This window comes from Ammospiza nelsoni, chromosome 5, assembly GCF_027579445.1.
Source record: "Ammospiza nelsoni isolate bAmmNel1 chromosome 5, bAmmNel1.pri, whole genome shotgun sequence".
NCBI lineage: Eukaryota > Metazoa > Chordata > Aves > Passeriformes > Passerellidae > Ammospiza > Ammospiza nelsoni.
The window spans coordinates 47,546,503-47,617,859 of NC_080637.1; the positions used below are offsets into that span (position 1 = coordinate 47,546,503).

Here is a 71,357-nt window from a genome sequence, read left to right on the forward strand (position 1 = left end):
TATTCACTAACAAAGTTCCTGGCTGAAAAAGTCTGCGGGGTCATCTGTAACAGGAACCAGATCCCCAGCCGATTCAAATGTCTTCTGCTCTTTTGCAGAGTTGCACTGGAAAGTACTATCAGGGTAGAGCACAGATGGACAAGCAGGGACAACTCTCTCACATCCTTGGATGGAAACTCTTTCCTAAATGCAGAGAATAACAATATCAACATATTAGCTTTGTCATTGTTACTATTAATTACAATAATATGAAGTGCTGTCAGAAAATTACATCACAATCTGCCCTTGGAGCAGAGTAGGCTCAGTGATTCACTGGACAGTCCCTTCATCTGCAGGCAGTGAAGACCAACATATTTGTCTCATTATTACACAATATTTTTTTCATCATTTAACCTTTTGATTCCTCACTTCAGCATGATTAAAGAGCTCAGCTAGCTTAATACCCTGAGCACAGCCCTGCTGGGATCAGCAGTTGTGCCATCCGAGCCAGAATCCCTGCCCCAAAGCAAAGGAGTACTGCCAGTATTTGAACTCCCATTACTCCCTCTCCCATTAACCCCTTTGGTTTCTTGTTGCTCCATTTCCAGTGCTCATCCCTCCTCACAATGCAGTGGGTAATCCCAACAGAGCCCTGAGATTTCCTTGGTATCTGCCTCAGACTTAGACAGTGGGGTCGAGCATGATGACTAAAGTGCACCACTGCTTGTGGGTTGTGCTGCCTGCCAGGATATGCGGGATTTGCGCAGGTCATCTGCTTCTAGTACCAAACACAGCTTCATTTCAGAGAGCCCTGTCTCCCCTGAAGCCTGAGGAGAGCACACACATCCTATTGCAGACATGTGAGTCCTTGCTGTATGATGAAGAGCTTTCCTGCCCCTTGTACACCAAGAGGGCTCGAAACCTTCCCCTGTACCTCTGACTGCTCCGAACACATACCCTCTCTGAGTGCATCAGCATCCCAGTGTGTTAGCTCAAGCCCATGCTTGTTTTGGGAAGAGGATGTTGTTGATTACAGGTATCAATCCCTGCAGTGATACCTAAAATTAAGGATTTTTTTTTTCTGCATTTGAACATTGAAATGCAAGTGAATTACATTAATGCTTTTCATTTGAGGTCTGTTGTCCTCTCATAACTTTTTCAAGTTCCTTTTGAACTACTGTCAGACTGAAGCTGGAGAGTGATTCTGGATTTTGGGTTGTTTGCAGAGAAATAAAATACAGTTCTAAGTGTATCAGGGAGTTTGATCTCAGGTGAGTCATACATACGTAAAATGTAGCTCTCACTCCAATGATAATGGGTATTTAAACATCAAAGTATGTTTAAGAGTCTCTATTTTGTAAAGTATCTCAATAGATAATAAAGCTAGTTTTGCATACTGTTGGAATTCCTCTCTGTCTTTTTTTTCCTTCTATCTCCTTTATTTCCATTGCAATATTTTAAGGTTATATTACTTACACACACCCAACTGAAAGGTTCTGTTTTATGTATTAGGTTCAAGAAGGTTTCAGTTACATAAACCAAACAGTTTCTTATTTTAAAAAAAGCATATTGTAGCTGCATACAATTTCTAATGCCAGTTCTGTGAGACTCCCAGCCTGGGATCTTGAAAGGTCTCTAAGCTTTTAGAGGAGAAAGCTGCCAAGCCTGTGAGTCCAGAACAACCAAAGTATTTGCAAGAGCCCTACTTGCAAAGCGGATGGTATTTGTTAGCTCTCCAAGCAAGAACAACAACAACAAAAAAGCAACATTAGCATTTGCTTGTAGAATTATGTAATGGTGGAAAGATCATGAAAAAGGCCAAAAATAATTTAAAAAATTGGATCCTACAATATTAAGCCAGCCACAGTGGTACAGCTAGAGTATCACCTGTTTCAGAAGTCTTTGTTATAAATCCATTGGAATGGAATAGAATATTCTTCAATTTACATGTGTGGATGCAATTCTATATGCTGGTGCACACACACACACGGTTTGAGGTTGGAATAACATTACGCAGGAATTACAATATCCTCCTGGGGTTTTCAAGTTTGGCTACAAATTTGAGTTAAATAGTGCTTTTTCATATAACTGAGTTACAGTGCTCATTTTCTACCTGGATGTTGTGTGAAAGTGAAGGGCATCTGAATCCCTGAAACAGCCCAACCACCCTGTCAAACAAGGAGATCTGACTGAGAGCCCTGATGACAGACAGCTAAGGTGATGCTGTTGCCAGCAGGCAGCCAAAGTGGGGATAAAGAAGAAAAAAAAAAAAAAGCCATCCAGGTGCAAAGCAAACATCTGCTGCAATACATCTGTAAGGTACAGTTGGTTTTGAGAAGGTAATATTCACCTTCTGCCTCTTCTCCAGGAGTGCCTGCTTTTTCAGGATGTTTTATCTTCAACTCTCTCTCATTTAGTACTCGGTCCTTCCTCTTAGGAAGTTTGCTCTCTCTCCTTAGATAGACACTCACGGACCTTGCACTCTGCATGTCTGTCTGTCTGACAGTCTGCCTGACTAAGGATTTGCTTTCTCTCTTTCCCTATTTCTGTTGCTCTGCACACCCCTGTTCTCTGTAGGAACTGTAGGTAGCAATCCTCCAACCTCCACGTCCATGCCAGTCTGCACATACTCCTTCCTCTCCTGGCTCTTCCCACAGGTGCCTTTAGAGTCCCTCCATGCAACAACCTCTTTCTGAGGTGTATGGATCTGTTTCCTCCAGAGGAAGAAACAAAACATTCCTGGGAAAGAAGGCAGAGAATCGTATACAAGCATTACCTTTGCTCTTGAGGCCAGTTCTTCTGTGATGAAGCTTCCAAATCTCTGCCTCCCTGCTCCTTTCTTCCCCTTACCACCCCCTCTGCATTTCAGCTTGCAACGAGTGACGTGTCCCTCTTCATTTCCCTGCTTTCCACATTTCCACAGTCTTTCCGTGGAGCCTCCTCCAGCTGTACCTCTGTTACCCCTCCCTCCCACTCCTGCAGATTGGCCATCTCTCCCTCCCCACACATGGGAGCCTTATGGCAAGGGAAGCCTGGATGATGGAGCCCTCTCAAAAACAGCTCTGTCTCCAAGGACACTCGCGTTATCTTTGCCCCCGGTTCTTTTGGGCAGCTCTCAGCCGCTGGCTCTCTGGCACAGCTGCATGACTTCTCCTGCTAGTCACAGTTTCCACTATGCACTGCTTCTCTCTGGCTGCTTGAACCCTCCAGCCATCCAGTCATGAATTTGTTCACCGCCTTCTTCCTGCCTTTTAACTAACACGCCAATTAATTCCCTGCTGATTAGTTCATTCCTGATGCATTCTGCCAAATCTATTTCTAGTGGAATAAACAAGGAGGGATGAATCGGCTGCAGTGTTGTTGTTTTTTTTCCTTTGATCCCCTCCCCCAGGTCTGCACTTGCCAAATCAAACAGGCTTTTGGTCTGCTCAGTACTTAATAAAGAGATTTCTAAACAAATGCAAGGTATTAAAGAGATGGGTTTTGTGAAGCAGGGGGGGAACCCCTGACTCTGGTCCCATGTCTGTGTCCAACTGGTATTGTGCTGTGATTTGAGAGGATGTGCAGCCACCACAGCCCAAAGCTGAAGAATTGCTGCACACATCTCTCATGACTAGACCCATGGCACTGCTTGCGAGTGCCTTGGCCAAATCTGCATTCTTTTTAGTATTACTTCTCCAGTATCAACTGGCAAGAACACCCTCTCTGCTTCCTGACCAGCCTATTCTTACTTAATTCAGCTTTGCACAGCCAAGACGCTGCACTATACAGTGAGAAAAAAGACACTTTTCTCACAGAGCAAAGGACTGCCCAGCCACTCAGAATAAAAGCAAACACCCAGCAGTAAGGAACTAGGGGATATGGGCAAGTGCTACAGACAGAGCAGTTAAAAATGCAGTATTGTGATCACAACAGATGCTGGTGTACACCACCTGAGGAGCTGACTGTGAGCGAAGCTGAGTGGCTTTTAAGCACAGTCCATAAACATCAGTCAGCATTATCCTTTAGTCAGCCACTTAAATCCAGTCAAGAAGAAAGAGGTTCTATTGGAACCAGACTCAGGGATATCTGCTTCCCTGACACCAGAAGCATGTTGTTTTGGCTGCTCGTGCTCTCCCAGTCCCACTGGCTCTGTGGCAGGGAAATTTCTGAGAAGACTGCCTTATTCATGGAGCCTTGCCACTGAAACAGCAGGACACTCATTTGCAAAGTTATAAAACACTAGTTTTTAAAATCAACCCACAATATACAGGCTTAACACAGACCAGCCTCCTGAGGAACTGGAAACATATTTTTTCAGGGCTCAAACAAGCAAACAAAATGTCCAGGCAACAGGCAAATAACCCAAACAATCATCTGCCTCCAGCTGTTTCCCATTCAGCATGTGGCAAACACAGTCCAGTTATGCCTTTGCATCTCCCTGCTAAGAGGCAGCAAAGTGCTGCTGGTCAGTGTGAGATGGGGACACCAGCTTGAATGCTCTGAGCAGGAACCCCTCCATGGGGCACAGCACAGAGCCACTGGGTGAGCAAAGCTGAAGGCACTTCACAGCATGTATCAACCCCGTGCTGGCACACCCAGCTGCTCAAAGGGAATTCCCGGTGGCACGTTAGGATGTATGCTTGCTGCTGGGCAGTTTGTGGGATTTTGCAGCAGGTGCTGCCTTCCCTTTTGTGTAACATATCACCTTATCATCTATCCTCTCCTCGTTATTATGTCTCCAGTTCATAAAGGGCTGGGCACTTCCCTCTGGGCTCTCAGCCACAGGGTGCCCAGCGTTGGCAGAACAAGGCTGAGACCAGAGACAGAGCCATCAGGAGTTTGGCTGGGGAACCCTCTGCAGTAACTCCCTCAACAAACACACTCTGTGAAGGCAGCATGTGGGCACATCCCACAGCCTCAGGTGCTGCACAGATTAAACTTTTGCACAGGCCATTTTTTGGCCTTTTCTCATGATAGGGTGAACTGGTGTTGGTTTTACTACATGGGTTCATTAGAAACTCCATGGTCATCTGCACTACTTGAAACCTCCTGAAGTGTGCTGTTTTGCACCTGCTAGAAATGTTATTATCACTTTTCCTGGGTTTACTTGCCTTTATTTTTTCTTACTGTTATCCTTCACAGCTTGATGGTATTTATTTTGTTGTTTGGACAAGCATTTCCTATTTATTGCAATATCTACTCCAGTGTGATGACTCTGTCATGGAAGGACTCAGCCAGGCACAGGAGGAAAGAGGATGGTGTTCCTGGCCTTGCTATGTAGCCATGCAGAATAGAAGGATGGGATGAACAGAATGGGTAAAAACATTGGCTTAGCACTAGTAGGAATGCAAAGACACAGGTTATTTCTTCCCTCTGGACACCTGGAAAAAGGTAGAGCTGGGAACAGCTGCTGCCCCAGCAGCTCATCGGGAGGCCACTGCCCTCTGATCTTTCAGCAGGGCTGTGTGTGCAACCACTCCATTGTGCAGCTCTGCACGAGTGACCCTCTCCAGCCTGAGAACCTTAAATAGCAGTGTTGTTTCATGTGGCTGCTTTCAGGGTCAAGGAGCAAGCAGAGGTTTTAGCTCCAGCAGGCTGGAAAAGGCTATAGTCTCTGGCAGACAGGTGATGGCACAGGCTTCACACTGATGAGGGGCTGGTGGCTGCGTATTTTCATGCTTTTTGCTTGTAACATTTTTCTAAATGACCATGTTGTCTGCACAAAGCTCTCAAGCCTAACCCCAAGTATCTAACTTTTCAGCATCTGGCTTTTTCAAACTGCTCTGGGAAAAAAAAAAATAAAATGAACAGTGACATTCACATCAATTAATGAACTATTTGCAGCTTTTTGATTGATATTCAAACACTTGACAGGTCCAATTTATATGCAAATCAGCTTACATTCACAGCGTAAAGAAAGAAAACTTAATTTCTCATGCTTTGCAAATCATTAAATCCTCTGAACATATTGCTTAGTCATATGTTCCTCAAAAGCATCAGTTTAACCACAAATCACTTGTCCTTGCAATCCATTAGCCTCACAGAGAACTCTGGCCTCGGGGAGCAAGCCATTTTTGTGGGGACACATGAAATTAAGAGTGGGCTATGCTGCACCACAAATGTAAAAGCATAGCAAACTATGGGCTATTGCAGTGTATGTGTGTGTGCCAGATGTTAGAAAATCACAAATGAGGACACCAGACATTGCAGCTCCTGTGTCTGGCTGTTTTCTGCCGTTCCTTTGCTCCCAGCCCTAATTGGTACCAGAAGCATTTTCTTAGAAGGAGTCACTCTGCTGGACAGCTCTTGCCCTGTCTATCACAGGCTTTGCTAACTGAGACTTGAAAAGGATCCAGGATCTATCCTGTAAATATTTACATAGATACAGGACTGCCACTGCTCTTAAATCAAAGCCTGGAGGGCAGGAAATGGCATATGGAACAGAAAGACTGTATTCAGAAAAACCTGGAAGGGAAAGAGTAACAACAGCTGTGATGGCTTCTCCAGAGTTTGCCACTTGGGACTGCCCCCACAAGTGGTGTGTCCTCAGGAAGGTCTCTCTCTGCAGCCTGGTGACATCAGTGGAAAAAACCCCTCTGGTACCAAAAGACTTTGGATCAGAACTATTCTCTCTCCTGTTTATATCTGGAAAAAAAGAAACAAAAACAAAAAAAACTCTCTTCACCAACTAGACCACTTGGTGTCTCTCTTCTGCTCCTTATTGTTACTAATCAAGGAATTCCAGGACAGAGCTGGACACGAAAGAGTGAGTACATCATTTGCAGAAACAGCACCTGAAACAGGGGAAAGCAAGAGCAGCAGCTGATGCTGAGGAAACGTGATGTGTTCATTAGCCAGGCAGAGTCTCTTTTGATGAATCTGGCCAATATTCCTTCCTCTCATTCAGTGACAGAGGACATTGCCTTGTGAGCTCTCACACAAATCATGACTTGAAGAAGTGGCAGGGTTTGGGAATCAGGAAGCCTTGTGGCTTTGGGGAAGCCACAAAACCCTCCTTGCTCAACTTCCCCCTTGTGGGAAAGGGAGAGTTCACTTATTCACTCACCTCGGAAGGCTGCGGTGACGACTGAGGACAGCTTTGGAAAACAACCTGGCCATCTTTTGTAATTAACCAACAAAAATAAAATAAAATAAAATAAAATAAAATAAAATAAAATAAAATAAAATAAAATAAAATAAAATAAAATAAAATAAAATAAAATAAAATAAAATAAACATAAACTTGCAAAATAAAAAGAAAACAACTAGATTTCTTCCAACCAAAAACTTCTCAAGAATGAAGGCATATATTTATAGCAACAACAATTTAAGGGGACTGGCACTTTCTGTGCAAACCACTCAGGATGACAAGCCTATTTCCCATCGGTCTGTGCCCACAAAGTCGCGCAGGCAGGCTGCGGAGATCTGGGCTGTCCCGGGTCACAGATAACCCGTCGCTCCCCGCGGGCCTCTGCCCCTCAGCCCGCCGGGCACACGGAGGGCCCGGGCTCCCCTCCCGCCGGGAACCACAATTCCCAGCAGGCCGCGGGGCGGCGCGGGGAGCGGGGCGGCGCGCGAGCGCACTGCCGTGTCCAGCATGGCTACGGTGCTGTCCCGGGCGCTGAAGCTGCCGGGTAAGGGCTGCGCGCTCGGGCACGGACCGACCGCCGGCCGCGCCGGGTCGGACTGCGCCGGGCTGGGCTGGGCTGGGCCGGGCGGGCCGGGCAGGGGCAGCCGCGGCCGGGGCGGCCCGGGTGGCGGGAGCGCGGGTGCCGCTGCCCCAGGGCTGCGGGCGCGTTGCCATAGCGATGTGGCGATGTGGGGTGGGGCCCGGCGGTGCGGGCGGTGAGGGGCGGCCGGCGGGCTCCGCGCCGGGCCCGCGGCCGTGGGGGGGACGCAGGGGCCGGGGCAGCGTTTCAGGGCTCGGAGGGCGTCGTGTGTGGCAGAGGGGGCCCTGGGCCGCGGCCCTGTGAGGGGTCTGCACGGGAGGAAAGGAAGCGCTGACCTCTCCGATCCGCTTCTGCCGGGTTTTGCCCATAGAAGCCAGGCCAGGAGCTCGGTAAGTGCCAGTGCAATTACCCAGGTAAATGTTTAAAGCCTGCCTGCCGCCTCTGCACCTTCCAGCCAGAGATCTTCAGCGAGATGAAAGGATATTCAAGCATAAGGGGCTATTGTGTGCGGTGAGCAGCAGTCAAACAGCCATTCTCTTCAGTAAGGAGATTAAAAGGGAATTAAAATACCTTGCCAAACCAGATCTTGGGAGCGTGCTGGTTGCTGTTGGATGTACTGTAGGCGATGCCAATGCACCTGGCTGCATTACCTTCAATGGGAAGAGCTCATTGCGCTTCCTAACCGTGTCTTGCCTTGGGGACAGCCCTGGGACAGAGACAGGGCCCAGCTGAGTGCGGCTGGGGAGGGCTTCTCCTTGGCGCTGCACACCACATGGTCTGCATGGCCCCAGCCCGAGAGGCTGCACTCACCGTCCTTTCTTCCTCCAGCAGTCCCTCAAGGTCCTTCCTGCCATTGTAACCCTTATCAGGAGTCATTACTTTTAGTTTATGTGGTGTCTGTTGAGTCTTATTCAAAGAAATTTTGTTTGCAAGTTGGTTTCTTCCTTGTTTTATACATACATATATGTATATATACCTTTGTCTAAATGGGAGGGAATACATTCCCATGAAGAAATCTGTGTAGGACAAGTGCAGACTGGTAGGTGTAGGTGTGTGCATTAGGGTGTCACCAATGGGGAGCTGCAATAAGAAGTGCAGATCTCTTCTGGGACCTTTGGAACCAGCATGATCTATTTGATATCTGCTGTTGGGAAACACTGATTTGGAAGAGGATTGTAACAGGCCTTGCAGCTGCATTTAAGAGAACAGTTCTTGCATCAATCCTCAGGTTAAACTGCAGAGATCATGCCTTTCTTGTGTGTTTAATTATTGAGAAATGCAGCTTCCAACAACAATGAGAAAGCAGAAAGCCTATTGCTATATCTGGTTTTTTTTCTGCATCTCATTAAATTAATTAAAAATCAATATGGGCTTAGAAATATGTCTGCAGTATCCAGTGACTGGTGCCTGCCAACTGCCATAAAAATAAGCAGGACATGAAATTAGTACAACAGGTACTGGAACCACTGTGCCATCACTGGAATAATGCACTGAACATTGCACTCGTCTAAAGTCCAAGATCTTCTCTTTTCACTCCAAAGAAAAGCCTTCCCCATCTGTCAAAACCAGGAAAAATAAAATTACAATTAATACCTTTGAAGCCATCAGCACAAGAAATGAATAATTTATTGTCACTGGGACCTCATTTGAACACAGATAACCTAATGGGTGCCTTCTTTCCAGACCATGGTCGCACAGTGATCCTCTGTTCTTCCCTCAGAGGTCACATTCTTCTGCTGCAATAGTTGCCTGTGTGAAAATAGCATTTGGCAAATACATGGGAGATTTTCAAAGTCATAAAGTGTGATTTAGAGACCTGCTGCCCTTGAAAGCCAATAAGTTGGGGTGTTTCCCCTCAGTTCTGTCTTTGAAAGCCTCCATCGAAATCATTGGTATTTGCTTTTTCTGGAAAAAGAAAAAGGAAATCCAGTGTGATGTGACCAGTAACTTGCTCTGATTGTAAACACAGGCCACTGAATGGGAACCTCTGTTTTATCACTGATGCCATGGAAAAAATGGAATATGGTTTAGAGCAGGTCAGAACAGAGGATGCTTTGTTGACTCTACCTGTAGGGAGGGAGGGAGCACAGAGCTATGGGGAAACTGACTTTGCTGATACTAACTCCATACCTGTGAGGTGGATGCAAGGTTTGTATACACTTGGGGTCTCTTTGGAGGACAGATAACAAAGTGTGAGTTACACAGACCTGGTCCCTGTGTAAGGCCACAGAACTGCAGCTTGCTTTAGCTCAGAGAATGATTTCTCATGAAGGCTGCACAGTGGTTATCCTTTCAGGACACATGGTGAGAGTTTCACCAAGAGGCCAGCTCAGATCTTACCATTTCTCCTTCCATGATGGAAAACTGAAAACTCTGTGTATTCCCTGACAGCTGGTTGCTTGCAACAGAGGCAGTTTTAGCTTTCTGTTGATGGACAAACTGTTTTCCTCCAGCCTGAGCCTTGTTGTTAACCAGAAAGGAAAGAATTTGACTTCTGAAGCACTTAAAAATAAATCATCATTCTCTAAAAGGTGTGAGACTGCCTGTGTTTTCACACATTCTTTACTGGTTTTGTGTTTGTTTGTGCTTTTCTGCTGAAAAATCATCTGAGGGTGAATAGTTAAAGTCAGGTGTGTTATCCCTCTTTCCCACAGCTAGTGACCTAAAACTCAGATGAGGAGTCATGTTCCTTCTGCTCTCCCTCCAGCCAGGTGAATCATGATTTACATGTTCTCTGCACCACAGAACAGCCTTGGGAGGCTGAGCAGAGCACATGCTTGCCAGCATTCCAAATGCATTCCCAAAACACCTACAGACTGGTTAAGATTCTCTCTGAACAGTAGGAGATAAGTCTTTGAATCCTCTGAGATGAGCGATACAATTGGGTTTTGCAGGTGCTAGATGAGTGCTCCAACAGCCTTTCTTAAAGGGCAATATCTTCCCTTCTTTTGGCTTAAAAACCCCAAAACTCAGGGCACTTTATGCCTGAGTTTAGTGAATGGCTGTGCCTTGTGGGTGTGCTGGGTAACCTTTTGGGGAAAGATAAGGTGAAGGTGTGCCAGTTTCTGATTCCTACTCTGGCTTAGACATGAATTGAGACTGAGCAGCTCTCTGCCTTATAGCTCCCCTACACTTCTCCAGAGTCTTAGCTATGTAGATGATCAGAAGCTGTCATTACTGTGTAGTAGCTGTTTTGTAGCCACTGCCCAGTGGTTTTCAGTAGGGCAGGTGTTCCTGTTTCAGCTTGTGGTTGATACCACTGTCAATCTCAGCATCTCAGTCTCTCAGTTCAAGGAGTGGGTGAGCCATGTTTTCAAGGTCCTTTCTGTCTCCAGAAAGAGATCCAGAAGAAAACTGTTGCAGATAAATTTAATTCATACCAGTGCTTTCAGTTGCATCAAGGATGATCAGCAGGTTCCAGTCTTTTGGTTGACTGTTTGGAATTAAAATAATTAAACAAAACATAGTATATGTAAAGCATAATTATTCTTTGAATTGTTTTACTCAAAAGTCACCAGTTTCCAAAACTGGGAGCAGTCTAGTTAACACAGCTGTCTGACTTTGACTTCCCAGGTTTAATACCATTTACTCTTGGGCCTGCCACGTTTGTTTTTCATGCCATTCTGACCTGGCTTGAACTGGCACATCTGGATCTGTTGTGAGAAGCTGCAAGTACCCTGGCAGTGAGGAATTTTTTGTTTCAACTGAGTAGTCTTTCAGTCACTTTTTAGCACAACCTGCAGTATTACACACCTGTGAAATGACACTGCAACCTCTGAGCAGAGTTGTGTGCCACCAGGGTCAGTGGCCTTCTGTGCACTTATGGAGTGGAGCCAAGGTTATCAGGACTTCCTGAAAACCCACACTTTGAGCACATGTTTCACTGCTTGTGAAACAAAGCAGTGTGTCACAGGGATACACCAGACTGACCCATGGAAATGCAGTATCTCTTGGTTCCTGCCTCCACAAGGAACTGTTTTTTGAAATGTATATGTGCACCAGGTTATTGAGTCTTTTGTAGAAACCCCTAATTCAAAAAGGAAGAGTCTGTCTTAGATATGTGAACATTTTGGATATTTTTATTTCCTTCTGTTCAGTGTAGGTGAGTTGTCCTGGCTGTTCCACCTAATGTGGGGCATTTAATTTTTGGTGGGATTGTAAGTTTTTCTTAAATCCTAAAAATGAAGCTGAATACCACTTGTAAGTGGTAGATGAAGGGAGAGTGAAGGTCCTTTTGTGGGGTGAGAAATGAGGAAGAACTAAGATACATGTGCTGCAAAATACACTCTAGATTATGCAAAATAGCTGTGTTGCACTAACTAGGTACTACTGTACATCTGTAACTTGAGTGTCTTTAGCAGGAAAACCAGAAGTAAGGTGTACTGTCTTAGTCAGGAAGAATAATCATGAAAGCCCTAAAATTTCCTCTTTGTAAAGCCTTCCCATCATCTTAGTGTCTGAGAGGGGTTACAGCTTGCATATTTTTGCTTATTAGCTATGCCTTGCATGTATCACTTCAGGAATCATCAGGCAGCAGCCAGTTCCTGTTTCAGATCAGCATTAAACAAAAGGAAATGAGACAGATACCTGGGATAGCAAGGTCCCACCTTGTAATCAGAGAGAGAGAGAACCAGGCTGAGACTCTGGAATCCTCAGAGCATTGGCCATGGCTCCGTGCCCAGCCTTGTGGCACAGGGCAGCTCCCTGAGACGTGACCCTGGACTCGTAGCCTGGGGCAGTGACTCTGTGTGATCTTTCTGTCCCCATAGCCAGATGGTGCTGGCCTTAGGCCAGGGTGTGTGACCAGCTCTACACCTGCCCTCACCATACTCCCTGTGTCTGTCCAGGGCTTGGGGGAGGTTGTGTGTGCTGGGCACCTGTGCAGGAGCCACCTAAAGCTGAGCCACCTTCCTGCACCACCACCTGAAGGGATCAATACCGAGTTATCTGTCTTGGCCAGGCTAAGCACAGACTGTGGGCTCTGCTGGGAGCAGGAACAGGGCAGATGCACTGTGCTTGCCTCAGGCAGGGGTTGGAGCATTCCCTTTTGCAGAACTGAGCCATGCAGAGAAGGTGGTGTCTTGAAGGAACAGCCTGATTCCTCCAGATGTCGGCATGTTACTGGCCCAAAGCGGCAAAATTACTTTCCCCTCATCTTCAGGGAGACTTCTTTCTTGGGATTTCTGCTGGTCAGAGTGACTTTGAGATACGTACAAGTCTCTTTTCTTAGCTTGGCAGTGGAAGAAGGAGTCAGGATTCTTCAGTTTTTAAGGTTGTGTATTTCTTATCTATAACATTCTTTCTTTGGTTTGCTGAGGTCTGTTTAGCAGGTTAGACAGAGGCACACTGACTGCCCTCAGAGGTAGTGGTGTCTTTCATACTAAAAACTACGTGAACATTATTTACAATAACTTCTTAATACTTACCATGTATGTTAGACAGTGAGTTTCTACTTTAAACTAATTTAAAAGTGCTAACATCACTGGGAAGATGGAGGCTAGGAAGAAGAAAGAAGAACAGGGAACACCTAAATTCTTTTATCTTGGGACTCTGAGCTTCTATTCTAAAACTCTAAAAATTTACTTTTCGCTCTGTGACAGACTAACTATTATTCTGCTTAAACTTTCTTGACTTGTAATTCTTCATATAAAGGTGGTAATTTGCCCTATGGGTCAAAATCAAAGTCACAGGTGTCTTGGGCTCTGTGCCAAGGTCTCTGAGCTTTTTGGAAGCAGCTTGTGCTATCCAGGACAGCTAGAGAGATGTCCTGGGTTCTGGCACTTCATGTTTCATTGCTAATCAAGAAAGTATTAGAATTGAATCAGCCATGAATTCCATATAGATGCATGCATACACATACATATATGTGTACACACGCACATCTGAGGGAAATAAACTGTCAGCATCTTTTCTCCCACACATGCTAGTGTGAACCATGGAGAGAGAGACCCTGTCATTTCTCTCATGCTTCTCACTTGGAGCCATGCAAAATGCAGACTACTCTGTCATCCCTTCTGTATCACTCTCCACTGCAGCCTTTTCTCCACTGAGATCCTGCAAAAACTTATGTTTATTGTCTCTCTCCATCTTTCTTCTCAGGAAAGAAGAGTCCAGACCTTGGGGAATATGATCCCCTCACTCAGGCTGACAGTGATGAAAGTGAAGATGACCTTGTACTCAACATCCAGAAGAATGGGGGGGTCAAGAATGGGAAGAGCCCCCCTGAAGAGATGCAGGACCCCGATTCTGATGTGGAGGTCGGGATGACAAAGCAGCACACGTCAGAGAGCGCTGCTGAGGGTTATCCTGCCGAGACAGCTGGGAGCTTGGAGCAGAAGGCTGCTCCCTCTCTCATGCCGTACCTGCGCACTGCCATCTTTTTGCTCACTGTGGTGATCTCAATGATTCTTGTGCTGGTGTGCGCATTTCTAATTCCCTGTCCCCCTAGAGACTTGCATAACACCTGGAACCGCAACCTAGGTCAGGGAGCAGGTGAGAAAGCCCCAGGAACAGCATCTGGCATGGGGGAGGTGGCAGCTCCCAGGCTGGGCATCGGTGGGAGAGACCTATCTGGGAGAGCCAGGTCAGAGCAGAGGCCCTTCCTCACCACTACAGATGCTCCAAAATAATGGACAGGTGGCTGTGTCCTGCTCACTCTTGAAGCTGAGGCATGGGAAATCTGGCATCTGCACATAACAGTGCCACAAAATTTTGTTTCTGCCAACATCAAAAATTATTTTGACTCTTCTTCCACCCTGCCTTTTTGTCTGGATGTTGTGCTCTGTTCCAGATGGAGATGGCCCAGCCCAGTTTAAAATACAGTGCCTCCCTTTCTACAGCCTGGACTTTACCAATACCTCCATGCTGAAGTATGTGGTTGTGTTAGACAGGAGAAGGATAGAAATCTTTGTGTCTTCTAACTAGCTTAACTAACCCTATTCCATTGTCTTTTAGTTCTTCTTGAATCCATAAATCAACATTTAAGATCTTTTGTCATCCTGTATGGGTCACTGGTATCTCCCATTCTGATTGCTACAATAAAGTAACACTGTTTTGTGAAATAATTTCTGCCAGGATTTCTATATGTCTCTGCCTCCTTGCTTTTTGCCCTTGGCTTCCAAATCCAAGCTTTTCATAAGATACATGACTCCACATTGCCTCAGAAATGGAAGTGGGAAACATGAATCTTTCTCTATTAGCTACTCCATTTCTCCTTTCCCTTTCTCTGACCCAGATGCTACATTTCTGTCTTTTCATGAAATTAAAGATCTTACATGTTGCGAGCTGCCTACCCTTGGTGGTTCCTTGGCAGACTTTGTGAGGCTTGTCTATGCACAAGTCTCTTTTCTGGACCAGCCCTACTCTCCCAGTGTGTAAAATGAGCTGGGTGGCCTTTTTGACATGCAGTAATTGTAATTTTTGCAGGTGGTGTGTTATCCCCACTGGAGCTGTGTGATGTGAACGGTGATGGCCTCCCTGACATCCTCATTGTCTTCACTGCCTTGATGAATGCCAGTGTCATGGGTAAGCACTGCAGCTCCTTTCCATTCCTCTTAATGTGTCAGTAGGGACCTTTGTATGTTTGTCTTACACACAGGAAGAGTCCCTGACACTGCAAATCCACTGCATTGCTCTTTTCAGAGTTCCTTAAAACTGCTGGTGTACTGTGCCTGTGGTTGGTCATGCTTACAATTTTCATTACAAGCCTGTGCTCCTATACCTTTTGGTCAGCATCATCTGTTTGCTCTTACCTCGTCTTGGGGCGACTCTGTCTCTTTGTCTTGCATTTGTGCACACTTCACTTGGTTTTTAGAAACACCCTCACTTTGCTGCCTTTTTTCTCCAGGTCACTCCATATACTTGCCAGGCTGTTAATTCACAAATAATAGTCTGATAATGGGGCAGCTACTGTGCCTGGCTGTTTAACAGGTGTTGCCCTGCTTCCTCCTCCTGGCTGCTTTGCTTTTTTGGTTAGTCCTCACACCCTTCAGGTGACAGCAGAACCTGCTGATGCTGGCCAGCATTACACAGGGGCTGCCAGATCTCGTGCCAGATCCTGTTGCACTGGGCGTCTGAAGCCCTGGAGTTTCTCAGCTGCCTGCTGTACTGCAGCTGCCTGTCCTGGCATGGCCTGGTGCCAGGTGAATCTCTTCTGCCTCAGAGAGGTATTCAGGGAGCAAGCATACATTGCACAACCTGAAGAAAATTCTTGGAGCAAAATGCCTTGGCTCTTCAAAGAGGTAATAAAAATATTGTTAGAGGATAGGGAAGATGCCTTTCTCCATGGCCCAAGCAAGGCCTCTAGTATTTCACAGCAAGTTCTGTAAAAAGAAACCTATGAACATAGAGAAAACTGTAAAGTAACTTAAAAATAAGTGAGAAAAGAAGATATGGTTGACAGAGAGGCTGTATTCCATTTATATCAGTTGTACTTGCACGCTATATTTTTGCCATTACATTGCTTTTATTTTTTATCCCAGATATACATATAGGCAGCATGCACTGAATGAAACTGGTCATACCTAGTTGCATGCTGGGTTGTAGCTGTGCTGGAAGACAAAAACCAGACACTAAAACAGGTGTAAGCAGATCGGATATCAGCCACCTGTAGCCCGTGCTTGGGGCATTCACATAGTGCCAAGTAGAGATAAGCTTGGAATAGGCACCCAGTGGAGTAATCTGCAACACTGTTAACTGTTTCTCCAGCTTGTAGGCACAACAGCTGTGAGCTGCATTCAGGAGTTAGCTGTTCTTGGTCCCTATCAATGTAACAAAGATAACTTGATCTGGGGCACCCCCTTAGCACAAGCCACATGATTTTCAGTTTGAGAAGAGAGTGAGTTTGACTTAGAGACTGGACTCAGCCTTGTGTTTAGCCAGTGGCCCTTATATGCCCTTTATGTCATCAGGTCACGTGCTAGTGAGATAGGAGTTGGCTTGGTCTGTTGTTATTTTGAAATGTGTGGGAGTTCATCTTAAGTTGTGATGTGACCATATTAGGTGGAGATGAATTACAATAACCACACTGAAGTCTGAGGGCAGACTGAGCTAAAAGTTGATCACATTTGGAATCAGAACCAACAGTCAATTGAAACAGCATACGCTACTTTATTTTATAATTATTTTATGCTAACTGGTGAATTGGAAAAAGAATGCCAAGTTCCACCAATTGGTTGCATTCAGTCTGTTTTTCACAATAATGAAACTCATTTGGAAAACAAAGGAAAGTGCTGTCAGACCACCAGTCACTCTGTTGCCTCCAGAATTACAGACAAACCAGCACTTTCATCTGAGGTGACGTCTGCCTTGGGAGTCAGTTAAGGTTTCCCCTTGGTGCTAGGTGTTTTGTTGAGGGAGGGGATCAGAATAACCAGTCTAATTTGACAGCAGTAAATTTCACAGGAGGAAGACACCACAACATTGTCCCCAGGAACTTGGTTCTCTCTGCGCAGCTGACCACATTTCTTGCAATGAGCTCAGGTTTTCATGATTTTCTGGGCTCTTGATTTTCAGCCCAACTTGTTTGGAGGTCACTGCTGGGCTCTGCATCAGAGAAATTGGGCCATAATGTGACATTTGACGTTTGACCTTTGCTTTCAGGCAGTGTGGATTTGTCTGTCTGAAATGCTCAGCTCCAGGAGTTAGAGCTGGATCTCCAGCACAAGGACCCAAGACAACATGGTCATAGTAATCCCTCTGACACCAAGGGATCATATTCTCTCTTTCCTGCTTCTTCTAGGTGTCTCTAGACCCTCTGTAACTGTGGTGGCACTTTCTGGTATGAATGGCAGCACCTTGTGGTCAATCCAGCTTCCGGAGGAGACGCAAAGTGTGCAGTGCAATGGGCTGTCACTGGGGGCAGCTGCAGGGCCTGTCTGCCTTGTTACAGGAACATCGAAATTCCTCAGCCTTCTTAGTGCCTCCACAGGTAAAATCAGCTACCAGCATATCAGAAATGTGCTGTTGCTTTTTTGTTTACTTTAAAGGACTAATAAGCATGAGTGATTTGGTTCTGACACATCATGGTGGCTATTACTTCATGACACACGGAATGGAGTCAAAACTAACATGTTTCTAGTTACACAGGATAATAGAATCCAAAACATTTCATCTCTGTGGCAACATCTTCTTCCTACATCTCAGAATATTTCAAAGTGTTAATCTTAGCCTGTAGCATCCCCATGTCATAAAGAATATGTAAAGTCTTTTCTCATTAGCATTGAGCTGCTGGTACAACTCAGGACCTATCTAACAGCACTGCAAAGCTGAACAGCATTCTTGGAGAAGTTACATAAGGATATACACAACATCCAGGAAACCTTGCAGAGAAGTTAGGCCCATAGTTGAATTGATTAGATATGAATGAGTATTGCATTTTTAATCACTTGATCATGTACACCTTTATTCTCTGATTGCTGTTTGTTCTCCCACATTAATTCATTGGCAGAAATAGCCATAGGTAGGTATAGGGTTGCTTTTGGAATCAACTAAAAGGTACCTTGAAGGTGGGTAACTTTGGGATGGAGGTGTGTGTTAGTATTACAGTTAGGCTTTAATGAACCCAGTTCATCCAAGGACAATGATTTCACCACAGTTGCTGGCTCAGCAACAAGACGCCTTCTCCTATCTCCCCTGGCTGAGGGGTGCTGTGCCTTTATCAGCTGAACAGTACCATCAGGCTCCCCTCCCTGCAAGGATTTCTACAGTCTGTCCATGGTATTCGCACCCCACCTTTTGTTCCATCCCCTTTAGTAGGTGCTATGGTTGCAGTTTCAGACATGCCAGTCACATTCCATCCAGGGAGCAGCAACTGTATTTTACCCTATTAAATTTCCATACTGTTAGAACTTCTGTTAGGATGTGAATATAACTTCTCAAGTTTCCTCTAATTTTACCCCCAGCTGTTTTCCCACACTTTTAAAATGCTTTTAGGGACTTGGGTTACTGGCACAGTGTTTGCATGGTCAGGACTGTGAGCTGCCTCCTTTACCAGCAGTAGCAATGTACAAGTTGGCCCTTGGTTTACTTTGTCATTCAGGGGCATCCTACAGAAAAACATTTTTAAAGATTTTAAAAGCAGAAAAACATTTTTAAAGATTTTAAAAGCAGAAGTGTTGGCAAAAGAATGATGAAAAACTAAAAGCATCAAATTTAATTGTTGCCTCTTTTTTAATGTTTATTTGCAAGTTTGCAAGTCTGGTTTTACTGGGTTTCCAGCTGGGTCTGTGCTGGACTGCTGAACCATTTGACATCATGTCTGTTAACGTGCTTTCCCCCTGAGGTGGAGTGAGCATGTCATGCTGGAGTGGTAATTTGCTGCTGGGAATTTAACTGAGACACAGATTTGCACTCTGAATATCAGAACTGTCCATCTGTTTCCTTTCCTCACATTTACCTAGCCTTTACTGCTGGCTGAGGCAACAACTGCTGTCCTGCAGAGCAGCGCTCTCATTTGGGTTCTCCTTTGTAAAGTGAACCTTAAATATTCTTTCCTATTTCCAAAATTATTTAGGGCTCAGGTCTTTTATAGAGATGCTGAGAAGGAAGCACAGCAGGACTTGAGGCCTGACTCAAAGGCAATCTGAAGAAATGCTGGGAGAAGAATTTTACTTTCAACTGCAATTTGTCTCAGTTTGTAGATGTGTCTTTCCCCTTCACACAGAATGGGAGAAATAATTTCTCTTGCTTCCTTTTCAAGAAGGTTTTGTGGAACCCTCTTGGGATGCCCTCTGGTTCCCCAAGTACAGGTCTCTTTTATGCTGTTCTTTCCACAGGCAGGACCATCTGGACACTGAACTCCATTCATCTTTCAAGTGGGATCCTGGCTGCACCAGCTGCAACTCTTCCAGATGTAGATGGAGATGGCATTAGGGATATTGTTGTTCTGGTTCTCACAGAGACACAGGTACAGCACATCCCTGCTCAAGGTTTGGAAGGACCTTTACTATTTGTGTAGAGGAAAAACAGACTGATGTGAAAGGACTGTAACCAGAGCTGCAAGAGCCCTTAATTTTCATTCCCTTGGATTTTGCTGAAAAGCACCCTTTTTCTTCCAGTAGCTCAGAGCAGTGAGATCAAACAATAATGACACTACCTGCATTCTTGACAGCTGGGAATGAACAGAAGGGTCATTATGTGCACCTCACTGAGACTTGAGAATTATCTGTTTCTGTTCAATGAATGTGTGGTTTGAAGTGAGTGTTTAGCAGCAGTGTGGGGATGGATCTCTGGAGAAAGGAGCAGTTAGCTTATTCAAATGAAAGAAATACTTTCTTTTATTAATTAATTCAGATTAATTGTGTGATTAATTCAGATGCAGATTTCCTTTATGCTTATCCCTCCCCACAATTCTAACATAGATTTTGTTAGAGGAGCTCAGATTTTTGAATTCCCTTTCATATTTGATCTATTTGTGTGAAGAGAAAATGTGAATGTAAGATGCCTAGGAAGCCAGACTGAGCAAAGAGAAAGCAAGCACTATCTAGACCTTGCTGAGGGGGAAATTATCAGTGCAGCTTCATGCTATGGGGGTGGGAGAAGATTCTGAGTGCAGAGATGCTTGAAAGCACTGATAAAAATCTCTGCCTCTCTCTCCTTGCAGCCTGATGTGGTTTTCATCTTGGTATCAGGAAAGACTGGAACTGCTTTGGGTGGGCCTGTGAGATACAGCACCAATGGAGAAGGGAAAGTGATTGGCCCTCAAGTCCACATCACCAGCCGGGGAGCCATCTACATCCTGTTTGGTTTTGGTAAGGTGCACCTTGCCTCTGCAGCACTTCACCTTCCTGAGAAAACATCTGTTTTACCTAAAATGGTCCAGAATGTCCCTGGGATACTTGTGCCATGCCTTCTGCTGTAAAATCTAAGAGGGCAAAAGCACAAGTCGCACTGCCATGGTGTGGAAAAGTACAGGAGCACCAATACCTGCTAGTCTCAAATACTTTGGAGTTTCCCAAAGTCACATCATGCCAGGGAAGTTCCAGCTCTGGGCATTTCATTGCCTTCTACCACAACTGCAGTGATCCCAATTACCCTCTGTTCTACTGGGTTCTCTTTTGCAGTCAGGATCCTCATCTTTACTCTTCCTGGCAGGTAATGTTCAGGCTGTTGCCCTGAGGGATATATTTACCCAAGCCAGAAACCGGGACAACTTTCCTGCAATGCTGCAGCAGGAGGAGCCAGAGTGGGAAAAGCGCAGATCTGTCAACTTGTCAGAGCTCATTGACATTTACAGGTACAAGACGGACTTGTCATCTTGCTCCTTCTGGGAGAGGAAGGGAAGGGTAGGCACTTATTAGTGCTCCTTGAGGGGGTTGCTTCTACTTCAATACTGCCTTTCTCTTCATTGTCCAGTTGATAAGTGGGGAATACTGTGGGGAACCTGTCATTTCCTCCCTGTCCTCTGGTTGTCCTAGCCAAAGAAGTGCAGAGTGTCGTAAAAGGGAGTCCTTAGCTTCTCCTGCTCCTTGTTCCTTTCTTCAGCCCCATATGCATTGCTGAAGGGAAAAAAGAGGCATTCCCAGCTAGTGGAGTCTCTTTGGGAAGCTCAGTGTGTGTGGGCCTGGATTTCTCAGCTCATTCTTCTTTACTGCCCAACTGTGGGGCTGGCCTTGATAGGAATAAAGGGAGGGAGCAAATGTGAACTCACAAACTTCATGCTTTTTATAGTAACTCATGATATTCAGAAGACCGCACGTTTGAATTTAGTTCACTTAACTGAGGAGCCCACATGACTGGGGAAAAGATAGACTTCTCCAAGTATAGTTCTCATCTTTCATAGGAATTGCCACAGGACAGGCAGCTAGTGCTGAGATGTGCAGATACAAGCCTTGATCTCCTCTGTTTTCCATTTGTGCCAGTGGGGGTGTTGACTTTCTGCAGACGGTGAAGACACCTGACACAAACTGCAGCAACCTGCTCATCACAACCAAAGAGAGCTTGATCCTGCTGAGGGGACAGGACCTGGAGCGCCACTGGACCCTGGAGCTGCAGAATATCAGCAGGTTACTTGCTGGGAACATTTGTCTGTCTTATTTCTTCCTGTACCATTTCCCAACTTTCAGTTCTAAGCACGTGTGTTCCTTAGAAAGCAATTGACAGTAATTCTCCAAGTCTGAAGAGGAATCTAAGTACTGGAGGTGTGTGTTGTTGAGCCAAGCAAGGAGGTCAGGAGGAGCAAGGAACAGAAGACTGGGAACTTGAGCTGTGTGCTTGTGAATGATCACAAATAAGGGGCTTGATTCAGGTACCCAACACTGAAGTAATGGGAATAATGTGGCATTGGAATTTAGTGGATTACTGATGTGTGATTCAGCCCACTTGCTGTCCAGGGCTTCAGTGGAGGGGATCAGTTCCATTAGTAATGTTAAAAATTTAAAACAGGTGAATGAGTATGGCCCAGAGATCTTAATGTTCCTTGAAAGTTGAAAATGAGCATTTTGATGGCAGTCAGCATCTATACTAAATGTAAACCTTAAAATAATACTGCTCATCCTCTAATTTCACACATGGAAATTAAGTAATTTTCCAGATCTTGTGGGTTGGTAATAACCAGCAATTTCAGTGCTCCCAGTATGAAATATTTGCAAAGGGCAGTTGGGCACAATTGAGGGAAATTACATGGGAAACAATTGCTTGCTCTAGTATTGAGAATAAAGAGAGCTTCTCTCAGCTCTGTCTTACCCAACTGTCAAGAGCATAAATGGGAAGAAGGCACTGGAACTTCATTAAGGAAAAGAAAAAAGGGTGTTCAGCTATCTTTGATATTCAGGTAATGTCCACATTCTTGAGGGCTGATAGGTGACATAAGCCACAACTTTAGGAATGAGTTATGGCTAGTTGATCATGCCATGGGGAAAGGAAACGGACTAGAAGTGTTTTGGATTCAGAATCTGCAGACTTCTGAATGTGTCTGGCATCAAGTTTAAAGGGCAAGTGTGTGTAAAGTGACTAAGCAGAGCCACTTCATAGGTGCTGTAGAATCAGTTATACACAAGAAATTTCTAAATGGATGCAGCAATAAATTGGAATGCACAAATCAAGAAGGGTTAAAAACCATTCTTTACTAGTATGGTTGAGGTTGGAGTGTACCTCTGGAGGTTTCCTAATCCCACCTACCTGCTCAAGCATACTCCAGACAAGGTAGAGCAAATTACTCAGGGCTGTGTGCTGTCAGGTTTTAAATATTTCTGAGGACAGAGACTTCACAACATCTCTGGGCAGCTAGTATTCAAGGCTGCTGCTTTTTACCATTCCCTGACCTCCCAAGGGACAGAGTACAATACATGTAGAGGAGCTGGCAGATAATTATTGAAAAATAATGAAAGCAATTCTTGTTCTAGGCTACTGTACTAAAGTCCTGGACTACCTGTTTTCTCAGAGTTAAGAAAGACAAAATTTACTACACTGAGTGTATTGTGGGCAAGCATTTAATTAAGAGGTTTGTTTGGATTTTTTTAGAACTTAAGTTCTACTTAAGCATCAAATTCAGGTCAGGGATGTTACCACAGAGTCAAACAGACTGAATTCCTTGTTAAACAAAGCTTACAAAGCCAGCTGTGAGCACTCCTTTTCCTGGGTAAACCTGCCCCAAGCACACCACGTCATCCAGGCAGACTGAGTGCACGCCTGTGGGAATAATTTCTGAGAAAACCAACACGGCTACTGCAGATGTGCTGCATTTCCAGATAACTTTTGACAAGATCCCTGGAAAACCATAAAGGAAAATCAGTAGTCATAAAACAAGGGCGAAGTTCAGAGACCATGAAATTGAGTAAGCAGTTGCAAATTGTGTTGTAAATGGATGTTTCAGATGAGAGAGGATTAATAGCAGGTTGCTGGGGGGATTACTGTTGGGCAGAATAATTACTAACCTTCTGGTTCATTTGAGCAAGTGCCCAAGGGATTTTTCACTTGATTAGTAGCATCCGATGTGCTTACATTTGTGTGCATTCCGTTTGTGGGATCTGCCACCAGCTGTGACCCATAAGAGCAGAGGCACCTTAGGAGATGTTTTGAGTTTGTGGTCATAGGATAGAATTGTCTGCTCCTTCCTTTTGCTACTGGAGAGCTTTTGAGCTATAGGAGTGTCTTGTGAGGCTGCCTTGAGGGCAACACCTGGTTGCCAGAGGTATCTGTAAAGCAAATGGCATTGTTTGATGTCGTAAGTATAAAGTCAAGCCACTGCTGTGGTATTACTGTTCAGGAACAGTAATTCTGTCATGCATGTTTTAAAGGGGAAGATTGGGAAAAAAATTGGGAAAGATTTTTAAAGGGAAAAAAATTGGGAAAAGGTCTGGAAAAAATGCTTTGGCATGGAAAATTTTGATTATTGAGTTTATATGATCAAAGAGAAGCCTGAGAGGTGAGTTCATAAGCGTGTGTAAGAAATAGAAATTAACAGGCATAGCAAGAGCAAGTGCCTTGGAGCAAAAGCCATTCATGTTCAGGAGAATGAAGATGCAGGAATGTTTCTTTGGGTGAAATTAATCATTAGAACTAACTGTCATGGGAAGTGATGAATTCATCTCATCAAAGATGAGGCAAAGCCAGCCTACTGATACCTGGTTAATTGGGTGAAATACAGAAATCTGTCATAAATAAGAGGAGGGAGGATATACTCTGATCCTGCCTTGCCATAAAATCTCTGGTTCTGTGAACTTTGTGGATTCAATTGTGCTTATTTAGAATTGTGCACCCAGCTGTGGTGAATTGAAGGAAGACAGAGGCAAGGCTTAGAAAGCCAAAAGCAAGAAATATGGTTAAAGAACAGTTATAATGAGAGATATTAATGTGTTACATCACCCAGAAGTGAGAGGATGAGAAGGGACTTCATTTAACCTGCTTAAAGTCACCGAAAGGCTTGTAAACCTGCTAGCAGTAAGAATACAATACAAGGAATCATGGTTTGTTAAGATCCATCTCACACAGCTCAGGCAGCCTGGGAAATCCACTTTCTGCAGGAAGCCAAATGTGCCAATGCATTTTGGAAGGGCTGGGTAATTTTATATAATTATAGCAACAACAGTACAGGTTCTCATGCAAAGAACGACAGAGTAGTGTACAGGGGGATAAACAGATGTCTACACAGCCCATCAAGCAATGCCCCCCACACAGACAACTCTGAAGAATGGCTGAAAAGCACCGTGGGCCACTTTACCATTTTACACTTTTCTGATCCACCAACAAATGATTCCTGACAGTCACAATTGTTATGAGTGAATGAAAGACCTTATTTAGCATGACAAATCCTGTCATTTTAAGAGGCAGAATGGAGGATGAAGGCAGCTATTCTGCCTCCATCTGAAATTACTTTTTTTTACCATGGGGCTGAGTGTTTCTTTTTCCAAATTTACAGCCAGCCTGTACCAGGTAACTTTGGTGCTGACCAAACTCTGGACTTCATGCTGCAAGCGCAGACTGGAGATGGGAACAAAAAGGTAAAACAGGTGAAGGCATGGAGGGCAGTGGCAGCACAGGAGTGGGGTAGGCTGGGTAAAAAGCAATAAACATTCTCTGGTCCTTGCTTTTCCCCTCTCTTTGGCCGGCACTCCTTAGGGTGTGGCCACAGGCATGAAAGGGAATAGCACAGGCCATGCCTCTGCGAGGGGGCTCAGCATATCCATGCCTTGGCATCCATTAATGCTCAGTCTCTCCCTGCCTTGAGGTGGTGGTGATAGATGGCAAATCTGGCCTCCCTGTTTGGAACCAGGAACTTCCATGGCAGAGGCAACAACTCGATGCACTCTCAGTCATGACTTTGGACAAGAAGTCTGTTTTTCTCTTCTGGGCTGATGAAACCAAGCCTGTGTTACGAAGTTTGGTGAGCATGCATCTTTTCTTCACTTTAAGGTTTCTCTGTGGAGTATGTGCAGTCTCTTTGTCTTATTCCTATTGTCATTGAACTTGAACCTAATATGTGAGAAGGCTGTCAGGGACATCTCTTACTTTGACATTCTGACTTCTCTGAGCCTGAACACAGGAATTTTCATGTGCAAATTCTTCATTGTAAAGCTTTGTTGACAGAAATTTTGCATCTACAAACCCCAAAATTTGTGAATTTCATTTTTTCATGCAGCACTGAAGAGTAACTTCAGATTTGTTCTCAGCCTAGAGTGCTCCTTCTGTCAATGCAGGCACACATTTTGGCATTGAGACTCAAACTTCCAGACTGTAGCTTTGCCCATCAAGCTGCATATGACAGAGCTAGATTTCAGCCTTATCAAAGAGAAATTGTAGAGCAAATTCTGTTTTGGGGAAAAAATGGTTTCAGGATTTAATCTTTGTAAAACCACAGGTTTTAATTCTTTGATCCATGTAAAAACAACACAGTGTCAGAAAACTTTATTTTTTTGACAAAACTAGACTCCCCTTTGCTAACAGTTGTTATGTTTTTGTGTATTTCATTCCAACAGCAGCCTGGTCCCAGACCTGAGCGCCCAGGGCTGCACCACCTCTATCTCCTCCATCCTGTTTTTCCTACAGTCCTTCTGGACCTCGCCAATGCAACAGACAAAGTCATTGCTTCAGCAGGTGAGTACAAACGGAGGAGAAACTACCTAGACTAGAAACAGAGAGAGAGAAGTAGCTGTGAGAAACAGTGGGCTGCAGTTGTGCCTTTAAAGGGAGACCAAAGGTCCACCACACATAGCATGGCAATGGGAAATAAGATTCATCTTCCTTCTGAAGGAGCATCCCCTTCCCCCTGTCCACCCCCTACTTTGAAAATACAAGACCCACAAAGTTTCTTATATGTTTAAGTGATGGCAGGTTTAATGCATGTTCTACACCAGAGTTATTGTGCTTTCCACAGAGCTATTTTGAATTTAATGCCGTGCATAAAAAATCCCTCTGTGACTTTTCTCTGTCACCTCAGATCCACTTCTGCTTTTGTTGGTCATCTCCCGCTTTTTGTGATAGGAGCTGTTCTACTTCCCCTTCCTTTTTGTAAGGGGGAATCAAAATATATGTGTGTTTTCAGGGAAAAGTAGATCTGGATTTAACATCTATACAAGACTGTACAGTCCTGTTCAACTTTCTTGCTCTTTCTAAAGCCATTCAGCAAATAACCAGCCTCTTGTGCATGGGAGTGTGGAATAAAAGACAGTTCATCCAGAACTGAGAGAAGTAGGCTGGAAGCATAGAAAAACTATTGCATAGTAATAACATCTAATTGGACTTGAATCAAAAATACAGTTCAGGCAAGAACAAATAGAATACTATTGTTACAGGATTTTTTTTAGAAACTAGGATTTCTGAGGTCTGTACAGATCATTCTGCAGTGACTGGAGTCACCTGACTTGCCAGTGCTTTACAAATTTCCAGTTTTATAGAGGTAAAAAATAGCTACTAACAGGTGTGGGAAGGAGATCTGAGAGTGAACTGTGTTCTTGAAACATGCTCATATCCTGTGTCAAGCCCAAAAACATAACCTGGAACCAGACCCTTTCATTTCTGATCTATATTTCAGTTTCTATCCATGAAAAAATGTTAAAATAATATTCCCTTATCAACTAAGGTACATGGAATTGTAAAGTCAGACTGAATATGCTATCAGTCTCGTGGATATTTTGATTGAGTAAGGGCTATAACATTTCTTTTGGAAGAACCATAAGCATTTCCTCCTCACCACTGTTTTCTTGCCCTTTTCTCATGGATCAGTTGGAATTAATGACCTCCAAAAGGATGCATTTCACATCACTGTGACAACAACTGCAACCTCTGAGAAGCAGCCAGGATTTCTGTCAGTCAGCAAGCTGGGCCTGAAGTGGGCCATGATGAGCCAGGGCCGAATGGTGTGGTTAAAGGACAGCAGGACTCCAAAAATCAGCCGTGGAGAAGTGAGGCGATTTCTGGCCCGGATGAAATTTGCTGACTTTCCTCAGAAGGTGAGATTGTGCAGAAATCCCTTATGAAATCCAGGCCTTTGAAAACATCTGATCTCTTCCCTACAGACACAGTTAAGGTGCTCTTTGGGTTGGAAGGAGACTGGTGGGATGCAAAATGACTGTTTGCAAGATGACTTGCTGCCCCTTTGGGCATAAGATGGACAGATTGTGAAGCAAAGATGTACTTAGGCAGTTGAGCACAGCACAGGATCTTAGGTAGAAGCAGGGATGATGATCATAAGAGACTGAGAGACTTGCAGAGGGATCAGAGAGGTGGGACTGAGATCACTTGTTTTGACATGGGCAAGCAAGTGTCCTCCATATAGTGGTGCCCAGGTTCTGTTGCTGACTTTACTTCTCCAGACTGGATGATAATCGATTTTGGCTTTAATGTTTGTTTGCCTTTCCTTCTTCAGCTCTAGCCTGGTGGTTCCTCAGGTGTTGGTTGGACCTGTGGCCTGTACTGGGAATATAGGAAGCTGCTCTGTGTATCTTCAGGAAAATGGCTGTATAGAGGGAATGGGGTCTAAAAGCACTTCCCCTTTCTTCAGCTGTCTGGGGAATGCTACTGAAGGCAGGTTTGTCCTAGGCAGACCTGTTCTGTACCAGAGAAACCTTACTCAGCAACTCCCTCTCCGTGTGCTGTTCTTGCATGCTTCCTTCCAGGTAACACAGAAATGTGAATTTAGAGGTTATATACATATATATATAAAATCAAGCTTTATATATATATGTGTTAATTTATACAACGTATGTATATTTTTGTATGTTTAATTTATGAATGAGATTTAGGACACACCTTTTTATGTCCAGACAGTGTTCCCAAGCAGTCTAACAAGCTCTATGCCTAGAGTGAGCCATGATGAGTCAAGGCAAGTGGTGTGGCTAAAGGACACCCTTAATCTTTTTATTTTTGGAGAGAAGCCTCTGGCTCCTGCAGGTTTAGTCTTATCTACGACTTCTCCTGTGCTCTCAGCTCTCTTGTCCATGCTGTTGCCAGACTCACAAACAAGCTAGTTCTCTGGCTGAATTACCTGATCTAGAGAAGGATGGTCTCCACAGCATCTGCCAGCCCCTTGCACTTGTGTGTTTCTTTCCCAGTTCCAAGTTCAGGACACCAAGTTCAGGCATATGTGGGTGATGTAGAAGCGAAAGGTTCACAGCTTATTTCTCTCCATCCTTAAGGTTTGTATGAACCCACATTGTCACTGTAACATCACACTGCAGTCCAATGGGCAGAATCTCCCTTTGCCAATGTAAGACAGCCACCTTGGGATAGGAGGTCCAGCAGATCCCAAATGTCACCGTAAAGGTCACTCAGTCTTGTCACAGAAAAGCTGATTCTTACACAACTGCTCCAGGGTTTAGAGGTTCAGAGACAGAACTAGAAAGCTTTTCTGTGCATTTTAACCCTATCCTGAGCTCAATATTGCAATTCCTTTGCCAGACCAGCCCTGTGTGCAGCTCCAGGAGGAGCAAGCTACCTCTGGGACACATTTGTTCACAGCGTGTTAGGTGTGTCCCACTCTGTCCCAGAGTGTGCCATTATTCTCTGTTGCATTTGAGCAGCATCTGTATGAATTTTCTTAAAAGACCATATAAAAGTGAAACAATTTGGTGCCCCGGTAGTTCCCCACCAGTATTTTAGGGCAACAATATAGGAACTCCTTTCCTAGTATGCCATTCTAAGCCTGGCTTTGACATTAAACAGAGCCAGGCTGAGATGAGGATTGCAAAGGACTTTTCTGTCTAGCACGTGCCCTTCCAGCCTCCCCACATTTCCCCATGAGTTATGAGGTGATAGCAGACTTTGACCCTCCTTTCAGATGGGCACATTAGCCATGGATTTGCTCTGCTGGGCCCTTGACACCTCTCTTTGCTGTATCACCCTTTCCATCATCCCACATTTCTATATAAAGCTTCCAGGATAGCCCTTCAGGTTTAGCTGCAAGCCCCAAGGCTGGTCTTTGGGCCCTGATCTCCCAATGTTAGAGCTGTGAACAGTTTGTATACCTTTAATGGTATTTTTGTGTAAATAGCTTTGTATATATTAGCACAACTGTAGCAATGGCTCTAGGCCTGGCATTTTCCTTCAGACAGGGTTTAGTGTTTATAATAGAGCTAGTGTCAGTTAATAGAGCTGCAGAATAGGACTGAAAGTGTGAGGACCAGTAACATATGAGGGATTAAACAGGAGTGCTTCTTCCCTCCTGTGCAGCCACCACCTTGCTGGGAAAGGTGAATCGGCTGTTACCTAAGTAGCTACTTCTGAGATTCTTCCTGAGAGAACTGATATTCAAGAGCAGTGATGTTAGCTCCTCCTTAATGTGAATTCACCCTGCCCCCACCCCCACTGTGAATAAAGAGTCTGTCTGTATATTGTTGGAAAAATGTATTTGAGCAGTGAAACAAAATAAATACTGTGTACAGCGTCATGTGTCATGTGAACCAGTGTTTCACCTTTGAGAGATGAGCTTGCTTGGGGTTTTTATTCAGGGGTTGTTTGCAATATTTTTACAATGGACAAAAAGGAACAGATGAATAGAAGTAACATAAAAAGCAAAAGTCCTGCCAAATTCTTAATGGTTACGAAGAAACAGTAAAAAGAGGCAGACAGCAAAGTACCTCCGAATGGGAGATTTCTGGGCAAAAAGCAAGAAGGGAACATGTGGGAGTCATTACAGATAGGAAGGAGGAGGAGATGTCTGAAAGCTATCTCCTATTCCTACTGCAGCAGGACTTTTAATCTGGGGGCAGGGAGAAGAGTTTGGGCCTGGAAATTAAGAATAAGCAGGGTGTTCAGAGAGGGTGACAGCTGATCAATATGAACACTGATGGCCTTCACCATAGCACTGAAATGGAGGTGCTGATGGAAGGTCAGTGTGACACCAGCCAGCAGCGCAGTTTGCCGTCTGGATGGTGCTGATTGTCTGTTCCCCAGTGCAATACTGGGATCAGGACATCTGACTCAACTCTGAAAGTGCTTGGAGACAGCTGGCACCAGCATGTCCCTCCAGTTTCACCCTTGTCAGAAGAGGGCACCCATCACATTGTATATGACCAGGGAGGACCCCCAAACTTCTACTCTAGTTGCCCTGACCCAGTGCCTGCCTCCTCAGTCCCTGTAGAGCCTGGAAGAGCTCCCCAAAACCTGCTAACAGTGGTGCCAATGCTTGGTTCAGAGCTCTTGTTCCTCCCAAACTCCACTGTTCTGTCCCTGTACACTCATCCCTAACAGCGATCCTCCCCAATTGTCTGGCCCAAGACTTCATCCAGGTCCAGCTCTGGTTCCCTCTGCAGTATTTTCTGCTGCAGATCAGTGTAGAAGTCGACTCCCTCAGAGACTGAATGGAAGACCTTGCCTTTGGGCTCATAGTAGCTGCTTATTTGCTGTATGAAGCACTGGTGGTGCTGAGGGTGATCCTTGAGGGTCCCATCGTATCCCTTGATGTGGTTCCTTTTGAACTCCAGTATCGTCTTGGTGTAGGTATTGAGAGTGGTGACAGCAGAGGCCATGCAGCAGGTGAAGGAGGCCCAGGCCATGCTGCCAGAGACACACAGAAGAAGCACATGCTGTGAAAAGCCATGTAGGGAAAGGAACGCCATGACACCCCAATTCTCCCTAGTTTGCCAGGCAGAATCTACTGGGCACAGACATGAGCTAGAGTGACTAAGGCTCATAGCATTACAGTTCTTCAGTTATCCCACCACAAGATTCTTCTTAAATCAGTGGGATAAATATTGGTCATCCCCATGACAGGGACAGGAGTGACACAGGGAAAAGGGCAGCAGGAACATCTGTAACTGGTCAGAGCAAGGGAGCACAGCTTGGAAGCAAGTTCTGTATTGCTGGACTCTCAGTGTCTTACTGTGCATGAGGCTTGTCTACCTGAGCATAACCAAATTGCCAGCCTGGCATTTCATCTCCACGGGTGGCACAGGGCACTGGAGTGTTTGAGAATCAATGTGGTCATCATCAATACAGCATTGAAATTGAACCTGCACTTTCCATGGGCACCTGCAAGGCTCACCCAGCTGTTTCTGAGGTCAGGTATGTCTTGTCCACTGTGCTTGGCTGCTTTATCCTTTAGAGAAAGGCACACTGAGCCACCTGCTTTTCACAGCTCCTCTTCCTGGCTCACAAGTGACCCTGTGGTGTACTGCCTGCTTTTCCTCCTTCCTGCACATAGTACCTTCTTAAGATGGCCTTGGCCTCCAGTGCAGCTTCCATTATATGGCTGGGCCAGCACTGGAGAAGATGGTGTGGCTGCTGGTTGGGGGCTGAGCTCTGCCCACATCTCTAAGCTTGGTGTTGGTGTTACAGGAACAGGCCCTTTGGCCCAACACTGGTTAGTGAAGAGGCCAAGCCAGCATGCAACTTGTTAAAGCTGCAGAAAAACAAGGTGTGTTTGAGAGCATCATTACAAGTGTGACACTGGCCTCTGCACACAGGGAAGAGTTGAGACCAAACAGGGCAAACCAGCAGAGGGGCAAGCCTAATGAGTCAGCAAGGCTGAAGGCAATTCAGTTCAGGTGTGACCCCATTGTTTTCCCAGTCCTTTGGTAACCATTCATTTAAGTAGCTCAGCCACCATTTATTAAAACAGGGTGAGGCAAAGACCGCAGATTAATGGTAGGATAACCTTGGTACACCTGTCACTGGACACACAGAAGGTCAGGAAAGGAGGAGGAAGCGGGTGGCATGGCTGAAGCTCTAAAGGCTGGGGGTGAAGATGACCTCAGAGCTCACGTACTAGAATGCCCAGCCATAGTCCCATGTGTGTGGCCTCCAGTCCTCCGGTCCCAGATTAACTGTTGCCTGGAAGACTTGAGTGTACATCATGTGTGCCACCATCCCAAGGAGACCTGGACACAAAGGACAAAGCAAAGAAGTTACAGCAGGAGCCAGAGCAGCATACTTCATCCTTGAGTGGAAAAGCAGGCTCTCCAGTGCTGACATTCCATACAGTAATACACTTACCTGACAGCACTGAGGAGACAGCAGCAAAGGCATTGAGCTTCATCCCACACACGGGATTGCCAGTGTGCAGAATTTCCACCATCAGGAGGATGAAGCTGATGAGCAGCAAGCTGATGTACAGCATCTCTGATCCCAGTGACAGCCACAGGATTCCTGCCAGGAATACAGGATGCAGCCATGTTCAAGGTGCACTCCCCTCTCTCAACCCAATCCTGAAAGGATGTCCTTTGGATAGAATGGGACAAAGGAAAGCAGCAAACACCCAAAAGAAATCTCCCCAGCCTGGGAGCAAGGGACCAATGGGTTCTGTAGGGGACAGAGTGCATGTCACAGAGGATGGCTCCTCTAACATGGCAGAGCTAAAATGGCCTTTGTAAACAAGCCAGCACTATTCATAAACAGCAAGGAGGAAAGCAAAGGGAAAGAGACAGGGAAGCTGTTGACTATCAGCACAAAATATAATGGTCATAGATTGGCCATGAACACATCCAAGCTCTGATCACAGCAATAACAAACAAGTTTTAACCTGGGACTCAACTATTTAAGAGCTATATGGTGCATCCATGACTGTCTGGGACATGGCCTCTGGAATTCAGGAAGCCTCTTGCATCCCTGTATTTCTCATTGAAACCTCAATTAAAATGAAAGTGTGTTCCTTGGAGTGGATATCCAACCAGGGCAGTAACACTGACCAGCCACCCTGCTCCTTGAACAGAGTGCAGGTACTTCCATGCTGGAATTTCGAGTGGGATTTAAGTGATACCAGAGTCCACAGCTGAGGTGAGTTCTACAGCTGTGCAGCAAGAACTGAAGGAGGATGAAGAAAGGCACTCTGTAATGCTGGGCTGTGGAAAAGCACAGAATCCACTGAGGAAGAAACATTAATCTGACAAATGAAGCAGCACTGTGAACACTACTGTTAGCAACTATTAATGGCTGTAGAGGAGATATTCAGCTGGGGAAAAGGAGTGTGAAGAAAACCCTCATTAATGTGGCACTGACTTGAATACTCAACATCATTAGTGCCATAGAGTCAACCAGCTCTTTAGCAGAAATAGATGAGCTGCATTCCCTGTTTAAAGGAGCTGGCTTGCTTGCTGCAGCACCATCAAGGAGAATATTTCATTAAAGGTCAGACTGTCAAAAGTGTTCTGGAGGTTGCAGGGACCACACATACACAGAGACCTCTGCATCATTTTCCTTGTGAGTCCAAGCTTCCCAGTGATGATGTGTAATTTGGTCTTGTAATGTTGCCTGTGTACTGTGGAGCTGCTCTGCACACACCCAGCTCAGCCAGCCCATCCCACAGTCAGCAGTCACACCCCCTTGTGCAGTGCTAGCCTGGCCATACAATGGCACCTGCACTGGTCATGTTGAGATTATTATACTTTGTGCAGGAAAGGGTGAAAATGGTGCTTGCAAATCCCCAGCATTTATTACACCCTTGTTTTCAGGGTTTGAGTGCTGTGACAGGCTTTGCACCCCAGGCCTTTCCCTTCATATGTGAACATCTTCTGAAATGACTTGTCTCCAGCCTCCATCTCAGGGAATAGTTAGCAAGCCCACACCAACTGAAAAGCCTTCATTAAGTAGAACCTCCGTAGCATATGTACACTTAGATCAAACTGTACTGAAGCTATCCACAGAGTGATTTGAAACATGTGAGAATGACAGGAGGGGTGATCTCTTCTATCCAAATGTAGTTTTGTATTTAATGAGGCAGGGACTTCACCTTGAAAGCATAATTTTCAGATGTCCAGTTCATTTACCACAAAGTAAGAGGTGATTCAGCTTCCAGATTAATGATACTAGGCCCCAAAACTGAAGCACGGAGTTAACGTGTAGCCTGTGTAGGAGGGGCTGCCCTGAGGCTGCATCCATCCTCTTCCCCTTTACTACAGCAAGATGACAACTCCAGACCTGGCAACTCACTACATGAGAGAAATCCCACCTCATACTGGAGGGAATCTGAGGTTTCCAGCACTGACTTCACATGGCAGTGGTTTATGCAAATATCTGGAAGGAAATCTTTGCTCTTTTAGCAACCTCAAGGACAGGATTTCTTACCTGGCTCTTTGGGGATCCACCCTGCTGTCCTCATACAGGCAAAATACTGCAGGTTCCCTGTCCCTAGGAGGCACACTGTACAGCTACAGTAAAATAGAGGGATTTGCTCTTACCTCTCTCTGCTGGTGGTGAAAGCTCAATAAAGCTGCGGCATTTCTCTTCTGAAACACAAAACCAAAGCTTTGAGTTTATAAAACAATGCAGAGAACACAGGGGAAAAGAAAATCTCTTCATCTCACTCTCTTTTCAGTGCATACATCCATTCATCCCTGAATCTACCCATCAGACCTTCTCACCTCCGGTCTTTTTTATCTTTCCAGACCTTCACTGAGGCAAAGGATGGGAAGGCAGCATTTTCCTGCAAAACTAGAAATTACCTTTTCAGGAAAAAAAAGCTTCAGCAATTTGTAAATCTTTCTAGCCTCTGTTGAATATAAAAATGCGTTGCTACTCATTCACAACATTACTGATTATCAGGTTTATTAAGGGTGTAGCTTGTAAGAGACTGCAGATCCATCACTTCTGCTGAATTCCCACACACCCTAATCTCAGAAGAGCATTTCTAGCACTGCTTCTCAAAGAAGAAAGCAAAAACAGAACTTCCCAAGTGAAATACTTGGTGACAGAGATGCAAGCCCCCCTTCTGTGGCAGAGACTCATACAGAAATATGGTCCTTGGTCCTCACATTTTAGACATGCTATTTCAACAAATTGTGTTAATGTTTGCTTTGGCAAACTAGTGTCTCAGCTGAGGGTCCATCATTATTATCTGTAAGCCTTTGTCCCTGCATCCTGCATTGCTGCATTTGAGGGTCCTCTTCTCCACTTGGCACAGTATTTTCTCCCTGACTTTTCCGCTTCATGTAAGAATCTAATTTTCTTAATTTCTATCCCCAGTTCTAATCTTTCCAAATCTCCTGTGCTACTTCTGTCATCCACAGCTCTCAGGATGCTACCCAGTTTAGTGCCATCTGCGGTTCTCATTAACTTGCAATTTGCTACTTCACCTAGAACTTTAATGAGGATATTCAGTAATGGCTCATCTAAACTGATCCTGCGATTAGCTTGAAAATGAAATCTTTTCTCCAGCTCAACTCAAACTCCTTTTGTTCAGAGTAGTCTGTTGTTTTTATTGTCTATGCAGTTGCTTCAAAGATGCTCAGTAGTGGGAGGGTGATTTACAGGGAGCAGGAGACTGAGACTGACTGTGCTTCTATCCTGTGCTCTCTCCCGTGTTCTGCTGTGATCCAGATGTTACATACTTTCTCTGTTCCTTCAGGCACTGGGGTTATTCCAGGACTGCCCAGTGAACAGAAAAGTTGTTCAGAGAAATCAGTTGAGGGATGTAGTTTCACTCCCACAAGCATCATGGAAACACAACCCAACCCAAACCAGTCATAAATAAACACATCTCCTTCCACAGCCCTTCTGGAAATGCTCATAACAAAAAGCAGCCCACTTGCGAGGACATGAGTTTCAAGCACATTCCCTTCTGCTCCAACCCCTCCTTCTGTCTGCTTTTCTTCACCAGTTATTTATTTTCAAACTGACAGAAACAGAGATGAAAAATATTATACTGGAAGGATGGTTTGGTTAAAGAAGGTGAGATGTTTGCACTTGGGCAGAGCTGAAGGGAGGGTGGTGGGCTTAGGGGAATGGCCCTGATGAAAGTGACTTCCATCACACTATTTTTAGATACAAATCTCTGTGTTGGCCACCTTCAGGGTTAGTTCTGATCCTTGATGTGTGTGCCAGGCAGTAAAGGGCATCTGAGCACTGCAGAGCACCCACCTGTGCTGGCGTGGCACAGGTTTCAGCAGAAGGACTTGAGCAGGTCTGGGCAGGAATACGTCAAGGGTGAAGAGAAGCACCAAAGGGTTCTAGTACAGGTTCTACAGTCAGTCCCTGGCACTTCAGGATTTACAGTGCCAGTCCCACATGGTCAAAAATCGCTAATGAAACCTGTCACAATATCACAAAAACTAAAAACAATTACAATATTGCAGCTCTAATCCTTAGGTTAATTTACCTCCTAGCTTTAGTTCCTTTGGGTTCAGATCCTTCAGGTTTTCTCTGTATCTATAAGGTAGAAATTCCCTTTCTCTGTTTTATTTATTTGTGGTTTTTTTAAGAAAAGCCCAGTGTCTTTTTAATAATGCAAAACTACTCAGTTGGATGATTTAAGAATACCAACTATTGTATATATGTATGCATATATATATGTATATATCACAGTGATAGCTAAAAATTATCATCTGCATAAAATCACTGTACTTAGATTTCTGAGAGGACATCACAAATTTGCCCTGAAGAGCATGAAGTAAGCTGTGAATAGGAATGGAGATACAGGGAAAGGGAAAGGAGGCTCATGGAAATTCCCATCAGGATGGACAGTGCTATCATAAAGTCACTGCCACCACCACCATCACTTGCACTTCACAGTCCCTATTCCTGACCAAAGGGCACACCAGAGACAGCAACTCTCCACTTCCCTGCTCTGTGAAGGACAGAAATTCCAGTGAAGGACAGAAATATATTGACCAGACCAGTGCACAGAGCTGATACCATCTAGGAAAAGGAAGAATACTTTTCTCCCACATGTTGTCAGCCTTCCACCTTTCAGCTTCAAACTTCTGTGGAGTAAATACAAGGCAATAAGTTGTGGCTGCCTGAGCAAAACACTACCTGGCCCTTCCATGCTCTCTTCACAGGAAAGCCACATCCCTGTGTGGAAGTATCTGAAGGCAAAGCGGTCATCCCCAGTCTCCCAGCTGTAGTGCACTGTGTCCTCAGAGGAAACATTGCTCATGTCTGCATCGGATGGCATGGGCACACCCACACACTGGGAGGCTTTGCTCTTCCCACACAAAGGCTTGGGTACTTTCTGGGTCCCGGTGCACCAGTAGCTGCCCAGCAAGGCTGTGGTGGAGAGGGTGAGAGCCAGCAGGTTGAGGATGACAGCCAGGAAAGTGCGGCTCAATGGCAGTCCCTTCAGCAGCTCCATCTGCAACACACAAATGGGAGACACCATCACACAGGCCACTTGTCCCACACAGCCTCAGGAATCCCCCCCTCTCCCAGCATGCAGCTGTGGGCAGGGGTTGTGAGCACTCTGCCCTCCTCACTACACCCCAACAGCTCACTCAGCATGGAAGAACCATTCCCTGAAAGCCAGGGCAGTGGACCTGGTCAGCTTCAACCATATCCAGCAAAGCATTCTGAATATCTGTACTGGGGAAGAGAGGGTGACATAGCAGGGCTGAGTGCATTGAGCTGTCTGAGCACATGAGCAAAACGAAAGGAACATCACATTCATCCATCTCAGAGATGACAGGCAGAAACTGTTAACCAACTTCCCTCAATACCATGTGTTGCCTTTACATGAAATACGAATGCTCTCTCCAATTAAATGAGAAGTCTTGCTGCCAAGTGTCCCAAAACACTTTTTCAAGCAGCTCATTACTGTACCTAGGGAGGCAGAGAGTATAGTGGTTTCTCAGTGGGAAAAGGCAGGAAAACATTCCCAAATCGCTGAAGGTCACACATCAAAGCCATTTCTGGCTCAGAGGGAACACCCAGCTGTCCAGACCTGGTATCTTAAGTACAAGCCACAGAGCAGCACCTTCCACCTGAGCTCTCATCTGCACATCAGAAATTTGGTAGGATGGTGGGATGGCAGCGTCTTTGCTTTCACATAAAGTGCCAAAGGTTTTTTCCCTGTAAAGGGTGAATGTTGCCACAAACATTCTTAGTGATTTCATCTCATCATTTAAAGAAATTCAGAAAGCAATTTTGAACCAGGGACTTTCTCGCTCAGAGGGAAGATGAAGACTTTAGGGTTCCTGCAAAACCCTGCACTGACTCCTGAGAACCCCAAAATATCACTCCATAGATTGATTAGATGTCATCTACCCACACATCAACTTTCATGTAATCAATGCATGTCTCTTCCCACGTGGCACTCCCTATGTTTGGCAAAACTTCATCCAGCTACTCCCACCCTTTCCTATTTATGACTCTGAAAATCTATTTACCCATGAATAGATTCAGTTTGTATAGACCCTGCATGCTGTGGGTCCTCTTCACTTAACTTTGGCTGACTCACCCAACACTGAACGTGTGAGAGAGACCATTCTGTGGACATCACTATAAATAAACAATACAGACCCAGCTTTGCATTGTCTGTGACTGCCCCACACATAAACCAATTAGAACCAATTTTTTCTGCTACCCAGCAAGCTTGGAAACATGGTTAACAAAGACAGCGCAGAAGCTCCTCTTGAAAAGCAGGACCTTATTAGCATGTCATCACACTGAGAAAGCAGTGCCTTACCCTGAAAATCCTCATTGAAAGCAAGAAAATACTCAGCTCCTGAAATTTTCCTGTGTTGTTTCATACTCTGGCTTCTTTGTCTCTTCAGCAGGACATTTCTTTCTGCACCCTGGAGATGGTAACCTCTTAGTTATAACTAACATGAAAGCCATAACTAATGGCTTTCATGATTTGAAGGCATGTTGAATGTTACCATTTTCACAGAGAAGACGCCTCCTAGGAAGAGTTCCTGGCTAAGATTAGTGGCAAACTTCTCACTAAAAGTTTTTTTGGTGGAAAATTTGGCTTATGACTGAAAAGGAAATTGCAGACAAAATTGCTCTTCTCAAAACCACAGTTTTTCACCTGAAAATTGAAACCTTCGGCACACAAAGTTTTTTCAGTTTTTCATCAATGCTTAATTATAAAATTTTCTGTCATCAGGTTTTGGGTTGCTAATGCTTTTATTTAACAAAAAAATCGCACTCACAATGTTTACAAAAATCATCTTTCTAATTTAAATCTTCAGTAGTGGGAAAAATATTCTCTCCAGTTGATTTATGACAGTAGTTGAAAGGCCGTATAATTTCAGGAAAAGTGTTAAGGAAAAGACATAAAAAGTACAAGAAACAAATGAGTCAGAAGTAGGAAGTGGATCAAGGATGCAGAAGACATATGGAATGAGAAGCAAATCTGAACTACTTCCTGAAAACATTGTTAGAAAAGCTTCTCTTCACAAAAACCAAGCACTCACTGATAGAAACCAACCATAATGTCTAGATAGCCCCCAAAAGGAATGATAGTTGAATTTACCGTAGCAGCAAGTCCTTGAAGTCCTCTTAATTTGGATGAGCAGCACAGAAGTGGGACTCACGCTTTGTCTGCTGTTTTGTTCATCTCTATATCCTGCAAGAAACCCAACTGCTGCAAAATCCTTCCTCTTTTGTCTGGTCCCCTCCTCCTTCTCCTCGCCAGTGATTATTAAATGCTATCCTGATCAGCAGCTGTTTTGTGGAAAATGGTCATTTTGTAATCCACAATGCAATCACAGCACAGCTGTTCTGGGAGATTATATGGGAAGCGATTGGTGGGGCGGGTTGGGATTAAGTGCAGAAGAGTGACCTGTATTAACTGAGTAGAAAGTTTCTTTAAAACACTGAAAGATTCCAGCCATCCCCATGTGGTAGCTATCTGGGGGGTTGTATGGAGGAAGATGGCAGCTTTGGCCAATGCTACAGGGGAGAAGTGACCTTAGCTGGGAAACTGCCAGCACCCTTGGCATCAGGTCACCCCTTGCACTGTGCCCTGTCTCAGCGGAATGGCAAAGACCAAAAGCATCCCAGGATATCTTCCTGGCCACATCCAAGAGTTGCAGAAAGGGCAGAATAAAATAAATGGGGAAAGTTTATGCATCTGCTCTGAGGACTGAGGATTTCAGTGCCTGAAGAGATGCCAGTACAGTGCTCCCCATGGGCACTGGAAATTTTGATGCCAAAAGGAACCCCTTAGCAGAAAAGCTGCTGAGTGGCAGACTGACACCATGGCATCACTATCACAAAGGAGGTGTTTGAAACAGCAGCTAGTCAAGCCAATAGCCAAAGCTTAGGAGAATGAGGTAGATTGTCAGTGTCACTTGCAGCGGCAGCTTTTACCAAAATGTGAAGGTCACTGGGAATCCCAGCTGGTTCACATTGGATGAATTTGGGAACTTAGTAAGGAGATACAGAGATTCACATTGACACAAAGTCCCTTCTGAACTCTTGTCCTGAAAGTTTAAAGGCTCTCAAAATAACTGTGTGGTATCAAACCCATGAAAAGTAAGAATGTCATCGCATCTCATGAGAAAGGACTAGAAGCCACGGAGCAGAGTTGCACCGAATCAAACTGCAAGGGAGGAGAACATCAGGGAGGGGAGCATCCCAAAGGAAGACACGTCCTGTCTTCCTCAAAGCGCTTTGCCCAATGCCAAGTGGGTGAAGCTCGTACCACCACGGGGAGGGAAGGAGGCAGATTCCCTGCATGCTGCTCTGCCAAGACCGAGGACACCAGTGGCGCATCCATTGTCATGCCCCGTGTCCAACAGGGAGCGCGGAGGCTGGAGCAGTTCAGGGATAGCTCCGGGTGATGGCACAGCCTGTGACAGCCCCCCACAGCACGGGCAGCAGACGGAGGAGGTCACGGGCAGCACATGGGCTGTGCCATGCCGGGCTCCTGACCCTCCCTGCCCTGAGCAGAACAGGCAGTAGCTCTGCGGTTATTTTAATCCAGTCGCTGCATAAACTCCTCTAATGTAGATAAGCGTTTCTAAGACGGACTAACTGAAAGCAATGCTGAATGTCCCTGTGCTCCATGGACCGCCTGCAGGTTTTTGATTAATAAAAAGGTTCTGTTTGAAACAGATGTACTTAATTTCCTGGAGTAGGTAGAACAACAGCTGATGCCATTTAAAAGGAGAGTGGTTTTTTGCTTTCTTTTTTGCAGTCTATCCACATCTGGACATCTTTAATTTAACTTCTAAATGTTCAGTTAAAAAAAAAAGAAAAAAAAAAACTGGTTTACGAGCTCAAGAATAAATAAAGTCCATCTCTACTGATAACCCTTAACACCTTCCTAATTTTAAGCTTGGTTACAGTATCATTAAAACCCAAGATTCTTTGTCAGTTTCTAAAGCTGAGTCCATGGCATATATATTGGTGAAATTAAACTGAATTGGTTTAATATGAATAAGAATTCATGTTAGGAAATAAATTGATCAGAAATATGCTATGATTAAAAATATGCTTATAGCAGATTTAGTATTCTGAATAATGGCAGATATTTATCCTTCCAGAAGATGGCAATCTTTCTCTAGTCTTCTTTTAGGTACTCTGCTGCTCACATGTATGCTGGGGGAAAGCAACACTGAAGTTTAGACTTCTATTCCTTCCCTTGAAATTCCTCCCCCTGTCCCCTTCTTCTTTTTTTTTTCTTTTTACATTTTTATAAACACAAACTCTTTACCTTGACTCTGAAGTGGGGCATGGATCTGTCCCTTGGAATTATCTGAGTATGGGAATACTTGAAATCACTGGGAAAAGAAAAAAAAGAGGAATGATTGCAGGAGCTTGGCTTTTGCCCACCTTCTGCCGTGCATGAAACTATTCTTTCCAATATTTTTCACAATATTTTGTCAAGTGTCACATTAAATTTCCCTAGATTATTGCACACAACCCATAGAACACCAACACGAGAGCATGTTTCCTGATGTTCAACAAACTCCCCTTTGCAAAATTATGGGGATTTTATCTGGTTTTGGTTTGGATTTGGGTTGGCTGATTGGTTTGTTTGTTTTTTTTTTTAATTTTCTATATTAACCTCACCTCAATCTGACCTATTATAGATAGGAAAATCATCTGTATCTGTCTTTCACCCTGCTGTGCCTTCAGTTTTCTCCTCTTTGTATCTGATATTTCCCACCATCATTTGGCTTGGCTGGAGTTTTTGCATGCCTCTTTCTCTTTGAACTCAGCAGCAGCCAGTCCCTGGTGACTCGTTTAAAATTCGCCCATTCAAGTGAATGCCCATAGCAGTTGATTTCCTGTGCAATCAGCCAAATGCTTGACTTATAGAAACAAAACAAGGAAACAAAATGCAAAACCCCCCAAAATCGTCGCACAGCACCACTGTGGAGATTGCCAACTCTAAAGAAGCCTGGGCGTTGACAAGTGATGCATTTTTATCCTGGCTCTATCCCCTCTATCCCTGGCTTGGGTGTATCTTGCCCCAAAGTGACAAATTCAACTCCAGGGATGTTGATGGAGAAGACGGTCAAGGAGACCTTGCCAGATAGGGCCCAAAGCTTGCAGTATTTAACTGGTGGGTCCCAAGAGGCACAGGCCTCCCCACAGCCCCCCATGCTGCGATGCTCCAGGGATATCAGGGACCATTTGCCATCCTGGCATTGGCTCTTCAGCTGACCTGGAGAGGAAGGGAGAGGAGGAAGGGTGGCTATTTACACCCATAGAGTTGCTCTGTGAAAACTGGACAAAGGCAGGCTCATACTCACCCCTCATTCCACACATTCCTCGCACATGACACTTCCCACCGCTCCTGCTTTTGCCGTTTTTACAGGAAGATCGCTCGGAGCCGCAGTCCCCTCCCTTACCGCCGCGCAGAAAGCAGGATGTCTCCCGAGTGACAGTGACATGGAGAGAGACAGACTTCTCAAACCCAGTGACAGACTGCAAATGCCAGATTTCTCCCTGAGCTCTGAATAATTCCACTCAGATTGTAACCTTTATTTAGCTGTTTGCATGATGCATTAACTCTTGCTCTGAAAATGACCTCACCAGGCATATTTTTTTCTAGTCTAAGCACATTTAAAGGTGAATTCTGTTTCTAAGATGATCAGCTTACATTGCTAGACACTGAGACCGTGGCATAAACAAAGATTGAACTGGACTAAGTAAATGCATCTTAAAGATGGACAAACCAGTCAGTCAGTTTGGACCTAACTACTTTTTTTTCCCCTTCTTTTTTTTCTCAAAACAAGTCTTAGTTGGCTGGATTTTTTTCCTAACGTTTATGCTTGTCAGACACTCAAAAACCACACAGAAAGCAGACATGAAAAGGAAAAAAAATCAGATGCAGCAACAAAGACTTTGGGGACTCACTAGAGATTCTAGGTGTCTCAATTTCTGGATAGGAAATATAAGACTATATATTATATATAAGGCTAGGTGGTTGCTTTTCACAGAGTACTTAAACTCCAGGATGTGTTCACCAGAGCACACAGAAAAAAAAAAATATTTATGTAATTTAGCTAACCATAAACTGTAAACAGACAAGAGAACCTCAAATTTACACATAGATCTATAAGGATATTAAAGAGGTGCCAGTTCAGAAAAGGGTCTGCACAAAACTTCAAGCAGACAAATGCTTACCTTATCCACTGCTCACTATTCCCATCTGCTCTTCTGAGGCATCCAGTGAAACACTACAAGGTGATCATGGATTCACCCCCGTGTCTTTCTGTCTGACTGAACATGTAGTAGCCAAGAAATTCCATGAGATCTGAGCAGACGCTTTGAAATGCACCAAGTCTGTCATTTTATTGATGGTTTAATTCTTTCTGAGCTCGCTAAATCATCACAGCACATTATATCAGCCACTAGATTGGCAGGGCATCCACTTCTGCAGAATGAGCCTTTGTAATTTGGTAGTCCCCTCTATGAAAATTGCTGCTACTTTTAAATCTACCACTGACAAGATCTCAGTCTGTTACTACTCAGAATCACAAACACTCATACTCAATGACTACCACAGGCTCCTGGGGCTTTTTACCATCAAGGGGAACCATTGCAACAAGATAGTCTCCTCTCAGATGTAACAGAACCCAAATGACTTCGGATAATCACCTCTAGTGATACACAGAACTCCCACCAGAGCTATAGCACATATTTTATACAACTATCCGGTATTGACTTTTCAGCAGAATATGATGGAGAACCCATGACATCCTTAGAAAAGTTATTCCAATGATTAATTAATCTCATTCTTAAAATTTTACTCTTGCTCTGTTAACAGTGTCTGCTTTAGTTTTCCAACCTGACCAGGCTGCTCCAACACAAAAATAAATACCCAGTGAAGTGATTTCCTAAAAATGTTATTGTAAGAGTCACAAATCAATGTGTTTCATTAGAGGCACACACTGTGATCTAACCAGCTGGCTGGTGGCCCAAATTCCTAGTTCTGTACTTTGCTCTGACACATCATTTTCCCCTCCCATCGGCCAAGTCATTAGTGGTGCGTTTACACTGCAGTCAAAGCAGTGGCAGTGACGGGGAGTAAACATTCAGTGCTTGTTTTAATTGGGTGTTGCTAGGAATCTCACTCCAGCAGCAGGGAGCACAATGCAGGGCACAAACCTAAGTCCAGGAACAGAGCAAGCTGTGCTAAGCTCCACATAGCCATGGCTGCATTGATAGCTCAAAATAGCCCTCGTTTCCACACACTGTAAAGTTGGGTCCTTGGAGTCATTCCTACAGATGCAAATCTACAGCACAGGGGATCCTTGTTGATACTGGAATCAGCACAAGGACAGTGGGAGACATTCTGTTTTGGTAATGAAAAAATTTGAGGATCTAAAATTAATCTGTGCAGAGAGTACTTCCCACAGATGCAGGTGATCTTGGAGTCAAGGATATTTTTAATATGTTTTAAAGCAAAAAAAAAATGAAATTGAAACAATGCTGTTAAAGCACATTGCACTTTGGTTTCACTCATGGAAATGAGAAGGCTAAAGCAATTGTTCTTTGCTTCAATTTATCTTTTTCCCCATTTCACCATGTGGAATCAGAATAAGCAGAGTAAGAGGAAGCCTCCAAAGATTATTTAATCAACCCATCTGCATCACAATGACCTTAGCACCCTGAAAAACTTCAAGCCTACTGCTAAAATTCTTTTGCGAGGGAGATACCACTCCATCCTGGAATACAGTCCTTTGTAATATCTTATTTTTCCAATCAAATCACAATGTAAACCAGAAACCTTTTCCATCTCTGCGAAATCCCATGGTGTCCATTCCACATCTGATTTATTTATTCACATGGATTGTGCTCTCAAGGCCATTGGAGCTACATAGTTCATTAAGGTTCTACTCACATGCTGGTATTTGAGGAACCAGTGCCTCAAACGAAACATCTAAGCTAGCAGGAAAGGTTTGGAAATCTAAAAGAGTGAGTAAGACAGAGAGTTAGCTTTTTTAAGGCAAGGCGTGGGAGGTGTTTTCGTTCTTTAGCTATTAAAAACTCCTTGCTTTGACAAGAAAAAAAAAAGGGGGAGGAAGAGAAAACTGGGAGGGGAAGGATTAATGAATAAAGAGGCAGCATGGCAAGCAATGCAGTAAGCATGGTGGCCAGAAGGCACGAATGAGTTTCTCAGGCTGGGTTCACTGACAGAGCAAGGGTGCTAGCAAGCACAGATCAGAGGGGTCACGGTCTAATATGCTGTCTGAAGAGAAAAATGAGACCAGCTTTCCTTACAGGGCTGAGCAAAGGGGTTTTGTTACAGTGGGTGCTTTGAAAACAATCATGCTAGATATTACAATTGCACCTTTTATCTTTCTGGATATCCTGATAATTTTCCAGGATTGAGGGCAGCTCCTTTTTTCCTCAGATTTGATGAGGGTTTGGGATTCCTTTCCATTCCTTTATGGCATTTTGGAGCTGTGGCTTCACAGACAGTCCTGCAGTCAAACCCAATCTCCATGGCCGTGCACGCTGTGGTGGGCAGCACGCTGAAGCCACCTGTGCACCAGGGAGGAGGCAGGTCAGCACAGGGCAGCAGTGACACCAATGTGGGGCCCTGGCCCCGTGCCTTGGAGGCCCAGTGGGAGCAGGGAATGCCAGGATCAGATGATGTCCCTGCCATGGGCATGGGGTGGATGCAGCACGTGTATGCTGTGCCAGGGGAGTTTCAGGGCACCCAGGCTTCCCTACAAGTCCTGAGGGAAAGGAGTGCCCCGGTGGTTAAAAACAAAAACACCAAATATTTTGGAGACAGCCAGCAGAGAAATTGGGCGTCTCTTCTTCTGCTTTTTTTTTTTTTTTTGTTTGCCTTTCTTTGGGTTAGGTTTTTGTTTTGTTTTGTTTTGTCTCTCCTCCCCTCTCCACACCTCCCTGTTTCCTCATAGCCAGGATTCTGCATGCCCAGGTAACCCCAGCTCCATGCAAGGACCAAGGACATCAGTTCCCAAGGGTGACCCAGCCATGGAAAGGAGGGGCCAGGCGCAGTGACAGCACCCTGCCCAAGGGAGGCCAGAACAAGGTGACCCTGCAGACACTGCCAGGGGCCTTTGTGCATGTACATTATAACCTGGGTCTTAAACCATATGCTATTTTTCCATCAGGCTCACAGTTGAAAAAAAAAAAAAGATAAAGCAACAGTCCTTCCTAGCCCCCATTATTTTTTTCTGAGCAGGCCCAAGCTGCAATATCTCAAAAACCCATTACTTAGCCAACTTTGCAGGGGCCTTTGCCACAGATGACAAAAGATCTGTTTCTGACAGAAAAAGTGTGATTTATTTTAATGCAAGACATTGCTCAAAATGGGGTTTGTTGGGGTTTCTTTTAAAAAAAAGTAATTAGGATTTTTAAAATGTGGATAAAACAGAGTATTCCCCTGCCAGCCTTGTTCTCAAGAAATAGCAAAGTGGTCATGACTGAAATTAAAAACAAAACCTAAAAAGAGCCCTATAAAACTACTGAAGCAGACATGAGCTAGATGATGTTGGTTTCAAGTCCGGCAAAGGCAAAAGCAGCCAAGGCCAGACCTTGTGATGGAGTGTGTCAAGTGACTCTTACAATAAAGAGGCAACACAACCAGCAATGTCTGCTGTGCTCTGTGCACCCATTTAGAGGCTAATCTCAATGTTAGTCTCTTCCAGGGAGCCAAGGACTATTATTGCTGAGCTTTACAACTAAGCATTAGGCATTGTGGCTAAACAGCTTGACTGAACAAGAATTATTTGCCATCACCTGAACGAGGTACACATGAAGGCAGGAGAACCCAGCTAGCATGTTACCACAGGCAGAACTTGAAGAAATTAGGTCAGGCAGAAGGGAAAGAAGACTTCAGAAACCTCTTCCAAACAGTGAAAAGTAGTCCTCTGTGGTACAGCTTCTCATGGGTAGCAAAGGATGCAGGCTGGATAATGCACTGGAAAATGTACTGCAGGCAAGAATCTTGCAGGAATTGGGCTAGGCTGGAATGTAAAATAATGGACTGGATGAGCTAGCAAGATTTTCCAATATCTAATTTCCATGGTTAAAAAAATTGCCACAGTTAGCATTGCTTGAAATTCCTTCTCATGAGTTACAGAATCTCTGAGTGAGGCAGAATATGAGGCTGGAGCAAGAGAGGTGGGTGTGTTTCCTGGATGACACAAAGGAGGAAAAAAAGAAGTCTTTAGCCTGGAATAGGCTATGAAACTAGGAGACTGGCTGGAGAGAAAAGGAGGGAACACAGCTCTGAGAGACTGCTCCCACCAGGCTGAAACATGGGTCAGATACACTGAGGACACCATGGTGAAGATTTGGGGGCTGGGTCAGTGGTAAAGAGGGTGGCTCTGAGGGAGCAGTGGCACTGCCTAAGCATGCTCATGGTCAGTCCTCATCTCTGGGTAAGAAGTGGGAAGGCTCAGCTCCTGCTCTCTGCATGACTCTCACATATTAGTTTCCACCAGCAGAGTTTTCAATTATGAGAACATTTTGATTAGAGGCTTCTCTCTCACTGTCCTTGTCTTTAAAATAAGAATTTTCTGTTTTGCTTTGGTTTGAACTCAGATTTCAGTGCATTGGATTAAAACAAGGGATTGAAGAGCTGGTCTTTCACTCCAATCCAGTGCTGGAAAATAAATATCCTCAATTACTCCCATCAGTCATGAAGCCTCACACACAGCTTGACCCTGCAATCCTGACTTTCAACATCCCTAGCATTTCAGTCCATGACTGGATGCAGTCACAGGTCAGGCACACCCCTTTCAAAGCAGGTGACTGGCCTGTGCTAGGGCCCTTCACCAGGGCTGCTAAATATGTCTGTGTTGCAGTCCTGAGGATGCCCTCGGGCTCTGCTGAGGGACACCTGAAGTCCAGCCTTATTGAGCGTTTCCCAATCAGCCCTAGGAGAGTTCAGTCAATCCTACTGTACCACATTTATTATTCCAGCCTTGGAACACCTCCAGGGCTAGCACAGCAGACCAGGAAAACAGCTCCCTCTGCAATCATCATGCTCCAGGTTTGGTACAAAGGTGACGTGGGAAGTACAATATTGCTATGATTCCAAATGAAACCATTCCTGAGCTTACTGGTGTTTCTCTCCACCCACAGTCTGTTACAGACCTTGAATGTCTGCTTCATGGCTTTGTTGGAGCAGATCTGCTGTTCCCCTCTCTTCATAGAGTAAAAAGCATTTTTTAATTAATAAATTAAAATTAAAATCTATAGTGAACTTCCCCACAGACCTTCTTAGCCATTTTTACAGCTCACTCAAACTCTGCACTGAAGATCTAGAGACTGTTGTTTCAAAAGCTCTTCTGAGGTCCTCAAGAAGCTTTGAGATCCTCTAGAGCAGAAGAGCTACTGATGTCTTTTCATTGTAGCTAAAGAAAAAACCTGTGGGTCGCAGATCAAATCTGGTAAGGTACAGGTTGTCCCAGACAGCACCAATTGCTGCCTTGGGGATGTGTTCAGGAAGGCGTAGGCAGGGGTGTCAGAGGAGCCATACATCCAATCTGGCTTTGTTTACTGTATTTCCTAATGGGAAGATGCCTGTGCTATTCCTTCTCCACCTTCCCAGGCATTCACTGGTGCCCTGACTCAGACACCCAGCTCACTAGCCCATAACCAAAATGTACAGGCAGGGAAAGTGACCTGATGTCTGCAGATCTTAGCTAGATTATTCCACCACTGCTTGGAAAATAGCCATGGCTTGGGATGTCTGTGTCCACCCCCAAAAAGCTTCTCTCTCTTTTTCTGAGCCCAGGGCCTCTCTAAGCTCCTGGGTTATGTGTGGGTGCTCAGACTTCCCACAGAAGAGAGCAGCAGGGAATGCAGGGAGCGCCACTTCAATCTCCTATCCCAGAGGCAGATTTAATCGAGTGCTTCCCACAGAGCTTAGGGCTCCTAGCAGTGATGAAGGAGACTGAGTCTCTTCACAATGCTTTGGAGGTTCTCACAGAGGCTTTCCCTGTACTGGTCACACCTCTCAGGGACACAGGGGCATCAGCTGGACACAGCAGATACCTGCTCTGACCCTGTGCGCAGCATTCACCCTTGGGGTTTTTCCTGCCCACATTGTGGCCATGGTTTGTCTTAAATCTGTCTTTTTTAGGGCAACATCCAAGCTGGGCTGAGAAACTTCAATTGACAAGGAATTTACTATCCCTAAACTGTCCCAGTAGCTAACCAACCTCTCAGTTTGGAGTGCACACCCTATTTCTAGATGCTCTTCGCTGCCAGCCAGTGAGGTGACTTCTCTATTGGCAACTCAAGCAGTCCAAGGCACACACAAGCCCTGACAGGCAATTTCCCATGTTGTTCACATGCTTTGTGGCAAGTTCTGGCGTGTGGCAGCCAGTGCTCTCCGAACAGCAGGAGGGTTCTCTCCTGACAGCAGGGCTGACTCTGGCAGCTTGGCTCAGGGCACCGTTCTTAACAGATTATTTAAGGGGCAAGGCGACTTTCTTTGGGGGAGAAGAAGTTTTATTCAAATGAATGCTGTGCCACTTGCCCTCAGGTTCAGAGCACCAACCCTGGATCACTTTATTTACCAGTGTAGGTGTAACCTAGATTTCAACAAGAACTTTTCTTGCAGCACTGTTTACTATTAGAAATCTATCTCTCAAGTGAAATATTTGTGGACTTCGATTAAGTCAATTCCTAAATTTCTTTTACATAAACTACATTTTGAGTCCTTTCCAGTTTTTAGCACCCTTTGAGAACTTCAAACAGGGAAACAGAAGCCAGTACTCCAGCATGATCTCACAAGCCAGGCCTGGACTGCAGGCTCTTCCCAGCTTGCCTTCTCCTTAGGGCCACAAGTCTCCTCCTGTCCTCACCCATGTACCTCATCTCCAGGGTTAGGGATCCTACAGATTTGTGCCAACTGGAGAATACACTAATCTTGTCCCTGATATGAGCTCTCAGGGTATCAGACTTTAGAGGGTGCCAAGTTATACTTCCGTTGCTCAGCTTGGACATAGAAGTTAGTGGGACTGAAAAAATAAAAATGTTGTCTCACTCACTACTCCCCTCATACATTTCAGAGTGATGTCTTTCCTAATCTGTTGAGGTTTTTAGCCTGGAGACTATTTATTTTGATTCCCATATCCTCTATAGTGGCACTGTGAGACAGGATACTGTCTCCAATCTCCCTGTTACATCTCAACACACACTTTGCTATGAGAAGGTATCCATAGCATTTTGTTGTTTAAATGCACTGAAGAGATCCAACTGTGCAGTTTGAGCTGACCTTACTGTTGTCGTCCTCCTCCCTGTCATTTATGTGATACACAAATATGGCAGAAATTAAATTTTCCTGATAAATGAGTTCAGGAGATGATAAAAGATGACATCCATGGGAACCCCTCTAGAAGAATTTGCAGTAAAAGGATCTCCCCTGGCAGGTACTTTCTAAGGTCTAACCACCGACACGCTTTCCAGCCGTGCAGCAGGAGTGCTCTTGGTTATTTGCCTCTAGCCCAGCCTCCACAAGAACACTTCTGCATCACACCCACTGACTCTTACATGCCATGGTCCTGTTCATTCCATCCCAACACAAAAATAGCTCCTGCTCAGTCTCTTTGCCTCTGTGACCGCAGCAGGGCTCCGTCACTTCTGTTCACAGGGCCGCCGGTCACGCCAAGGCAGGGAGGCACCAAGGCAGGGTGCTACAGGTGAGGGGAGCACATAGACAGTGTCACCCTGTCACTACACCAGCTCCCATTGACTCAGGGACACACTGATGCAAGCTTTGTGCTGTTGCAAAACAAATACTATGGAGTTTCAGGCTCAGCAGCCCGCAGGTGTGACACAGCTGTCACCGTGCCTCAGCACAAGTGTCACTGCCTTGCTAGGCAACCATCACAACACGGCAATGGCCTGCCAATGTACCACGGGAAGGTCACAAGGCCGAGTCTTGAACCTGCAGCCTCAAACTCCAGGGCTTCTTTTGTTGAGCTCTCCATGGTCAGGTAGCCCAGGAGACAGAAATTATCTCCATCAACCAATATTTGTATTAGTAATAAAAATGAAAAAGAAAAGAAAAACACCTCAGCCTGCTTTGCAAGTACAAGTACAATTTGCAGCTGTGAACCTAATTTCCCAGCCATCAGAATGTATTTTTCTCCATATCTGTCCATTTTCTCCCCAAGGCAAACACTTCACTAACCGAATTATGGGCAAAGTTTTAGGGGCTATGTTCAGCCCTCTTGGAAAATACACACTTAGCATACTGGAAGCTTACTGTCCTTATTGTCAGGACAAAACTTCCCCCTGAAGTTCTGCCCCTGACTGGTAACCTCTGCTGGGGCACTTGAAGGGACAACTTTGCCTTCAGCAGAGAGCAAGGTGGCATTAAGTTCTGAGCACTAGATAAAGCCAGGAAAGCAGGAGTCTCATTGTGCTAACCCTTATCTCCAGAAACACCTTTGACATGCAGAATGTTTGTTCGAGGTGATTACCTGGGTGGAGAGGTTATTGTTGCATAAATTATTTACTTTTAAAACCACAGTTATTTGCCTCCACCCTTCTCACCACTGCCCTGCGTACCCCACTCCTAACACACCTTAGCATTTGGGAGCCCTGGGAAGAATTAGGAGGACAGCTGTGCTGGGGTGCACCTGGCAAGAGACAGATGTCCACTGGGACCAGTCATTTGCACAAAAGAGCAAAAATAGTCATCCACAAATGAAGGGAAGTAAGACCAAGCCTGGTAGCAAGGCACCAATTCCTTTGCTTTTGCCTTTCCCCGTCTCTGCCACATCAGAGGCCAGGGTGAATTTCAGCTAATCAACAGCACTTGAGGACACGGTTTAGTGGTGAACACGTTGGTGGTGCTAGCTGGACGGTTGGACCTGGTGATCTTAGAGGTCTTCTCCAAATTTAACCATTCTGTGATTCTGTGAAATAAACACAGTCTAGCAAGCCTCATGCACAACAGGGATGTGCTCCCTCCCATCCCTGCAGGTGACAAGTATATACAGCTTTCTTCTTCTAATGCTCTGTGCATCTGAAACTCTCAGAACCATTCCTTAACAGCTGCCTGAAGGGAGCAAGCAGTAGAATTGAATGGAAGGGGTTTGGATATACCCATGACACAGCTGCACTGATAAGAAGCACCTTAGAGCGCAGAGCAGAGATGGAAAATCAGCTCTGGGTTACTGGATAGAAGGAAGGTCACTGGCAACACTCACATTGGTTTTTTGTGGTGCAGGATTACACCCATAGTCTTAATCCCAGACAAAGCAAGTTAATTTCCTGGCCTGCAGTATGTCCTGCTGTGTCCAATCCAGCACTGGAGATCAGAACCAATAGGCTTCCATTACTGGGTTTCCCTTGGGATGCTACTCCATGCACCAACAAAAGTCAGTCCTGATAATCAACTAAAAATTTCCTTTCTTTCCATTACACCAGTTACTTTCTTCTAGATCTTCTCCCTTAAGCAGCATATTCCACTTGCCTCTGTCCTTCCAAGACAAAGTTTCATCACTGTATGTGCAAACCCAGTTCTTCAGGAGAACTGCCTGACCAGCCCTGCCCTGCCTTGGTTCACCACCCTGTCAAAAGGAAGCACAGCACTTGCAATGCTGGGAGCAAGACTCAGATTTTCAGAATTATTAATGAATCTCAATCCCAGAGCAGTCTGTGGGAGCTGCAATGACCATGTCCAGCTGGCCCAGCAGGCAAAGAGGCTCCAGTCCCAGTGGGACAGGGCTAGTTACCTCCAGAAGCAGGTCTTGCTGCTCCTGAGACAGCATTGATCACCAGAAATAGAATAACCGTGGTACAAAGGTCAGCGTCACATGTATAGAAATACTCCCCAAAGCACCAAAACTGAAGAGAATAATGAAAATAAAATGGTTCTCTTTCAGGCCAATGATTGCACTCTGAAATAGGGACACAGATCTCTGTGATAGCCAGGCTAGTGATGACTACTGCCTTTCAACATCACCTGGATTTCCAAGGGCAGTGGTGATGATTACATTTCTGAACAGCATCTGGCACGCTGGGGCCTGGCTTCTCAGCATTGCCATAGAGCAGATAACAGTAATAATCATTAGTAATAATATGGTTTGGTTTGCTTCCTCAGACCGTTAGAAAAAGTTGTCAGTAAGAGTAATGAGCATTGTGTTTGCCTTTCATGCCAGTGCAAATTTAATTCCAGTGCTACAAAGGTATTCACCTGGCTCTATGAGGATATAGAGACACTAGCTCTAGGCACAAGCAACCATATTCCCCAAAATGTCTATTCCACATGCTCTGTCTCACTAAAAGAACGATTCAAGATTGAGAAAAGAAAAAAAACCAGTCACTTATTCCCCAGAGCTATTAACCCCTTGTTCCTTCAGCAGGCTTACCAGGGAAACAGTCACAATATGTGAGTCAAACTGAGGCAGCACATAGGCTGAATATGGCCCAGACATGTGCAGACCATTAAATTACATTATATTTGTGGGTCAGCCTGGAAAGATAAATTGAGTCAGACAAGTACCTATAAAATCTGTCATGGTTTAAGCCACTCTTGTTCAGTGGTTTATTGCTATCCTCTGAGCTATGACACACGAGCTGAACAGTGCCTGTAGTGGTATGACGTGAAACAGAGCAGCACAAATCACATCCTGCAATAGTTAACTTATCAAAAGTTGAATGGATGCCTTTAGTCTCTCTGGGACTGAGGACTAGAAAACTGAGACAGATCTATTATAATATATTCTTCCAGCTCTTGAGTGCATGTACATACACAATACATCTATTCTTTTCAGAATAGGGCTCACTAACTTTAAGAGTAAGAATTCAACAACCAGCCACAAATGGTTCTCAAATTGTACTAACATAGAAGAATGCAGCCTCTCTAGTCTGTTCAGATTTACAAAACAAGAAGGAGCATCAAGGCAGGTGTTTCCAAGCAGTACCTTGGTGTGGTGCCAGAAGTTCAGGTAGTTGGACCCATTCAGGTCCCAGAGATCCAATGCAGGGTGAAACACCTGATGCTATTGGTGAAAACCAGTGAACTCCCACAGGAAAGGCACAGGGAGCTGCTGGCCATTCTCAGGACATAAAAACAGACAGACTCCCTTTGGGGAACAAACAGGACATCCCCCTCACTTTTTTTTTTTTTTTTTAATTACTTTAGGGAAAGGACACACCTTCATCCTCTGTGACAGGCCTTAAATTCCAGCCCACCAGTTCAAAGATCTTTGTCCTATTAGTCATGGCAGGGGCATTTACGACAATGATGAGTGTGGCTGTCAGCATTGTAAAGCACTCCACCATGCAGTCACAGAAGAAAGCCTGGACAGGCTAAGCAAACCCAGCGATAACAAGTGTGTGTCTGTTCTGAGGTATTTCAAATTGAATTACAAATTATCCAACTTCCCGGCTGGCAGGGGTCAGATTACAGCAATTGACTCTAAGGAGGCAAGGAGCATTCAAGAAACGTGAAGTTTATTCCTCAGTGGTGGAAGTCACCAAAGCCTGGGTGAACTGAACTGTCCTACAGACAAAATGCAGCCCACAGGCCACTGGCTGGACCACTTGGGCAAAGTCAGTTGTGGATGTTGGAACCTATGCAATGTTTCAGACAACTCATTTTAACTGTTGCTGGGTACATTTAACACCTCAGAAGAATAAAGCTCCTTTTTCTAATTGTTTCCAAAATCTGTACTTGGAGACCTCGAAACAAGGAAACCCCTAAACCCAAATAAAAATTCCCTTGTACTGAAGAAAGTCTTGAAGTTTGTCATTTGCAAAAGGATGTCAGAGTCACTGGTTGCTTCACAGACTCCCCTCACAAAGCCTCTTTCTGCCATGTCTGCAGCAGAGTATTTAGACAGAAGGCTGCATGGATTGGATTTCAAAGCAAGGAAGGTCAGATGAGATCTTCCAGCTGTGAATAGCCTCCAGATGTGGGCTTTTCTTCTCCAGTCCAGAGGGAGGGGATGAAAATGCCTTTCATTAGTCTCATAAAATTAAATGGAAAAACATTGTCTACTGAGGAGGCTGGGCAGCAGAGAAGGTGGAGTCAGAAACTGGGCAGAACAGAATAGGAAAAAAAAGCAGGACCAGAGTTGAAGTAGTTCAGGATGTGTATCATCCTAAAAGCTGTATTCTCTGAGGAGGTGTTGGTCTTTAAACAGTATGGCAGGCATCAGCAATTGAGGCATTTGGAATGGAAAAGGCCAAATAAACCAAAACATAACTGTTTGCAGAGAGAATATTCGTTCCTTCTCCAGAGCTGTGACAGGATCATAAACTGTGAAACACCTCCAGAGAGGCTGTGTCTGTCTGAGACAGCTTCTGGGTGAAACCGTGCTAAGCCACAAACAACATGCTTCTCTTACCAGCACTCCACAGTCCTGGACTTGTATCTAGTTATCTTTTCTTCTGCAAAGATTGTCTATGGACAGCTTATGCCTCCTCTCAGCTTATTCATGCAAAATCATTCTCCTTAATTGAAATTTGTCTCCAAGCAATGAATCTGTGCAAGCTGGAAAGGCCAATATCCCTGGGGACAAGTTTTACTCTCAGTTATTTCTGCAAATGTACTACTCCCAACTGCAAATACACAGAATCCAAATTTAATTGCTGATACAAAATTTGGTATTTCCTGCTTGGACAGGTGTAACTGTTTAGATCAGACAGCCAGAGCACATTTACTGCAAGGAAGACTATGTCTCTTCTATCTTCTAAATATCTAAGGAAATCTATGAAGGAAATCTAAGGAAAGTAAAGCTAATAGGGAAAACAATGTTCTCCTCTTTTTAAGATCATTGCCACAATCTTTGCTTACTTTCACTCAAAAGTCCCTTTTTCTGGATTATAGCATGTCCTTAGCACACCAGTGCAAAGAACATTAGGAATGTCCTTAAGAGATGTCAGCTCCTCATCTGGAAGTTTTCTCTCTTTTCCAGCTCATCAGTTCACTTTCCACTTCTGCAATATGTCACCAGTGGTCAGATAATAATATGGGAATTACTGTAGAACAAAACCCCCAAAAATAGCTTTACTAGAAATGTAAGAAGACCTGTGCCAGCCCAGACTGAAGAAGCAGTATCTCTTCTCTTGCAGTCACCTCACTTAGGAAAGAAGTGTAAGAAACAGAGGAAATACAAACTGTGTATCCCAGCCTGCCTTCTCAGCTCCCATCAGCCTGTGGTTTAGGACACTTCTGATGCAGAGGTAACATGTGTGTTGCTGCATTTGACACTCTCCAAAGGAAATACGCTGCACAGATGTGCCCAACCCCTTCATGGATTGTCTTCCACCAACAGTCTGTGGCAGAGTTCCATTATTCCTTGATGCCTACGTGGAAAAGTCCATAGCTTGTTTATTTTAAACCTGTTGCCTAACCAGTTTATCAGGTGCCATTAGTTTTTGTGATATGGAACTGCATGAATGTTAGTTCTTTGTTGACATTCTCCATACCATTTGTGATTCCCTTTCAGGCATCTCTTCTTCGAGATTAGCAATCTGTGTTTACCCAGAAACTTCTCCTACTTCTGATCATTGTTGATGTCTTCTCTTCTCTTACTAGTGTTTCTTTATGCTCTTCAGTGTAGCAACCAGAAGCACTCACAATTTTCAGACTTTCAGCAGGCCATGAAGTACACAGAAGTACAATCATGTTCTTTGTTTCGTCTGTACTCATTCCTTACATTTCTTTTTGGTTTTTTGACCTCAACAGAGCCCTGAGAGACTGTTTTCAGCAGCCTCTCTGCAATGGATCCAAGAATTTCTTTCTCTGCTGGTAGGAGCTGACTTAGAGACATTCAATCTATCTGTACAGCCAGACTGTTTTCTTCCTAGTGGAATTCCCTTGCATTAGCCACCACTGAATTTCGTCTGCCAGGGAGAGCCTAGGCACTCACTGCCAGGAGATTTTCTGCAACCCTTTGCAACTGGCTTTATGTTGCCTCTCTGGGATAACTGTGGGATTCAAGTAAACTCGCTGCTCATGTTCCTGTCCAGACTATTACAAGTGTGTTGAATAACACTAGTGCTACCACAGAGCCCTGTGAGGTCCTTCTGATGAGCTCTTTGTCGAGACTGACCATTTGAAGTGCTCAGATTGGCGTTTGTTTTCTTACTTATGCTCCCATTTACAGAGCTCTCCACGGCCAGGGCCTGCCTCTGAGACTGGTCCAGTGTAAACCAGAGCCTGGCACCAACCCTTACAGATGCAGGGTGTTCAGACAGCAGGTATGTGAGGCCACTCTGTGATAACTAGATCTAGTTGCTTTAATGGCATGGTCCTTAAATCAAAAAAAATCCAGGGATACAAGAAACTGAACCCAGATGCTGCTGGCATCTGTGTCACTGAGTTTCAGGGTATCTGAGGGCTGCATAGGAAAACCAGGGTTACTGCACAAGGAAGGTTGAGGCCATTCACACTGGTGGAGGATCTGCACCATTCCCCTGCAACTGCTCACCTCCATCTAGCAAGAGCAGAATGGCTTAGACACAGATCAGTGGGCCAAGTGTGAGCACAGCACACCCCCCCTCTCCTCTGCCAAACCACAGGCTCAGCCAGGATGTGGCCCTGATTGCCTCCTCTGAAATACCTCAGCTCCTCAACATTCAGCCCCTCAGAATCCCCCAGTCGGGATTCCAAACTGCAGAATGTGCCTTCTGCTGCTGACTCTGCAGCTGCCAAAAACCTCACAGTCATGTGCCCCATGGTTTCAGGTGCCACACTGTCTCCAAGGTGAGAGGGGCCACCTTGGGGGAAAGCAAATAGGAAAGTATCCCAGGCATGAGAATGCCTCTGTGGTTCTCAAGACAGGAATTTCTCTCACACCCATCCCCTCCCTCTATTCCTCCACGCTGCCTTGTGCAGTTGCTGAACCAGCAGCAGCAGCAGCGGGCAAGTTTAGTCACTCCAGCACCTGGGTATCGATTACACCTGAAGGTGGAAAGCAAGCAATCAAAAACAAGGTGTCAGCCTTGCCAGAGGATTCTCCTCAACTCCCAGTTTGGGCCCACTGCCAGTTCTCACCCTGCTGTACTTCAGCATCCCAGCTCTTCCCATGACAGGTGTTTATTCAGGCAGAGGCATTTCACTTTACGAGGCTTCAGGCTTCATGGAAGGCAGAGAATTTCCAGAGCTGCTTTTCCTTGCAGCATTGAGCAACCTAACACCACTGACAGCCAGAACAGGCAAAAAACAGAAGCTTCTTTGTGTCAGGGTCAAGCCCTCCCATTACTTGTTTCTGCCTGCTGACATTTCCCTAGACGGCAAAAGGATTTTTAAATTACAGTGACAAGCCAGCCTGTCTTGTATTAAGAACTCAGCATGCATGGTACCCAGCAAGCCACGGGCTGAGCAACAGCCTGCCTTCAGAGACTGCTCTCCTGGGAAGAAAAACCTCCACAGATCTCTGATTCAGAGCCTCTCAGCTTGGCAACCCTCTCCAGGCATTTTGGGAGGGACACAGGGCATACCCAGTGATCCACACTGGCGAGCAGCATCAGCTGCTGCTGGTACAGAGTGCAGGGGAGAACCTCAGTGGCCACTTGTGTGACTACAGGGCAGGACTGCTTTCCAGCAAAGAGAAAGGCTGGAATTCATGTCTCCAACACAGCCACATATCCTGCTCCCCCAAAAGGGGACAGCAGAGACAACAATAAAACCCCTCTGAGAGAAGGAGATGCACATCAGCTACCAAAGACTTTGCAGCTTTGCAATTTGTCATTGCTGTTTCCATCCTGCTTTCACTCTGCAATCACTTATTTTGGTGGCTGTGGCATGCAGAGATCTTTCTTAACTTACCATACCACACTTCACCATGACCACTCTTTTCCTATGGCATGGAGATGACCTCTGCATGGATGGAGCCATGAAGGTGACAGCACTGGCCTGGAACAAGAGGACAGGAGGCAGCACAAGGAACCCCCAGAGCTGTGCAGCCCATAGATGTTCGTTGCCTGATCGGAGCTGGTCTGCCCTGCCACACTACTGCTCCTGACACATGATGGGGCCATCCTTGCTGTAACATTTGGAGACTTCAAAGGACATCCATACCTCACTTCTCCTCCACCCTGAGTATTTCTCCTACAGACAAAAGGGTTCTGCAGCCAGCCAGATGGAGCTGGTGGTGATCTGGCAGGCATAGCTGTCCTGCAAGTGGTCCATGACTCAGAAGGGCCTCTTTCCCCACCATCATAGAAAACACTGTCATTTTAAGGAGTATAACCAACTATCAGAGCTGTAACACACGTACCACACAGAAGTTCCTAACACGTGTCTCGCTGCCTCTTTAGCTACAACAACAGAAATAGGACACTGGAGTGCCCTGTCAGCTGCCTACACACTGCCTGTCCCAGCACACTCACAGCAGCACTGTGGCAGGATCAGACCCTGCCCTCAGGAGACTTTTGCCCTGTTCTTCTGGAACTGATGAAGATGATGGTGTCTCTTTCTCTGTGCCTCACTTGACCCAAAAACCTCAGCATTCATACCAAACCTGTCCACCACAAAACTGTTGTTGCAGGTTTTTCATCCTGTGCCTCATTTAGCTCAGCTTGATCCCCTAGTCCAATTTTGATGAGTACTATAAAGTAGACCCATTCTCTTGCATATCACAGGAGATGTAACATTTTTTCTCATCAGGGCAGTACCTACAGCTCTAGGGCAAAACTTAAGCTTCAGTCCAAGGTTCAAAATCTGCATTTTTTCAATTCATCTCCAAAAGTCTTTATTCTTCACCTGTGAGTACTCTTTACCTGTATCATGTCCTTTGCTTCAATTCACTAATTCTCACTTCTTGCCACATATCTCACAGGGATGGAGGTGTTCTAACACACCCATCAAATCCAAGCAATCACTTTGTGACATCAATCAAATACAAGCAATCATTTTGTGACCTTGAGATGTTTTGCTGAATTTTGTTCACACTCACAAAACATCATCCTTAATAAGCACACTTGAAATCCAAAAGACCAGGCTTTTCCTACTGTGTGTTTTCTAATCACGCTCAGAGCCTGGAAATGTGGTGAGTGCTCCCTTTCTCTTGCTAGCTCATTTCCTCCCCCATATTCCCAGTACACAGCTGCACAGGGACATGACAACTCTGACTGTGACTGGTATGAAGCTTTCACAGACCATCCAGGCAATTCTTTAGTCCCACCGCACCGTTTGTGACTACACTAGAGAGAGATTCCTTGTCGTAGGATTTAAGCAAAATCTCTCAGAAATTAAAACATTTAGCTTTCACTGTCATTACCACTGGTAGGGCATATCTGGGGGTGAAATATGGCTGTGAGATCTGTGAATGTTGGAGGGACATCAGCATCTGAAGAGCTCTAAATGACATGATCTGTGTTCTTCTGTGCTACCACATTGCAAGCTCTTCTCCAGCTCTCTCTCTTCTGTTAAGTTCCTGTTAAGTTGCTTCCAGCTTTATTTCTCTTGCAAGCTCCAAAGGCTCACACCCTCTGAATAGCTAACTTTGAATTTATTTTCCCCCAGATAATAGGTCTGCATTTTTCCAGTTTGAATCTTGTGTATTATTTCCTGCCCATATCCTGCCTCAAGCACGAGGGAGCCACACAAGCGGTGACTGTACATTACAAAAGCAGAAGGAATGGAGTCACGAAAATTTTTGTGTTTGAGAATGCATAAGGCACAGACAAGGAGCGGGTATGCATGAAGGGAAGCAAAGTATAATTTATTTTTCTTCTCAAAAGTCCAGTCAAGAGCTGGCAAGAAGCAAAGGGGGCAGGGAGCAAGGAAAGAGAGCTTAGTTAAATGTTCGGTCTTTATGCTGTGGTGAGAGGTTTTCCCCCTCACAAATTCTCTCCTTATCACCAGTTTCTTGACACGGTGGCACTGCTTCAATCCCTGATTCACTAATCACAAAAACTGCCATGAAGTCAGTTCAAGTTGTTCTGGTTCTGTCCTGCTGCAAATGCCCTCGGAAGCTGGCCCGCAGTGTGACACAAGTAGATGTTTCCTCTTTCAGAAGGGAACCATTGCTCTGCAGACACAGGAATCATTTCTGTCTCTCTCCCCCTCAGGGAATGAAGAAGCAAACCTAGAGATTTTCCCCTCCCTCTTCCATGCAGGACAACAGAAAGGAGAGAACATCCCAGCCTCCTGCCAGCTGTCTGCACTTTCTTCAGGAACTTGGAGCTCAGAGGCGTTGTCCTTTCTGGCTGCATCACCCATGTTGTTCAGCCCTCTCTGTCCTGCCCTGACCTTGTCAATGTTTAGCTGTCTTTCCATCCTAGAGACACTTTGCTATTTCTTCTTCTTCTTCTTCTTCTTCTTCTTCTTCTTCTTCTTCTTCTTACTATGCCTTGAGCTTGGTGATTTCCCCCCTTCCATCAACCCTTCTCCTCAACAGGAGACCAGTACAGGTAACCACCAGGAATTCTTCCCTGAGCTTTTCTTTCCATTTAGTTGTGAAAGTGATCTGACTGCTTGGTTTGTTAATATGCCAGGTCCCTTTCAGTCTCTGCCATCTATATTTCCAGGCTAGCACTCTTCCTGCATATCTGTAGAGCCTGGGATGCTATAACATTATTTAAATAAAGGCATGCTGAGATTCAAAAAAGCAAGATACTGTGGAGAGTGAGAAGCAAATACATAAGCCTTTATGTGCCTTCCAAACCTTACCTCTGGCTGCAAAAGGAGATTCTACAACATCTGCTCTAAGAAGAAACCCAGCAATCCTTGAGTAGAGCTAACATGCATACAGCACATGGGAGCAGCAGATAAATAAAAATATCCTATTATCAAACCTCAACCACAGCGCAAAGGGCACCCTGCCCTTGCCTTGGCCTCTTAGCCAAGGTCCATTTCTATGGAAAATCAACACAGTTGCAGTCTAGGATGCAGGACAGTCAAGCAGCTAATTCACTTTGTTGTCACTGAATTAAGGAAGAACAGTAAGGCACTGTCAATTTATGCCATTTCTTGGTGCCTGTAGGATTTTTTTTTCCTCTACTAATATGGTAAAACTTGTTGGTGTAGCAATCAGTACTGTGCAGTGCACACTACAACAGTCACAGAAGACAGAGCTAGAAATGAACCAGGAGCAGGAGAGAGCAATAAAGAAAACCTCTTTGCCTGCCAGAATGCATAAGAAAGGCCTTCATGTGCAGGTGGAGAACACCACCAACCACCAACCCTTTGATGTGGAGTGGGAGAGGTTCTTGTGGAAAGTGACAGCTCAGATAGGTCTGCCAGAGCAGAGGCACCATTTGCACCTTATAAGCAAATACCTTTGGCTGAGCTGTAACCAATGGAAAAAAAGAAGAGACTAAGATGGAGATTAAAGTAAGGGAAAATGAAATGGGGACTGCAGTTCTCCTGCTCTTGTAAAAGCAGGGGGAAAACCACCACATTTAGATGGCTCTCGCCATGCCTTCTTTTACACCAGAGCACAGAAAAAAGTTAATTTTTCCAGGTTTGGGTCTCTGTTCCTAGCTCCAGCCAGCTCATGCTGCTTCCTCCATGTGTTCAGAGCCTCAGCCTGAGGATCATGTTCATCCCATCCAACCTAGGAAGCCAAGGCACCTTTGGGCTACCCTTCCCCTGAGAACAAATTCAAACCCCTTCACCAGTTACAAATGGGTTGCCATGAACCCACAGAATCTTCTGCAGCGACCGCAATGTGATTGTCAGACAGTCTCAGAAGCAAGTGCACCCACTGCACAGCAGAATGATACCTCTCCTTCTGACGTAAGAACAAAGTTATGGTGCTTTCCAAATGGGAGGACAAAACTACATTCCAATCACTATGAAACTATGGTAGGAATGATCCGCTTATCTCATGTCTATATCAACTTTTTTAGTCCTGCTAAGAAACAAGGGAACTTTTGGGTCTTCCCAGATGTGATAAGTGAGGTGAGGGGAATGTATTCTGTCACAGATCCCACTCATACTGCTCAAGTCCTGAAGGGAACTATTCCAATTTTTACCTGTTAAAGCTTTGTTACAAACCATGCCTACACAAATGCTACAAACCCAGCGCATTTTCTATTCAATAGCTATCTTGCACTTTCAAAAGATCAGTCAGTCTGGCAACCCTCACTGATTTTGGAAAAGTCATATGTAGATGTTTCTGTGGGTTTTGTTCATCATACAGTTAGCAGAGTACTTAGGACAGAAATTATCCCTGACATGAAAAAAAAAAAAAAACAAAACAAAGCAAACCCACCAACCAAACCAAACCAAACCAAACCAAACCGAACCAAAAAGAAAACCCCATAAAACTCAAAACAACAACCCAACCCAAAAACTAAACTGTAAACAGGAAGAGCTGCATCTGTTCAGTGTTGATTGTAATCCACCCTTTTCTTGTACCATTGAGCTTGCAAAGTCAGCCACCCAAAGTACTGGACATCTAGCAGTCCTTGGAGGGACAGGAACATGACAAGACACATTAGAGAAATGACTAAAACCACAGAGGTGGGACTCCCAATATCTGTTTCCTCAAAACTGTGAAGCTATAAATAAGGGAACCACCGCCCTTTCCTCTCCAGTGGATGCCTGCTTACATTTGAAGCTCTTCACAGTCAGGCGTGACAAATGCAGTTTATCACACGGTCTGAGATTTATCCTGTGTCTCTGCAAATTATTGCATCACGTGGATAATCCCACAACACACACAAACACATCAATTCCACCACTACAGAGCAGTGTGAAACTTGATGGTTTCTATTTCTTTAAACCCACACAGCAGCTGAGGCTCAAGCCTGCCTTCTCCATGTCATGACAAGTGCAGAAGCAGTGAACATGGTACCACTTCCATTTGCCCTGCAACCAGCCAGCAAGATGATGTACAGAGTAGATAGCACATATATGAGAGAGGAACTCTTTAGTTAGAAAGACACGCTCTTGAGACTGAGGAAGGCTCAATATGCAATATGTGCAGATAGTTAGCCAGAAAAGCAAATCCAAATAGCACATTGTTAAATTCCTGTTCAGAGCATCCCAGAGAGCATGGGAACTCAGTTACAGAACTTTTCCAAGTGCAGAGACATCACGTATGGTCTGTTTCTCCTGGCACCCCCAGTCCCTAAAAGCAATCTGTTCTCGATGTTCCCAGCCAAGTCTGACCATGCCTCCCCCACTCCTAACTTCACACCCCATTTCCCAGTCATATCCTCCAATCCTCCTTTGATCTGGGCTTGCAGAAGCTTAGTGCTTATCTAGTGTCATTGGGAACACTCACCTTTAATGCCAAGGGCTACTGCTCACAGACAGTAGTAATGCCTGAAAATGGCAATACGTAGTAATGTCTGGGGCATGGCAAAACAGAGTTACAGCAGCTGCAAGCTGCTTGCTTGGGAAGAGCTTCAGCAAAGGCATGGCACTGTGTGGGAAAGCTTCACCCTCTCATTGCCCATGGAAATGCTAATTCAGATTCTCACTTCTTAAATTCTCATGGCTTTGACCTGACCACCTCCAATTAGCAAACTGCAGGCATTCAGAAAAGCCTGTGAAATGAGTGATGCCTAAGTCAAGGGACACCATGAAGTATGGCATGGGGATCTTAGGCAATTCAACCTTACTGTGTAAAACCTGCAGAATGCTTAAGACTTCTGATCTCATGTTGAGACTTCTCATGTCATGGGTTCTCTTTTGCAGCCTGCCTTGTGGAAACCACACACCACAAAGGAAGAAATTGCTGCAGACACACAGCAAGACCAGCCTCTTCTCTGGATGAGCGGATAGAGCTGGTTCTCCATCACCACACAAAGACCTGTTGGGCTAACCTTTCATCCACAGAAACAGCCACAGAAAACGTGAACAATCCTATCAACTTGAAACTTTGTCCTTCCTTAAGCTACTGGTAGAAGTTCTCTCACTTCTACACTTTTTCTGTATACATATGAAAGGTGGAAGTATCTCAACGAGTTACCAATCTGCCCAATGGAAGCTGAACTCTCCCCTGGCCTCACTGTACCTTGGTGTGAGAGGGTACTCTCTTCTTTAAGCCATCACCTTGCTGATGTGCAGCATTGCTCCCTAACAGGAGCATCTATCCTCACTCCTGTTCACTTGACACGTGCTGTTACCCCCTCATACCCCTGGCAGGTCTAGCAGCAGGGATGAAGCCAGTGGCTGGCAGGGTACCAGTGCTCCTCCAGGGCCACGGTCACAGCCTGTGTGGCCTGCCTGGTTACTCTTCTTTGCTCTGCTGGCTGGGCACCAACACTTCCAGATGGAGAGCTAGGAAGCAAAGCTCCTGTGGGGAAGCTGATGCTGATGCTGCAGAACACCTCCACCTCCCTGTGAAGCCTCTGATATTGGCCATTGCCTGTCACAGCCTCCCAGGTTAGAGAGCAGTTTGTACAAAACTAGTTTGCTCTCTCAGGACAAATAATGCTTTGCCAGTCACAGCTCACTTCATAGCCAGCCCCTTACGGGGCTCCACTGTTGTTGCCCCATGTGTCTTTTTGCTGCAGGTGTTCTGTCTGCTGGGTGACACTAAGCAGTTCTGTGATTGCAGGCAGCTGGTCCCTGGCAGGCGGGCAGTCACTTGTGAACAGGTCTGGGGCAGAGAATACCTCAGCACAGCTGAACTATGGTCAACAGAGTTTGCTTTGAGATCCTGCACTCTAGTACTTTGTATGGAGCTGAGCATTCCTCACTCCAATAAACTCTGCCAGGAGAACAGAGCAGGGGAAATGGATGGTGCAGCTCAATGCCAGCTTCTACTGCAGGGAAAGCAAATAAACTTTCCAAATCAACTCCTTTCCTGAATATTGTATTCATATATATCAACAAGAAGCACATTCTAATTCACAGGTATTAAACACAGTTAGGCTTATTTTATCCTTGAGGAAAAAAGACTGTCTTTATTTTCCATCAGTGGAAAAATTCCCACGGGATGTCTTTGCCCACCATATGTGTCATCTTTGCTGCTGTTTTATCCATAGCTCTTTTCTAAGCACGTTGCTATAGTGTAAAATTAGACCAGACCAGACACATATCAATAACACCATACAGCAGGAATAATATGAAAACCAGTAAGATCTTTTAATCTGTATAGATTTCAAAGAGAACCAGCTTTGTTTTTCAAATAAAGGCAATCAAATGTCATCCTCAGACTTTTGCCAGGTATTTTGTCAGTATCTGCTTATCTCTTGCTGGGCCTTGCAAAGGCAGGGTAGTAGCAGACCGCCAGCTCTATTGCAGTATGGATCGTATTTTAACACAGATGCTTCCTGACAAACTTCTTCCCCTTTCACCCACATCTCAAGCACATCCCTATTCAATCTTGCCTGTAGCATCTATGAGACAACTCCACCAGCCAATTCTCAGCAAATGTAAAGGACCTATTTTTAGAAGTCTTTAAGATGGCAAGAAATGCTGACATCAGAAAACTGTGAATAACAAGCTCCTTATTTCTTCTTCCCTGCGTGCTCTCTCTGCGGAAGCAAACCACCACTATCTGACCAAATCACTCCAGAGTCACCACCAGAGCAGGGCTGCATTTTGAGCATCTCTACTCCTTGATATATTCCCAAAAGTGTTGTCCATGTCAGCCTCACAGGTCCGATTTGAATTCCCCCGTGCTGTCAGCCTCAGTGCCTTCTCTGCATGCAGCACGGGAGGGGATACGGTGACTCACCCAGCCCCAGGATCCCCCCTGCCAACCCACTGTTTGTTTGAGTGATTTTATTGTTGAAGCCCTGTTGCCACATTTGTAACTATACATTTTTTATTTTTTTTTTTTATGACAACCAGAAGTTCAGTTTTATAAACAGATGCTGTTGTGGGCCTCTCTTACTCAGCTGGATCAGCGTCAGCCGTTTTTCCAGGCTGCGGTCTCTGCGCTGCACACTGAGTCACAGGCAGCCCTGCACAGATTTCTTTGAATCGCTGGTTTCCTCCCAGAGACTCTTGACACCCTGCCAACAAAACAGGGCGTAGCTCATTAATTTTATTTTTTTTTTTTTCCTTCTCTTTAAGGCAGTCTGATTCATAGTAACTCCTTTAAAACAGAGTGGAAAGACACCACCCTCCCACACCACCGGAGGAAACTTAAACCACCAGCAGGTCACTCCCCTTCACTCCGGCTCTGCGCTCCGGGACACCGGCACTGCAGCCCAGCACGCTCCTTCTTCCACAGGTGCCAGCACCCGCCCCAGCCCACACGGTAAGAGCTGTTCTTGAAAATCCTCACCAACTATGCTCCCTCAGCGGCTGCTCTCCTCTCCTAACAGCACCAGTCTGCCTTTCTCCTCTGCCCCTTCACTTCTCTTCGTCTTGGCACTCGAGCTGGCTATGGCACGCACCTTAATTTTCATCTTTTGCTTTGAAATCCAGCTGCCTTACGGGGCAAAGGGGCGCTGCAAAGCACCCTGGTTGCAGCCTCGGAGTGCTGGCAGCAGCAATGTTATTTTCACCTCCAGGACACGTGCAGCCAGGCTGCAGGCACGGGTGCCCAACCTGGGCCCGCTCGCACTCAGGAGCTGCTCTGTGCTTTTGGAGTAGCATTGTTGACAAATGTGGAAACATGCCTGCTTGGAATTAGGGCTGCAGGCTCAGTTTTTCTGGCGCTCAAATACTTCTGCTTGTCTCTCTCCCCCCCATAATTAGTTTGCCAAGCTCTAATTTAAAACAATAGCAATCATTCCAAGTGAAGACTGAGAGGCCCCAAAGCCACAGACTCTGGAGTACAATGGAGATAATCTCTTTTTTCCAGGGGCTCTGGCTCCTGAAAGAAGCCAGAAAGAAGCCAAGCCCCAGTTCTGAGCAGAAGGGCCACGTGAAGGGCAGAAATTTGTGTTACGCCTTGTGTGGCAGCACAGCCACTGGAGTGGGGAGCACTGCGAGGGGGAGCGGGTGAATTGCTAGAGCACCAAGGTCTGCTGGAAGGGTGTGTCAAGGAGCTAGAGACACTGATGGGAAGTGTAGGGTTGCAGAGACTGCCAATTCTCCCTCTTCACCTGCCTTTTTTCTACACAACCAGCCCCTCTTTCTTTCCCTCCTCTTCTTCACCATTTCTCTTGTTTCGTCTGCCTGCTGCGGTTTGCATCCTGCGGTCAAATCCGAGCTATTTTTGAGGTCTGCGAAAGGGAGTGCAGCAAAGCCAGTTTGTTGGCACCACACTGGTTCCTGTTGCAGGAACTCAGCCCGCCCCTGCACAGTTTCAGGGGTTTGAAAGAGACTGAACAGTATTTAGCCCAATACAGCCAGGAATGGGTGGGGCTCAGGCTGGGACTGTGCATAATTACTATATGAATGAGCTAGAAGCTGAGCTGACAGTAACTTTTTGGAAAAAGGATAGATTTTGTGAATTTTTAAGTCCCCTCTCGCCCTGCTGCTTGTAGCTCAGTCATGCAGTGGTGCCTTTTGACTAAGAAATAAATGTGTTTGGAGTGGTGGGGAAACTGACTGAGGCAGCGAGTGTTTCCAGGGCATCAGAAACTGGAATGGGAAGAAAGCATTTTTGGAGGTTGTCACTTAATAAGATTAACAACTAAATCATACTGATATTTAAAAAATGCTGTGGCCACAGAACAACTTTCACTCAGAAGCTTTGAATTCCTCAAGGCAGCTTTGAGAGCAGATTTGCCCAGAAACTGCCCACTTGACATTTCTGGATGTAGTGGGATTCTTTTCTGAGCAAACACTCCAGGGAGGTGGGCATGAAGAGTGTGAAAACCTGGAGCCCATTAGCTACTCTTCCTATGATAACAGGGGTTTAAGCCAGCCAAATGCCTCCACCCAGTCCACCTGGGGACTGTGGGCACTGAGGGAGTGAGGGCTTGAAGGCAGGTTATTTCTATTTGCTCCTTTGGATCACAACTGAGGTGCCCTTCTAACACTGCAGTGCCTGGAAGCACCCCTTGAAATGCAGCGTGTTGGTGTGGCCCTGCAACCCACCCACACTGAGGAATTCCTGTCAGTAGGCTCCTGTGGAAGCTCCCCAGCTATGACTAACCACCCAGACATGTGACACACATGAGCCATTCATCCCGGCCACCCCTGTGTGAGAGCCGGGATCTCCACTGGGCACATGCCATCCCCAGGGATACCCCTGACAGCCAGGGAATCCAGCCACACCCAAGGACACATTAATGCAGGAGTGTCTGACCTGGGATCCTGTGGAGAAGCACCAAGTTTGGGAGTGGGTGCCTCAGCTGCAGGGCTGCTAGAGCTCCCCCAGTGAGACCCTGCTGCTGAGGACACAGAGCCCTGGGCTTGGAAAACTGGCCCTTCTGGCCTAGCCGGTGGTCTTTGAGTTTTGCAGTGTAGGAGCGGTGCAGTGCACGCAGGAATTACTGTTTGGCGGTCTGGGGTGGAGCAGAGGTTGTATTTTGAAACAGTTCTGGGAGATTTGCTGATAATAGCCAGCATGTTTTTTGGTGAAAGAGCCACCTCAGGGCCTTGCTTATAATGAGACTGAGGAGATTTGCTGCAAGCACTAATCCTTCTCTCCATTCGTCACCCTCCCAAGCCGCAAGGCTCGCACACAGCACTCAGCCTGTGCCCACTTCTGTTTCCTCAGAGCAAGCAAAAGCAGGAGGGAGCCTGCTTCCACAGCCCTGCCTGCTCCCATGGGCCTTCAGGGGGCCCATAATCCCCAGCTGGCTGGTGGGACACCCTCCTGTGGCACGTTTCCCCTTGCTCAGCCCCAGGTCACTCAGTGCTCCCTTCACTGAGTGCTGCGTGGATGGCAAAGGAGGAGACACCTGATGCTGGGCTGGAATTTGCCCTCAGATGCTCAAGTGCCCTTTAAGGCAGAAATAGCAATACTAGACCCCTTTGATCTCAACAGGTTCCTGTGCCTGTACCTTTCAACAGGGAGGTGACAGCACTGTTACCCAGTGCAACATAAGGCAGGCTGCAAAGAATAGCACTCCGAATTTTTTTTCCTTCTTTCTGTTTTCCAACAAAAAATTAATGAGCTAAAACTAAAAAAAAATTAGATTTATTTACCCTTCCTTCAAGGCAGGGAGCTGCTCTTCCATTCCTCTAAAAGGGAGGGTGAGGAAGGGGATTTCCAATCTTCACATCTGAAGATGGATGTTTAATACTTCATTGGTCTTTTCTGCTGAGGCAAAGCAGCATTCACAGAAAAGGAGGCTCTTCTCTATGGCCCTGCTAGGATTGATAACTAACTCACAGTCATTTCAACAGTGGCTGTAAACAAATGTGCTGAAGCACATCTCAGTTATTCCTGTATTGATCCTCTGTCAGGGCCAGTCCACACCCAGTCATCCCACAGCATGACACAGGATGAAGCAGCAGTTGCCTGCATAAACTGCCCAGAGGGAAATCTGGAGTGCCTCTTAAGCTGCTTTCTGCCATTACACTGCAGGGAGAGCAGCAAAGCAGCACATCTCGGGGCTGCCATCTGGACTGTGATTTCTTCAAACCCTGCTGGGAGAGTTTTGGAAAGTACCTCTTTAGCTAGAGCAGCTTGACAATGAACAAAGGAAACTCTGGCCAAATTTGCAGTTTCATGCATCCTGCTCCTCCTGAACTGTTTTCAGGAGGGCAGAGAGTATATGGAAGGTGCACTCTTGGTTAGACCAAATATAGCCCATGCCTTGTCATAGAAGGGAGGGACAGGTTAGGACAGCTCAGCTCCAGAACCCACATTGCCCAAGGGAGTGACAAGTTTGCCAAGATCATAATTGAGATCTATCCCCTTTACCCTGTGAAAACAAGTCTGTAGCAGAGGCATGGGGAGACACCCATGAGGAGAGCCCAGGGACAGAACTGGGCTGGGTCATCCCCAGTCCTGCAGGAAATGC

The 71,357-nt window shown here is 45.3% G+C and overlaps 3 protein-coding genes across 4 annotated transcripts in view; 2 read left to right on the forward strand and 1 right to left on the reverse strand.

The window, feature by feature from the left end:
* The first annotated feature begins 7,558 nt into the window (after positions 1–7,558).
* On the forward strand, positions 7,559–29,965 carry FAM234B (family with sequence similarity 234 member B). 2 transcript variants are annotated; one of them, XM_059473309.1, is made up of 13 exons: positions 7,559–7,595; positions 13,731–14,123; positions 15,057–15,155; positions 17,371–17,559; positions 19,406–19,536; positions 20,233–20,380; positions 20,724–20,865; positions 21,491–21,634; positions 24,988–25,069; positions 25,297–25,452; positions 26,045–26,162; positions 27,291–27,517; positions 27,934–29,965. In XM_059473309.1, exons 1-13 carry the CDS (start codon positions 7,559–7,561, stop codon positions 27,937–27,939), a joined length of 1,872 nt encoding a protein of 623 aa, XP_059329292.1. In that variant the 3' UTR covers positions 27,940–29,965. The 2 variants fall into 2 exon arrangements, with proteins under 2 accessions (XP_059329292.1, XP_059329293.1); XM_059473310.1 differs by having other exon boundaries at positions 26,048–26,162.
* Positions 29,966–30,137: 172 nt separating this feature from the next.
* GSG1 (germ cell associated 1) lies at positions 30,138–43,924 on the reverse strand. The gene is given in 7 exon segments (XM_059472724.1): positions 30,138–31,061; positions 32,272–32,383; positions 32,499–32,651; positions 34,679–34,726; positions 37,251–37,569; positions 41,878–41,944; positions 43,800–43,924. Coding segments are annotated over 7 exon segments (1,137 nt in total). The 3' UTR covers positions 30,138–30,748.
* A 23,670-nt stretch (positions 43,925–67,594) lies between these two features.
* EMP1 (epithelial membrane protein 1) overlaps positions 67,595–71,357 on the forward strand; it is a 14,608-nt gene continuing 10,845 nt past the window's right edge. Inside the window, exon 1 of the mRNA XM_059472518.1 lies at positions 67,595–67,747. The gene's annotated coding sequence lies outside the window, so the exon portion shown is untranslated. The remainder of the gene's footprint in view (positions 67,748–71,357) is intronic.

Excerpts from the sequence above, each read along its gene's own strand:
- FAM234B (XM_059473309.1), top strand. The coding sequence starts at position 7,559 with ATGGCTACGGTGCTGTCCCGGGCGCTGAAGCTGCCGG. Across the intron at positions 17,560-19,405 it reads CCTTCTTAGTGCCTCCACAG|GCAGGACCATCTGGACACTG; the intron begins GTAAAATCAGCT and ends TTCTTTCCACAG. Across the intron at positions 26,163-27,290 it reads CAAAGTCATTGCTTCAGCAG|TTGGAATTAATGACCTCCAA; the intron begins GTGAGTACAAAC and ends CTCATGGATCAG.